Source organism: Bombina bombina, chromosome 9, assembly GCF_027579735.1.
Source record: "Bombina bombina isolate aBomBom1 chromosome 9, aBomBom1.pri, whole genome shotgun sequence".
Classification (NCBI taxonomy): domain Eukaryota; kingdom Metazoa; phylum Chordata; class Amphibia; order Anura; family Bombinatoridae; genus Bombina; species Bombina bombina.
Genome location: NC_069507.1, coordinates 179,906,869 through 179,978,957, shown reverse-complemented (window position 1 = coordinate 179,978,957; position 72,089 = coordinate 179,906,869). Strand labels below are relative to the sequence as shown.

The 72,089-nt window shown below is 39.3% G+C and overlaps 1 pseudogene; it reads left to right on the top strand.

The window, feature by feature from the left end:
• Window positions 1-40,472: 40,472 nt before the first annotated feature.
• On the top strand, window positions 40,473-41,585 carry LOC128639595 (peroxisomal membrane protein PEX14-like; annotated as a pseudogene).
• The last annotated feature ends 30,504 nt before the right edge of the window (window positions 41,586-72,089 follow it).

Below are 72,089 nucleotides of genomic sequence, written 5' to 3'. Positions count from 1 at the left end.
AGGCTCGCGGGTGCAAAAAATGCTAGAATTTATTGCGTCATTTTTGGCGCAAGACTATTTTGGCACGAGAATTACGTTTGTTGACGTTAATGTCGTCATTTCCGGCATCGTAGTTGACGCCGAGAGTTTTCACGTACTTGCGTCATCTATGACGCTCGTGTTTGTTGCAGATGTTTTTGGCGCCAAAAAATTTATCAATGTGGGCGTCATACTTGGCGCCAGTTTTTTTGACATTATTTAAGTCTTTGTTTCTTTTTGCTTATGGTTTCCAGAGGCTTATTCTGTTTACATTTTTCCCATCCCTGAAACTGTCATTTAAGGAATTTGATAATTTTGCTTTATATGTTGTTTTTTCTATTACATATTGCAAGATGTCTCAATCTGACCCTGTATCAGAATCTACTTCTGGAATGCTGCTGCCTGATGTCGGTTCTACCAAAGCTAAGTGCATTTGTTGTAAACTTGTGATAACTGTTCCTCCGGCTGTAGTTTGTGTTAGTTGTCATGATAAACTTTCAAAAGCAGACAATATTTCCATTAGTAGTAGTCCATTACCTGTTGTTGTTCCTTCAACATCTAATGTTCAGGATATTCCTGTTAATGTAAGAGAATTTGTTTCTAATTCTATTCAGAAGGCCCTGTCTGTTATACCACCTTCTAATAAACTTAAAAGGTCTTTTAAAACTTCTCATAAATTAGATGAATTTTTAAATGACCGCCAGCATTCTGATTTATCTATCTCTGATGAGGATCTATCTGGTTCAGAAGATTCTGCCTCAGATATTGATACTGACAAATCTTCATATTTATTTAAGATGGAGTTTATTTGTTCTTTACTTAAAGAGGTGTTGATTGTGTTAGATATGGAGGAGTCTAGTCCTCTTGATATTAAAACCAGTAAACATTTAAATTCGGTTTTTAAACCTCATGTAGTTATTCCAGAGGTTTTTCCAGTTCCTGATGCTATTTCAGATGTAATTTCTTGGGAATGGAATAGTTTGGGTACTTCATTTACTCCTTCTTTAAGGTTTAAGAGACTGTACTCTTTGCCGACTGATAGATTGGAGTTTTGGGAAAAAATCCCCAAAGTTGATGGGGCTATCTCTACTCTTGCTAAACATACTACTATTCCTACGGCAGATAGTACTTCTTTTAAAGATCCTTTAGATAGGTAGCTTGAATCTTTTCTAAGGAAAGCTTATTTATGTTCAGGTCACCTTCTCAGGCCTGCTATTTCTTTGGCTGATGTTGCTGCGGCTTCAACTTTTTGGTTGGAAGCTTTAGCGCAACAAGTACCAGATCATAATGTGTATAGCATTGTTAAGCTTCTTCAACATGCTAATAATTTCATTTGTGATGCCATTTTTGATATCATTAGAATTGATGTCAGATATATGTCTTTAGCTATTTTGGCTAAAATAGCTTTATGGCTTAAATCTTGGAATGCAGATATGACTTCTAAGTCAACGTTGCTATCTCTTTCTTTCCAAGGTAATAAATTATTATGTTCTCAGTTGGATTCTATAATTTCAACTGTCACTGGGGGGAAAGGAGCTTTTTTGACTCAGGATAAAAAATCTAAGGGTAAATTTAGGGCTGCTAACCGTTTTCGTTTCTTTCGCCAGAACAAGGAACAGAAGCCTGACCCTTCCCCTAAAGGAACGGCTTCCAATTGGAAGCCTTCTCCAGTCTGGAATAAATCCAAGCCTTTAGAAAATCAAAACCAGCCCCCAAGTCCGCATGAAGGTGCGGCCCTCATTCCAGCACAGCTGGTAGGGGGCAGGCTACGATTTTTCAAAGATGTTTGGATCAATTCAGTCCAAAATCATTGGATTCAGAACATTGTTTCTCAAGGGTACAGAATAGGTTTCAAGATAAGACTGCCGCCTGTGAGAAGGTTCTTTCTCTCATGCATTCCAGTGAACCCAGTAAAGGCTCAGGCTTTCCTGAAATGTGTTTCAGACCTGGAGTCATCTGGGGTAATTGTGCCAGTTCCATATCGGGAATGGGGTCTGGGGTTTTATTCAAATCTGTTCATTGTACCAAAGAAAGAGAATTTTTTCAGACCAGTTCTGGATCTAAAAATTTTGAATCATTATGTAAGAATACCAACATTCAAGATGGTGGCTATAAGGACTATTCTGCCTTTTGTTCTGCAAGGGCATTATACGTCCACAATAGACTTACAGGATGCTTATCTTCATATTCCAATTCATCCAGATCACTATCAGTTCCTGAGATTCTCTTTTCTAGACATGCATTACCAATTTGTTGCTCTTCCTTTTGGCCTAGCAACAGCTCCAAGGATCTTCTCAAAGGTTCTCGGTGCCCTTCTCTCTGTAATCAGAGAGCGGGGTATTGCGGTGTTTCCTTATTTGGACTATATCTTGGTACTTGCTCAGTCTTTACATTCTGCAGAATCTCACACGAATCAACTTGCGTTGTTTCTTCAAGAACATGGTTGGAGGATCAATTTACCAAAACGTTCTTTGATTCCTCAGAAAAGGGTAACCTTTTTAGGATTCCAAATAGATTCAGTATCCATGACTTTGTCTCTAACAGACAAAAGACGTCTGAAATTGGTTTCAGCTTGTCGGAACCTTCAGTCTCAATCATTCCCTTCAGTAGCTATGTGCATGGAAGTTTTAGATCTCATGACTGCAGCATCGGACGCGATCCCCTTTGCTCATTTTCACATGTGACCTCTTCAGCTTTGTATGCTGAACCTTTGATGCAGGGATTATACAAAGATATCACAATTGATATCCTTAAATCCCAATACTCGACTATCTCTGACTTGGTGGTTAAATCTCCACCGTTTAGTTCAAGGGGCCTCTTTTCTTCGTCCAACCTGGACTGTGATTTCAACAGATGCGAGTCTTTCAGATTGGGGAGCTGTCTGGGGATCTCTGACATCGCAGGGAGTTTGGAAATCTCAAGAGGCAAGATTACCAATCAATATTTTGGAACTCTGTGCGATTTTCAGAGCTCTTCAGTTCTGGCCTCTTCTGAAGAGAGAATCGTTTATTTGTTTTCAGACAGACAATGTCACAACTGTGGTGTATGTCAATCATCAAGGTGGGACGCACAGTCCTCAAGCTATGGAAGAAGTATCTTGGATACTTGCATGGGCGGAATCCAGCTCCTGTCTAATCTCTGCGGTTCATATCCCAGGTATAGACAATTGGGAAGCGGATTATCTTAGTCGCCAGACTTTACATCCAGGAGAATGGTCTCTTCACCCAAATGTGTTTCTTAAGATTGTTCAGATATGGGGGCTTCCAGAAATAGATCTGATGGCTTCTCATCTAAACAGGAAACTTCCCAGGTATCTGTCCAGATCCAGGGATCCTCAGGCAGAAGTAGTGGATGCGTTGTCACTTCCTTGGAATTATCAACCTGCTTATATCTTTCCGCCTCTAGTTCTTCTTCCAAGAGTGATTTCCAAAATCATAATGGAACTTTCGTTTGTACTGCTGGTTGCTCCAGCATGGCCACACAGGTTTTGGTATGCGGATCTTGTTCGGATGTCCAGTTGCCAACCTTGGCCACTTCTGTTAAGGTCATACCTTCTATCTCAAGGTCAGTTTTTCCATCAGGATCTCAAATCATTAAATTTGAAGGTATGGAGATTGAACGCTTAGTGCTTAGTCATAGAGGTTTCTCTGACTCAATGATCAATACTATGTTGCAGGCTCATAAATCTGTGTCTAGAAAGATTTATTACCGAGTTTGGAAGACTTACATTTCATGGTGTTCCTTTCATAAGTTCTCTTGGCATTCTTTTAGAATTCCTAGAAATTTACAGTTTCTTCAGGATGGTTTGGATAAGGGTTTGTCTGAAAGGACAAATCTCTGGTCTTTCTGTTCTGTTTCACAGAAAAATTGATAATCTTCCTGACAGTCATTGTTTTGTACAGGCTTTGGTTCGTATCAAGCCTGTCATTAAGTCAATCTCTCCTCCTTGGAGTCTTAATTTGGTTTTGAGAGCTTTACAGGCTCCTCCGTTTGAGTCTATGCATTCTTTGGATATTAAGTTACTTTCTTGGAAAGTATTGTTTCTTTTGGCTATCTCTTCTGCTAGAAGAGTTTCTGAATTATCTGCTCTTTCTTGTGAGTCTCCTTTTCTGATTTTTCATCAGGATAAGGCGGTTTTGCGGACTTCATTTAAATTTTTACCTAAGGTTGTGAATTCCAACAACATTAGTAGAGAAATTGTTGTCCCTTCATTGTGTCCTAATCCTAAGAATTCTTTGGAAAAATCTTTGCATTCTTTGGATGTGGTAAGAGCTTTGAAATATTATGTTGAAGCAACTAAAGATTTCAGAAAGACTTCTAGTCTATTTGTTATCTTTTCTGGTCCTAGGAAAGGTCAGAAAGCTTCTGCTATTTCTTTGGCTTCCTGGTTAAAGCTTTTGATTCATCATGCTTATGTGGAGTCGGGTAAATCCCCGCCTCAGAGGATTACGGCTCATTCTACTAGGTCAGTTTCTACTTCCTGGGCTTTTAAAAATGAAGCTTCTGTTGATCAGATTTGCAAAGCAGCAACTTGGTCTTCTTTGCATACTTTTACTAAATTCTACCATTTTGATGTTTTTTCTTCTTCAGAAGCTGTTTTTGGTAGAGAAGTTCTTCAGGCAGCTGTTTCAGTTTGATTCTTCTGCTTATAATTTTAGTTTTTTTCTTTATGAAAACTTTTTGATTTGGGTTGTGGATTTGCTAGACACAATTGTATTTCTGACATTTTAGCATTCACGATTATTGATTGCTTCACCTTCAGCTGTTTTTTGCTATTTTGTATTATTATCCTTGACCTATATTAGGGACTTATAGGTCTTTTCAGGAGTTTGGTGATTTCACCCTGCGCTCATATTTAACCTTTTTTATTTGAAGAGTCCATGAGGCCCACCCTTTTTGTGGTGGTTATGATTTTTTTGTATAAAGCACAATTATTCCAATTCCTTGTTGATGCTTTTGCTCCTTTCTTATCACCCCACTTCTTGGCTATTTGTTAAACTGAATTGTGGGTCTGGTGGGGGGTGTATTTATAGGCATTCTGAGGTTTGGGAAACTTTGCCCCTCCTGGTAGGAATGTATATCCCATATGTCACTAGCTCATGGACTCTTGCCAATATGAAAGAAATGAATTTATCAGGTAAGTTCTTACATAAATTATGTTTTTCCCGCCTCTATTTCTTCTTCCAAGAGTGATCTCCAAAATCATCATGGAGCAATCGTTTGTGCTGCTGGTGGCTCCAGCATGGCCTCACAGGTTTTGGTATGCGGATCTTGTTCGGATGTCCAGTTGCCAACCTTGGCCACTTCCATTAAGGCCAGACCTTCTATCTCAAGGTCCGTTTTTCCATCAGGATCTCAAATCATTAAATTTGAAGATATGGAAATTAAATGCTTAGTGCTTAGTCATAGAGGTTTCTCTGACTCAGTGATTAATACTATGTTGCAGGCTCGTAAATCTGTTTCTAGAAAGATTTATTATCGAGTTTGGAAGACTTACATTTCATGGTGTTTTTCTCATAAATTCTCTTGACAGTTTCTTCAGGATGGTTTGGATAAAGGTTTATCTGCAAGTTCCTTGAAAGGACAAATCTCTGCTCTTTCTGTTTTATTCCACAGGAAAATTGCTAAACTTCCTGATATTCATTGTTTTGTACAGGCTTTGGTTCGTGTCAAGCCTGTCATTAAATCAATCTCTCCTCCTTGGAGTCTTAATTTGGTTTTGAAGGCTTTACAGGCTCCTCCATTTGAGCCTATGCATTCTTTGGACATTAAACTACTTTCCTGGAAAGTGTTGTTCTTTTTGGCCATCTCTTCTGCTAGAAGAGTTTCTGAATCATCCGCTCTCTCTTGTGAATCTCCTTTTCTGATTTTTCATCAGGATAAGGCAGTTTTGCGGACTTCATTTAAATTCTTACCTAAGGTTGTGAATTCTAACAACATTAATAGAGAAATTCTTGTCCCTTCTTTGTGTCTTAATCCTAAAAATTCTTTAAAGAGATCTTTACATTCTTTGGATGTGGTGAGAGCTCTGAAATATTATGTTGAAGCCATTAAAGATATCAGGAAGACTTCTAGTCTATTTGTTATCTTTTCTGGTTCCAGGAAAGGTCAGATGACTTCTGCCGTTTCTTTGGCATCGTGGTTAAAGCTTTTGATTCATCAAGCTTATTTGGAGTCGGGTAAAGCCCCACCTCAGAGAATTACAGCACATTCTACTAGATCAGTTTCCACTTCTTGGACTTTTAAGAATGAAGCTTCAGTTGATCAGATTTGCAAAGCAGCAACTTGGTCTTCTTTGCATACATTTACTAAATTCTACCATTTTGATGTGTTTGCTTCTTCGGAAGCAGTTTTTGGTAGGAAAGTTCTTCAGGCAGCCGTTTCAGTTTGATTCTTCTGCTTATGATTTAAGTTTTTATTTTTTGAGGAATAAACTTATATTTGGGTTGTGGATTTTTTTTTTTCAGCGAAATGGCTGTTTTTATTTTTTCCCTCCTTCTCTAGTGACTCTTGCGTGGAGTTCCACATCTTTGGTATTGCTATCCCATACGTCACTAGCTCATGGACTCTTGCCAGTTATATGACATAATTTATGAAAACATAATTTATGTAAGAACTTACCTGATAAATTAATTTCTTTGATATTGGCAAGAGTCCATGAGGCCCACCCTCTTTTATGGTGGTTATGATTTTTTTGTATAAAGCACAATTATTTCCAAATTCCTTTGTTGATGCTTTTTACTCCTTTCTTTATCACCCCACTTCTTGGCTATTCGTTAAACTGAATTGTGGGTGTGGTGATGGGTGTATTTATAGGCATTTTGAGGTTTGGGAAACTTTGCCCCTCCTGGTAGGATTGTATATCCCATACGTCACTAGCTCATGGACTCTTGCCAATATGAGAGAAATGAATTTATCAGGTAAGTTCTAACATAAATTATGTTTTATTAGGAGGTGCATGCAATTTATTTATTTTTGAATACCCCTTTAAAAAAGTGAAGTTCCAAGATTCATAGATCAGAAGCAGCTGGAGAGACAGCGGTACAGAACGGATGCATCCAGGATGGTTAGGTCTTAGGCTATCAACACATTGCAGTTTCTGATCAGGACACATTATATAACCACCAAGGAACTCCAGTCTCAGGAACTGCAATATGTTGTGGCTCCTGGGTGAGTCTGCAACAATGTGTTTAATCTCTTTGCAAGGGTTAAACACATAGATAACAAGGAACATTCATACATAAATGACATGCTCTAATGAATTATGCCATTCACCTACAGTATTAAGATTTGTTAGTCAGGGGACCACTGTTCACCTGACTAAAATGCTTCCAAGGGTACCCAAATTTAATGGAAGGCTTAGGGGAATTAATATAATATATGCAAGAATTCTCAATATATACATATATGTATTTTGTGATTGGCTGATGGATGTCACGTGATATAAGGGGAAGGAACACTGAACTAACTTTGTAATTAGTCTCCTATTCATTTAAAATACAGAAGTGATTTGGCATTGACTTTTTATTATGCATTTTTGTTAATGGTCCTTCAAGGCAAAAACTCCCTTTGTGCATTGTCTTTTTATTATGCATTTGTATTTAATGGTCCTTCAAGGCAAACTCCCTTTGTGCTGCAATTTTTACCTGGCACTGTTTCCTGGTCTCTGCTACATTAAAGGGGCAGTATACACTGATTTTCATATAGCTGCATGTAATAAACACTACTATAAAGAAGAATATGCACAGATACTGATATAAAAATCCAGTATAAAACCTTTTAAAAACTTACTTAGAAGCTTCCAGTTTAGCACTGTCGATGAGGTTAGGCTGGGACACCAACTGAAAGGGGCTGGGTAAACAAAAAGAACAAACATTCCCCACCTCCCCCCTTCCCTGCATATGAAAAGACAGATCATATAAACAGGAGCCTGCAGGAGTCTGTAAACATACGTATACATCTGGCACTGTGGGGCTTGGTTAGGAGTCTGAAAATCAGCACAATGTTTTTACAAAATAAGCAAAACTATACATTTTTATAAAAACACTGCCAGATGGGCTATATAAATTAATCATCTACAAAACATTTATGCAAAGAAAAATCTAGTGTACAATGTCCCTTTAACCCAGTCATATCTGGTAATGTTGCAGTCATTCCCTAAGACACCTGGTATGGTTCCTGAGCATGGCAGCCTGTTTTACTAGCTAGACTCTAATCATTTGAGTTCTAGGGGTTAAATCAGATCACAAAACAATGACCTAACCAAAACTTCAAATTGGTTTCACATTGTGTAGGAGAGGGGCAGACCCCCAACTTCATGCCTGCTCCGTGTCTTAGATTTTACAAATGTATTTAGTGTATTTTCTTTTCTCAGCTATCTATTCTGCACTTCTGTGTGGGTGGATAAAAAAAAGAAAATTAGATGTCAGGGATTTAATAGAAAAATCAAGAAGCTTATAGCTTCTGTTAATCACTAGATAAACCTTTCAAATTGTGGTCATTTAAGTTCAGTTTTCAGCATTACATTTTGGTAGCTCCAATCCTCAAGCAGATACAACAGGATTAAAAGTGTATTCTCTCATAATTAGGACTATACTTTCACATCATTTATCTTAATTCGTGAAATAAATAAATAAAAAGTACCTAGTAGTTCTAGTGTATAATCAAAAAGTTAAAGGGACACTGAACCCAATTTTTTTCTTTTGTGATTCAGATAGAGCATTCGATTTTAAGCAACTTTCTAATTTACTCATTTGAAAAAGAAGGCATCTTAGCTTTTTTTTGGTTCAATACTCTGGACAGGACTTTTTTATTAGTGGATGAATCTATCCACCAATAAAGCAAGAACAACCCAGGTTGTTCACAAAAAATTGGCCAGCATCTAAACTTACATTCCTGCATTTTAAATAAAGATACCAAGAGAATGAAGAACATTTGATAATAGGAGTAAATTAGAAAGTTGCTTAAAATTTCATGCTCTATCTGAATCACAAATGAAAAATTTGGGTTCAGTGTCCCTTTAAATATACATAAGAAAAAAGAGCAGAACATGAAATGCAGCCCTATGTGATCACATTCTGCTCTTTGCCCTTCTGTAAGAATAGCACCGTTAGCATATTTTTGTTACTTTTTGTAGTATGCTTAAAGGCATAGTCTAGTCAAAATTAAACGTTAATGATTCAGATAGAGCAGACATTTTTAATCAACTTTCTAATTAACTCCTATTATCAAATTTTCTTCGTTCTCTTGGTATTTTTATTCGAAAAAGCAAGAATGTAAACAGACGAGCCAGCCCATTTATGGTTCAGCACCTGGGTAGTGCTTTTTGATTGGTGTCTAAATGTAGACACCAATCAGCAAGTGCTACCCGGGTTCTGGACCAGAAATGGGCTTGCTCCTAAGCTTACATTCAAATAAAGATACCAAGAGAACAAAGAAAAATTGATAATAGGAGTGAATTAGAAAGTTGCTTAAAAATGCATACTCTATCTGAATCATGAAAGTTTAATTTTGACTAGACTATTCCTTTAAAGTTACATGTTGCCCATATACCTAATCCCTGAAAATGATGCAGAATATCTGTAAGAAGCTAACTACAAAATATTATATGAACATCCCTATGTAAAAAAGGGTATTTTGCATTCTGCATGGTGGGGGGAAAACAACAGCCAATCGGCATCATCAGTGCTGAATGAGTTCACACTTTCTTTAAAGTGATCTTGTGGGATTTCACCATAACCTTGTGAGATTTCATAGTAAATTTCCATATATTGAGGAGGGAAATAAAGTGACCCATGTGTGCACATGTCAGATGCACACACTCTTGCAAGTCCTGGGACAAGCATTCTAATTGGTTGCTTCAAGTCCCTCTACAACAACGCTGTGGTCAAATACCTTCTTTATTTACAAAGAGATATTCATGTGACATTTTCTTATCAGCTTTGTTCATGTGATTCAGAATGTGGGTAACATGTCAATTTAATTAAACATTTATGCGGGTTTTAAAGGGACAGTGAATAATAAATAATTGCTAGAAATAGGATATATATATATATTCAGATATATATATATATATATATATATATATATATATATATATATATATATATATATATATATATATATATATATATATATATTGAGTTAAATCAGCTGTTCAAATCTTGAAGAAATATGAGTAAAGTTTATTATCCATAAATTAAAGGGCACCCCTTACTGTAACCTAGGTTTTCCTAGGTGTTAAGGCCTGTTTGTCAACTCTGCTCAGGCTAGTTAAAGGGACACCAAACCCAATTTTTTTCTTTTGTGAGCAGTAATTATATATAAATATATATATATATATTTAAAAAAAAACATGTACCTTTAAAGGGACAGTCAACATTAAAAATGTTATTGTTTAAAAAGATAGATAATGCCTTTACTACCCATTACCCAGCCTTGTACAGACAGCCTCTAACTACATGCTTTTTTATTAGCTTTTTACAACAGGAGACTGCTAGTTCATGTGGGCCATATAGATAACATTGTGTTCATGTCCGAGGAGTTATTTAAGAGTTAGCACAACTCAGCACTAAAGTTAATAGATAATAAATAAAAAGTGATCAGACAGATTTTGTGTTGTTATAGAATATCATATCAGACAAGTGTAAATATCTATATATATTTTTTTTAAAAACAGATTAACATCTTGTTTGCTACAAATGTTTTTCAATAGCCAAACTTCACCCATCATTTGCCTTATTTGGAGAGACCAATTTAGTTTTAAGTGTGCTGACTACAAGACTAACCACAATCATAATGTTAGTATAAAGTACATTGTTTTGCAGCTGTTATCAGTTAAAGGCAATTAGGGGAAACTATGTAGCAAGGTTAGCCTTGAGTCGTCTGCAGGATGCTGTTCCAAGTCTGAGAATTAAAAAGAAACAAATTCCAAAGCTAGATAATTACATGAAACATGGGGAAAATAGATCATGAAAGTATATTATAAAGTTGTTTTGCTTTGCATAACTAAACATTTTATATAAAAACCTCAAGGTGTTTACTGTCCCTTTGAATGATTCATAATTTTCTCAAATGAGCATTGGCTGCAGTTTTTCTCCAAATCAGACTACTCAACTTACCACCTACAAATCATTACAGTGAACAATGTACTGTATATCATATTACCATTGTCACTAGAGTTGCCCACTATACTCCACAAAAAAAACACAGATAATCTGTAGATGCCTGACACTATTATAGGTGGGGGTCACACAATGTTCTTTCTGGAAAATACTGTAGTTTTCAGTAGTACTTTTTCTTTTAGATGTATAAAGTGACATTAAACACAATTTTAAAGGGGCACTAATAATTGCCCTTAAAGGGACACTGAACCCAAATGTTTTCTTTCGTGATTCAGATAGAGCATGCAATTTTAAGCAACTTTCTAATTTATTCCTATTATCAATTTGTCTTTGTTCTCTTGCTTTCTTTATTTGAAAAAGAAGGCATCTAAGCTATTTTTTTAGTTCAGAATCATGGAAAGCACTTGTTTATTGGTGGGTGAATGTATCCACCAATCAGAAAGAACAACTAAGTGTGTTCACACCAATAATGGGCCGGCATCTAATCTTACTTTCTTGCATTTCAAATAAAGATACCAAGAGAATGAAGAGAATTTGATAATAGGAGTAAATTAGAAAGTTGCTTAAAATTGCATGCTCTATCTGAATCACGAAAGAAAACATTTGGGTTCAGTGTCCCTTTAAGGACAATTATTAGTGCTCCTTTAAAATTGTGTTTAATGTCACTTTATACATCTAAAAGAAAAAGTACTACTGAAAACTACAGTATTTTCCAGAAAGAACATTGTGTGACCCCCACCTATAATAGTGTCAGGCATCTACAGATTATCTGTGTTTTTTTTGTGGAGTATAGTGGGCAACTCTAGTGACAATGGTAATATGATATACAGTACATTGTTCACTGTAATGATTTGTAGGTGGTAAGTTGAGTAGTCTGATTTGGAGAAAAACTGCAGCCAATGCTCATTTGAGAAAATTATGAATCATTCAAAGGGACAGTAAACACCTTGAGGTTTTTATATAAAATGTTTAGTTATGCAAAGCAAAACAACTTTATAATATACTTTCATGATCTATTTTCCCCATGTTTCATGTAATTATCTAGCTTTGGAATTTGTTTCTTTTTAATTCTCAGACTTGGAACAGCATCCTGCAGACGACTCAAGGCTAACCTTGCTACATAGTTTCCCCTAATTGCCTTTAACTGATAACAGCTGCAAAACAATGTACTTTATACTAACATTATGATTGTGGTTAGTCTTGTAGTCAGCACATTTAAAACTAAATTGGTCTCTCCAAATAAGGCAAATGATGGGTGAAGTTTGGCTATTGAAAAACATTTGTAGCAAACAAGATGTTAATCTGTTTTTGAAAAAAAAATAAAAAATATTTACACTTGGCTGATATGATATTCTATAACAACACAAAAATCTGTCTTGTGTTGTCTGATCACTTTTTATTTATTATCTATTAACTTTAGTGCTGAGTTGTGCTAACTCTTAAATAACTCCTCGGACATGAACACAATGTTATCTATGTGGCCCACATGAACTAGCAGTCTCCTGTTGTAAAAAGCTAATAAAAAAAGCATGTAGTTAGAGGCTGTCTGTAGTGGCTTAGAAACAGGCAGAGATTTAGAGGTTTAACTGTTATAAAGTATATTAATATAACAATGTTGGTTGTACAAAGCTGGGTAATGGGTAGTAATGTAAAGGCAGTATCTATCTTTTTAAACAATAACATTTTTAGTGTTGACTGTCCCTTTAAAGGTACATGTTTTTTTTGTTTTTTTAATTACTGCTCTTTCATACACATGACAAACATGTTTCCTTCTCCTAACTGTCTTATCTGCCTACAGATACTTGATCAATATAGATAGAACACCTGTCTAAGTTACACTTTCAATGTCATAACCTGACACTGTTTGATGGATTTTTTTCTTATAAGAGAGTAATTTAATCTTCCAGGTATCTCCACCAGTGCTTTATACATTTTTTATGTTTGCTTGGGGCTTGAATGCAATCCGCTTGAGACAGGAGAGGTAATTACCAGCAATCTTGTCTAGAACAATTGTGAAAAATAAATAGAAAGAGACACTGAGCTGAGAATGTACAGAGCTAGACAAATCTGTGCTGTGCAGTATGATATTATCCACTCGATGCAGTCTCTTTTAGCTCAGAATTCTTTTCATACAGGAACAAATCCAGGGGTCCCTGTAAGGAGCGCAGCCTAACTGGAGGTGACTTTGACCTAGGGGAGGAAGAGGCCCGTGATTGGTGGTAGGGAGAGGAGGGGTGGATCCCAAGTTTGCCATACTTAAGGGGCTGAGCTGGAAAAAGCAGGAAGTCACTTTTGGTAAAGTTATAGTGACAGCAGCTGTCATCTTTGTGTTTTTTCCCAATCAGCTTTCTGGTATAGCAAACTTGTGGGCTATGCTGTCACAGCTGAGGGAGGAGACTCAACACTGGGGCCCTATCTGGTTAGAGGAGAGGATCCGGTCCTTGCTGGAGCATGGTGTAGAGCCGGTAGATGATGCAGTAGCAGGGCGGACCCGTCCTGTCCGCAGGTCAAGGCCTCCTGTTCAGCGGAGTCCGGATGGAGTGGGGATCGTGGCGGTAGGAGGAGAAGAAGCCCTAGCCCTGGGTGCTGATCTGGGATGACACGGGTGGCAGCAGGAGGTCCCGTGATTGCTTTGGACCGGGTGGTGATGCAGAAGGAAGGCGACGGTGTGCAGGACCAGAGGACCCGCCCCATGCAGTCAGGGCATGCAAAAAGGGGTAAGCGGTCTGGGATGGCCCTGATTCTTAAAGGTCGGGTTGATATGGAAGCAGAGGCGGCACCAGGGTGACGGCCTGGCTGGGCCTGAGGCTGAGGAGGGGGTGATAGGTTTCAGTTGCGAGCTATGCTGGGGTTTCTGTATTGAGGAATGATAGTGTTAGGACAGCTAGGCTTCAGTCTAAATATTTGAAGGAGGTTATGCAGGCAGTGGCAGCTCAGGGTAGACAGGATATTATCACGGCCCAGGTAAGCCCCCCCTTTCATTTAGGTATGTGTGGGGAGGAGTAGGATAATTCAGGCTCTCTAGGGGGATTTGAGACATGGGATAGCATAGATAGCTGCCCCTTTGTTTGATTCCCTGGATGATGGTACCCCTTCATGCTTCCAGGCAGCTTAGGACACATGTCTTGTCAGGGGTGTTTTTTCCCAGGGTGGGTCCCTCTATAGTGAGAGGCGGGTTAGGGATTTTGAGTTTGGGGGCATTTGGGCAGGTTCATGGAGGGAGGGGTTATGTTTTAACTCCTCACATATGGGCCTTTGTGTTTCAGATGAGAAGGGAGAGGAGTCGCGGCCTGAGGCCTGAAACACCTTGTGGCCTTAGTACTCCGGGTTCTGCAGGCCAAGGGAGGAGCTATAGTGGCCTGCAGGAATCCGCGACCGAGACCATCAGCCTGGACATGGGGGGCGGCGTTCTGCGGGAGGAACGTTCTTATAGGGTGGCATTGAACGCTGCGGTGAGTACGGCCGGGGACTTCTGTCACAGTCAGCAATCCAGAGGGGGCAGGGGTAACACTTATCTGTCCAGAGGGATTGGGTGATGGCCGACATGGCCTAGTGATGGGTTGTTTTCTAGGGGCAGGCAACATGGGAAATATGGTACGGTACTTGAGTCAGGGGGAGTAGGTGCTACGGCTCTATAAATAGGTAGGGGTGGGGCTACGGCCGGTATGCTCGGCCTTTCCACTATTCAGGGGGGTTTGTCACAGGTTTCTTTTACAGGAATTTACAAGGCATATGGATCTGCAGAGGAGGACTACGGAACCAAGAGTTGGAGGGTTCCAGAGGACAGTGTGCCACGGCTGGGGTACACCCTGGTCAGCCCACAAGGGATGGAGAGACATGGTAAGGTGAGTGTCGTGTGGGTGTGGGTGGCAAAATATCGAAGGAACTGGGGCTCTGGGGGATTCCAGCAGTGGCCAATGCATGGGTTCCGCTGGCGGCTGCTGGAGTCGCTCCCTCCAGGGGGTGCTCCTTTAGGAGGTATTGTCGGTATAGACATTTGGGAACCAAGGGGAATAGTAGTGAGCTTTGGCTGCAGCCTCCGATAGTGGTGTGGTTAGGGCGACTGGGGGCCCCGAGCTTCAGATAGCGGACACTGCAGACTGTTCTCTCATATTGTCTAGTGGTTAGGATTCCTGGTTTTCACCAAGGCGTCCCGGGTTTGGCTCCCGGTATGAGATATCAAGTTTACTTATCGCGATCATGTTTCTGCTCAATTGGCCCCTTAGGCATGCAATTGACTGCTGACTTAAAAAGTGGAAGAGGTGCTACAGAAAGTTGCCAAAAAACTTTACCCAACAGGTTTCAAGATTTTGTCACCTACACCAAGTGTGATGGCTGGAAAATTTCCGGACCAGGGTACAGCGCTCTGCTGCTATTTAGTCGATTGCGGCTGTGTAGAGGACATCCGGGGGGTGGCCTGGTGGGCCTATGATGATCAGTTCCAGCAGCGCCTATCTATCACACCAGAGATGCGGTGAGACAATAGAGACAAGGGCCTTTGGCTACAAAATCATGACCCCGCTGTGGTCTGTGCACCCCCTTTTTGGTCTGGTACCGGCAGCTGACCACAAAGGGGGACTGTCGGCTCCAATTAAGAAGGGATTTTGCTTTGCATTCATTGTGCTTGTGTGCAAATGGGGCGCATCGTGCAAGTTCGTATGTTCAGGGTGTGGAGGTGACCTCTCCTTTGCATTGTGCTTCCGTAGGGTAAGTTGGTAAGGTTTTTTTTTTCTGAGCTGCCTGAAAAAGGGGGTATCCCCAGAGCAGGTATGCAAGATGGAATTATGGTTCGCCTGGTATTCTAAGAGTAGAGGGTGTAGGTATTGGTGGCATATTGTGGCCTGGTTTCGGGTTTGGATTTAGAATCCCAACCACTGGGGGGGGTCCATTTTAAGGGTTAGCTGTACTCGGCTTGGAAGTGGCCTGGGGTTGTCCCAGGAACCTCCTATTGCCTACTTGCGTATTTCACAGTTGGGAGTGGTTCCTAAGGTGGATCCTCGATAGTTCAGAATGATTCCTCATTTGTCTTTCCCAAAAGGTAGTTCAGTGAATGATGGTATACCAGAGGAGCTTGCATTGGTGTCTTATACCTCCTTCGATTTGGCAGTCAAGTTGGTCAGGAAGGCAGGCCCTTTGGCGTTGCTTGCCAAACAAAGTGATATCAAAGTGGATTTTTGGTTACTGCCGGTACACCATAAGTCACACCATTTGCTGGCCTGTTAATGTAAGGGATCCTCTTAGGTAGAAATCTGTCTTCCCATGGAGTGATCTATCTCATGCTTTCTGTTTGAGTGTTTAAGCCCGTTCCTAGAGTGGGTGGTTTGTGTCCAGTCAGGTTTTTTCATTAGTGGTCCACTAACTAGATGCTTTGTGTTTGTGGGCCGGGCTGGATCGGAGGTCTTTGTTACATTGAGGGATGTGTGTTATCAGGTGGCGTAAGATATTGGTGTCCCAATTGCCACAGGGAGGTCAGGGGTCCGGTGACGGCCTTTAGAATTTTTGGGTATCCCCATTGACTCCGACGACATGGATTGTAGACTGCCTATTGACAAGATTGAGGATATTGTGGGAATGCTTTGAAACCTCTTTAGCATTTGCAAGGTGACACGGCGGGTGATTTAGTTTCTTATCGGCAAATTGAATTTGCATGTCAGATTATTCCTTTGGGGAGGGTGTTCTGCGGGAGAGTGTCTTTGCCGACGGCTGAGGTGCTTAAGTCTCTTTTCTGAGATTATATCAGGGGGTTAAGGACGATCTGATAGTATGGGTGAGGTTCCAGGTTTCCAGGGTGTTGAATGTGAATTAAATCTGGTGATTGGTGCTCCTGGTGGCAAGGTTTTGGTCCTATTTCCAGGGTCATTGGTGTGCAGCCGTTTGGCCACCATCAGGGTCTTCAGAGAACATAATTGGTATCTTGGTTTTCTGGAATTGTTTTTGATATTGGTTACTCTGTTTGTGGGGGGAAGGATTTGGTGACTAAGTCTATCCTATTCTACATTGATAACATGGGATATTTCTTTCACTCCTCTCATCCTTTCCCGCCTCAACTACTGCAACTTTGTCCTCTCTGGTCTCCTCTCTGGTCTCCCTAGCTGCCGCCTATCTCCTACTCTTCTCTTCTCTTGTTACCTCCTCACATCCCCGTTTACAAGACTTCTCCAGACTGGCTCCCATCTTATGAAAAGATCTGCCTCGCTCCACAAGAATCTCCCCTAGTTTTGAAAGCTTCAAGCGCTCCCTAAAGACTCTACTATTCATGGAAGCATACAACCTACACTAACCTTTCCTAACTCCATTGCTATCCCCTTGTACACCTTAGCATGTAAGCCTATGAGCCCAGCTGTTTGTAGATCACCTTCATAAGAGCCGACTACAACAGAGCAACTCTCAGCAGGGCCCTTTACCCATTTGATCCCTATAAATGTTATCTTGTATACCGCCTATGTTTATAGCGCTGCGGAATCTGTTGATGCTCTACAAATACCTGATAATAATAATAACAGGAAGCGGTCATTACAGCAAAAGAGAATAGAAGAAGAGTAATCCAAGATGCAGGTCCTTAACATTGCGCACTATGGGAACTGTTTGTTCCCAGTAAATATTTATGCATATATACACATAATAATACATACATATATATGTATATAATCATATACATATTCCCGAGTCACCAGTTATTGCTGAGCCAATGCAGCTGGGATTCACGTGTCTCTCCACAGCGGAGAGGGCCTTTAGGAGGAGGGAGGTGCTCTGCCTCTATTGTGGGTTACAGGGCCACCTTTTGAAGTCTTGTCTTACACGGCCGGGAAACGCTCACAACTAAGGTCCTGTCGGGGGAAGACCTTGGGTGGTTTATCCTCGTCCCCGGAACCGCTTAAGGAGAAACCTTTGGTCATGGTTGTCCTTTCCTGGGTGGACTCCTCCATAGTCACCCAGGCTCTTGTTGACTCCGGTGCTGCGGGCTATTTCATTGACAGTGCTTTTGTATCAAAGCACTCCATTCCTGTTTTGCCTCAGTCCGTTCTGCTTGCTATTGAGGCCATTGATGGCAGGCCCCTTCAGCCCACACTCGTTACTCATGAAACTGCTCCATTGTCCATGGCTGTTGGGGCTCTCAATTTTGAAACCCTCCAGTTCTAGGTGATAAACTCTCCACATTTTCCGGTTGTTCTGGGTTATCCCTGGTTCCAAAAGCACAATCCCATTCTCGACTGGCGCAGGTCCGAAACTTTGACGTTTTCCCCGCAATGTATTTCCACTTGTCTTCGGAAACCAGTTAAAGTCTTGTGCATTTCTTCGGTTTCTCAATTGCCAGAGGAGTACAGAGAGTTCCTAGACGTGTTTGACAAGGTGCATGCCCGTACGTTGCCTCCTCACCGGTCTTACGATTGTGCCTTCCAATAAATTGGCTCCCTGTTATGTTGGTCCTTTTCGAATACTCCGACGGTTTAATCCTGTGGCCTATGCTCTTGACCTTCCTCCTGCTATGCGCATTTCCAATGTTTTTCATGTCTCCCTCTTGAAACCATTGGTTTGTAATCGGTTTACCACTGTGTTGCCTCGTCCTCATCCTATCTTTGTTGACAACCATGAGGAGTATGAGGTCAGCAGCATTATTGACTCTCATATGTCCAGGGGCCGTGTACAGTATTTGGTTCACTGGAGAGGCTACGGTCTGGAGGAGTGTTCTTGGGTTCCCTCCTCTGATGTTCATGCTCCCTCCCTCCTCTGTGCCTTCCATGCCCGTTTCCCCCAATAAGCCTTTTGTCCTCCCGCAGGTGAGGGGTTGTTGAGGGGAGGGTTTTTTCCCTGTTGTGTTTGCCATGTGCTGCTGGCAGCCATTTTACTCACTTCTCGTCCTGACTATGGTGCATTGTGGGGGATGCTGCTCGATTCCTGCACGTCCTTTTATGGCCAGACTGGTGTACATCATCCGTGTGAGACAGGATGTAGTCTCAGAATTGTGATGTCATCACTTATTATTTAAAGGGCCTCTGATCAGTATGCTTTGCCTTTGCGTTGTATCAGACCTGTTTGTGAGAGTTCCTGTGTATTACCTGGCTGCCTGACGTCCTTCCTGGTTCCTGATCCCTGGCTTGTTCCTGACTCTGCTGTTTTCCTTGTTCCTGATTCCGGCTGGTCTGACTATTCGCTTTGGCTCCTGACTCGGCTCGTCTGACTACCAGCTCTGGTTTTGTTTCCTGGCTTGTTATTTGACTTGTGGACTTTTTATAATTTTTTGCTCTTAATAAAGGTGTGATTATTTTTGCACTTTTCATCTCAGTCTGATTCCTGGCACCTTGACAGGTCCCAGCCGTACACTGAAGGTTCCCTTTAAGGGACGTCATCCAAGATGGCGTCCCTTGAATTACGATTGGCTGATAGAATTCTCTCAGCCAATCGGAATTAAAGGGTAAAAAATCCTATTGACTGATGCACACAATCAGCCAATAGGATTGAGCTCACATTCTATTGGCTGTTCCAATACAAACAACCCACCACCCACACAACCAACCCCCCCAAATAAAAATCTACCTAAAAAACCTAAGCTCTCCATTGCCCTGAAAAGGGCATTTGGATGGGCATTGCCCTTAAAAGGGCATTTAGCTCTTTACGGTGCCCCCAAGTCCCTAATCTAAAAATAAAACCCACCCAATAAACCCTTAAAATAAACTAACACTAACCCCCGAAGATACACTTACAGTTTTTGAAGACCGGACAACCATCCTCATTCAGCTGGGAGAAGTCTTCATCCAAGCAGCAACGAAATTGGGAGAAGTCTTTATCCAGACGGCATCTTCTATCTTCATCCTTCCGACATGGAGCGGCTCCATCTTCAAGACATAAGGCGTGGAGCATTCTCTTTATACGGTCCCAGCCGTACACTAAAGATTCCCTTTAAGGGACATCATCCAAGATGGCGTTCCTTGAATTCCGATTGGCTGATACAATTCTATCAGCCAATCAGAATTAAAGGGTAAAAAATCAGCCAGCCAATCGGAATTCAAGGGACGCTATCTTGGATGACGTCCCTTAAAGGGAACCTTAAGTGTACGGCTGGGACTGTATGAAGAGGATGCTCCGCGACGGATGTCTTCAAGATAGAGCCGCTCCGCGTCGGATGGATGAAGATAGAAGATGCTGTCTGGATGAAGACTTCTGCCCGCCTGGAGGACAACTTCTTGCCGCTTGGATGATTACTTCTCCCGGCTTCATTGAGGACTTCTTGCCGCTTGGATGAAGACGTCTCCCAGCTGAATGAGGATGGATGTCAGGTCTTCAAAAACTGTAAGTGGATCTTCGGGGTTTAGTGTTAGGTTTTTCTTAAGGGTTTATTGGGTGGGTTTTATTTTTAGATAAGGGACTTTGGGCACTGTAAAACAGCTAAATGCCCTTTTAAGGGCAATGCCCATCCAAATGCCCTTTTCGGGGCAATGGGGAGCTTAGTTTTTTTAGGTAGGTTTTTATTTGGGGGGATTGGTTGTGTGGGTGGTGTGTTTTACTGTTGGGGGGTTGTCTGTATTGTTTTTTTAAAGGTAAAAGAGTTGATTTATTTGGGGCAATGCCCTGCAAAAGGCCCTTTTAAGGGCTATTGGCAGTTTAGTGTAGGCTAGGGGTTTTATTATTTTGGGGGCTTTTTTTATTTTGATAGGGCTATTAGATTAAGAGTAATTCTTTTTTTTTATAATTTCTTTTTTTATTTTGTGTAATTTAGTGTTTATTATTTTTTGTAATTTAGATAAATGTATTTTTTTAATTTAATTTATTTAATTTTAGTGAAATGTTAGGTTTAACTGTAAGACAGGTTAGGTTTTATTTTACAGGTAAATTTGTATTTATTTTTACTAGGTAGTTAGTAAATAGTTAATAACTATTTACTAACTAATCAACCTATTAAAATAAATACAAACTTACCTGTGAAATAAAAATAAAACTTAAGATAGCTACAATGTAACTATTAGTTATATTGTAGCTAGCTTAGGGTTTATTTTACAGGTAAGTATTTATTTATTTTTAAATAGGAATAATTTAGGTATTAATTGTAATTTTTATTTAGAATTATTTTAGTTATGTTAAAGTTAGTGGGTGTTAGGGTTAGGGTTATGTTAGACTTAGGTTTAGGGGTTAATAACTTTAGTATAGTGGCGGTGACATTGGGGCAGCAGATTAGGGGTTAATAAGTGTAGTTAGCTGACGGCGATTTTTGGGGCAACAGATTAGGGGTTAATAAGTGTATGTAGGTGGCGATGACATTGGGGCAGCAGATTAGGGGTTAATTATATTTAACTAGTGTTTGCAATGCTGGAGTGCGGCGGTTTAGGGGTTAATATGTTTATTATAGTGGAGGCGATGTCCAGAGCGGCATATTAGGGGTTAATAATTTTATTTTAGTGTTGGCGATGCGGGAGGGCCTCGGTTTAGGGGTTAATAGGTAGTTCATGGGTGTTAGTGTACTTTGTAACACTTTAGTTATTAGTTTTATGGTACAGCTTTGTAACGTAAAACCCATAACTACTGACTTTCAGGTGGCGGTACAGATCTTGTAGCTATAGGGGCATATCTATCAAGCTCCGGATAGAGCTTGAGGCCCCATGTTATGAAGCAGCGGTCTAAAGACCGCTGCTCCATAACCTGTCCGCCTGCTCTGAGCAGGCGGACAGACATCGCCACAATTCAACCCGATCGAGTACGATCGGGTTGATTGACACCCCCCTGCTGGCGGCCTATTGGCCACGATTCTGCAGGGGGCGGCGGCATTGCACCAGCAGCTCTTGTGAGCTGCTGGTGCAATGCTGAATACGGAGAGCGTATTGCTCTCCTTATTCAGCGAGGTCTGGCGGACCTGATCCACACTGTCGGATCAGGTCCACCAGACTTTGATAAATAGAGGGCATAGGCTGTACCGCTTACTTTTTGGCCGAATAGGCAAACCCGTAATACCGGCGCTGTGGAAGTCCCATTGAAAAAGGACTTTTTGAAAGGTGCGGTAGTTACGTTGCGTTACGGACAAAAAGGTGTGCGGTACACCTATTCCTACAACACCTGTAATACCAGCGGTAGTGAGAAAGAGCCATAACAATGCTTTTTCACCATAACGCAAAACTCGTAATCTAGCCGATTATTTTTTTTATAAAATTCACTAGACTATATCATGCGGGAATTTGATCTCTAGTTAATTTTATAAGCGCTAGTTGCAACCATGAGTTTGCAGAAGCAATAACAAGCCAGTTGTAATGGCTGATTAATTTGCCCGTTTGTGGGCATGCGATAATTTAGCGCTCTACTTGAAATCTAGTCCAAAATGTTTAGCAATGCATAGTAAAATTACTTTGCAATATACTTTCATTTTATATTTTGATGCCTTTCTATGTAAGTTTTTCTCTGGAAGTTGTGTTTTTTCTTTCTCAAGGCTAACCCTGCTACACATCCTTCTTTTATAGTATAAATACAATTCAATATAATAAAAGGAAATATATGGGTTATCTTATATAAAATAAAGTATAATTAGAGTTTCTGCTGCTAGACTGCTTGAGTAGAACTGATAATGTTTCTTTAACCCCTTGGCTACTGGGAATTTCACAGAAAATCTTGCCCAAAATACCAGAGAATGTTTAGCATTTTGCTATCACTCTAATTAAACAGAAATAGAGCCTTTTTTATTTACCTGTCAAAACATTCAAGGCTTTCAATAATACTGTCCCCTCATGACCTCCTTCTCTCCTCCTCTCGTTACCTCTTCACATTCCTTTCTACAGAACTTCTCCATATTGGCCCTCCCTGACTCGCTCCACAAGACTCTCCCCTAGTTTTCAAACTTTTAAGTGCTCCTTAAAGATTCTGCTGTTCAGGATATACACTAACATTTTCTTATCTTATTACTTCCCCTCCTTTTGTCTTTCCCTTAAATCCTCTTAGCATGTAAGCCTTTTGCTTTGTAGATCACTTTCATGAAAGCTGATTTAGAAAGTGCAACTCTTGGCAGGGCCCTCTATCCATTTGTCTCCCATAATTGTTACCTTGCATATTAGACCCATATTTATAGCACTGCAGAATCTGCTGGCACACTACAAATGACTGATAATGAGATCACGGCTACACTTGAAAAAGTTTGCTGTAGTGCAGACGAAATGTGTAAGGTTTCGATCAACTAGCTATGTTGTACTGTATATGTGAAACACTTTGTTCTACCCACATCATAACCACCTTGGGACTGATACAGTGGTTGCAGAACAAGAGAAGGAGCTTCCAGGCATTCCATTGCAATACAGCTGTCAAAAAGACCTATTAACTGGTGGATGTTTTAAAAAGATGTGTTTTAAGCTTTAAAGTTTTTATGTCTTGTAAGAGCATTTTATTAGCGCATTTTGATGCTTTATACATTTTGTTGCCCTTGAGTTGAAGATGCACGGTTGTATTTGTGATTTGTAGAGTTTATTGCTTGGAGACCAAACTATGATCTTAAAGAGAACAAGCAGCCTCTTGCGATGACTCTTGGAGACTGTCTGGATACTACGAACCAGACAAAGATGCGAAATGCTAAATAATCACACCTTTATTAAAAATAAAATTATTACGATCCCAAAAGCCAAATGACAAGCCAGGAGTCAAAGCCAGAGCGGGTAATCAGACAAGTCAGGGTCAAGAACACAAAGATCAGCGAAGTCACGAACAAGCCAGGGGTCAGGAACCAGAAGGGACATAAAACAAGCCAGGTCATGCACGGATTCAGGAACACAGGAACTCACAGAGAAGTCAGAGACCAGTCATAGACCACGCTAGGGCAAAGGCAGACTGAAATGAGGCAGTTAAATAGGAATTGATGACATCATCATACTGGGACTGCAACCTATCTCTCACTGATGATGTTCTCCAGTTTGGCCATAAGAGTGAGCCTTGGAGTAGTGAGCAGTGTTACATAAGAGAGAATACACAGGTGAGTCTGAAATGGCAGATAAAAAGCAGCAAATAACAAGCGAAGTCAGGGTGAAACCCTGACCATACCCTCCCCTCAATGACCCTTCCCGCCCGGGATGACTAAAGGCTTATCAAGGTATTGGGCATGGAAGGCACGGAGAAGGGCAGGAGCGTGAACATCAGAGGAGGGAACCTATAAACGTTTCTCCGGACCGTAACCCCTCCAATGAATTAAATACCGTACTTGACCTCTGTAAATACAAGAGTAAATACAAGAATAATGCTGCTGAACCCTTATTCTTTATTGTTGTCAATAGAAATAGGATGGGGATGAGGCAACAGAGAGGTAAACCAATTGCAAACAATAGTTTTAATACGGAGACGTGAAAAACATTGGAGATGTGCATGGTAGGAGGAAGGTCAAGAGCGTTGGCAACTGGATTGACCCGTTGGAGTATTAAAAAAGGCCCAACATAATCGGGAGCCAGTTTATTGCAAAGCACATGAAGGTTCAAGTTACGGAAGGCCAGCCAAACCCTCTCCCCGACCCGGTAGCCTACGGTCAGCCTGGAACTTTTGACGCTGCATTGACCGATGAAGGCAATCCTGAACCTGCAGCAGCAACAAAAAATGCAGGCTCAGATGCAGGGAGGTAAATGCAAACTCAATTTATTGAGATCAGAAGCAATCCATAAAAAAAAAAATCCTGAATCTGTATCCAAGTGGAATAAAGTTGCCTCCAAAGTCGGAATACCCTGAGACATGACGGTTTCGGGAAACATGGATGGCTGAAACCCATAGTTCGCCATAAACGGGGACAACTGGGAGGAAGCATTGATAGCACTTTTATGAGCGAACTCCACCTAAGGTAACAGGTCAGACCAGTTATCGTGGTAATCTGATACATAGCAATGGAGGAATTGTTCCAGAGCTTGGTTAGACCGTTCTGCAGCCCCATTGGATTGAGGGAGATAGGCTGAGGAGAAAGAAAGCTAGATCCTCATCTGGGCACAAAAGGACTGCAAAAATGTGGAGACAAACTGGCTACCCCGGTATAAGACTATCTCATTGGGTAACCCATGTAAACAGAAGACCTCCCAGACAAAAATTGAAGCAAGCTCCAGAGCCGTAGGCAGCTTCTTCAAAGGAATACAATGTGACATTTTGGAAAAACATTCTACAACCATCAGGATTATAGTATTGCCATTGGAAACAGGAAGGTCTATAAATGAAGTCCATGGATAAATGTGTCCAAGGACGCTCACCATTAGCTATAGGTTGGAGAGGGCCCACAGGAAGATGTTGAAGAGTCTTATTCTGCGCACAGACTAAGCAGGAGGCAGCATACGCAGCAACATCAGAACGAAGACTTGACCTCCAGAAATCTCACAAAACAGACCAAATCATTTGATTCTCTCCTGGGGGACCTGCGGCTTTAGGATAGTGGTAAGTGTGCAAAAGTTTGGTGAGAAGATTCTTAAGTACAAAGCACTTGCCAGTAGGTTTCTCTGGAGGGGCAATGGTTTGGGCAGCCAGGATATCCTCCCCCAATGGAGAAGTCAAATTGGTATGTATGGTAGCCAAAATATGGTCAGGAGGAATAACTGGAGTGGGAACAGACTCTTACTTGGACAGAGGCGAAGAGGAGACCACATAATTGAACCAAGACAGAAAAAGAGCCCATATGGCCTGTCGGGGTGACAAGCATTTAGCCTTGGATAAGTAAGTCAAATTCAGTGAGGATAAACGCTGGTAGGCTAGTACCTTAAAGAAGGTGCCTCCATTCCTCGAGTGTCAAAATTATGGCCAGTAATTCTGTGTTGCCAATATTATAGTTGCATTCAGCTGGGGACAATTTCTTAGAGAAGAAAACCCACGGATGCAAGGGATCCTCAGATGCTGAAAGAAGAGGGCGCCTACTCCTGTCTTACACACATCGACCTCTAGAATGAAAGGCAGAGCCGGGTTAGGATGAGCCAGAACCGGAGCGTCAGCAAAGGCAGTTTTAATCTCAATGGCCTTAATTGCAGTAGGAGACCAACGGAGTGGATCATTCTCTTTATGGGTCATGTCAGAGATAGGTTTGACCAAGGAAGAAAAGTTTTTAATAAACTTCCTATAGTAATTGGTGAAGCCCAAAAAACATTGAATAGACCGAAGACCAACTGGGCGAGGCCACTGCAGAACTGCAGATAACTTGTCAGGATCCATGGAGAACCCTGCAGCAAAAATTACATAAGGAGACTTGAGTCTGATAGATTTACTGTACATTTCTCGAGTTTAAAAAACAGGCCGTTCTCACATAATTTCTTAAATACCTGTGTGACATCAGAACGGTGAGCCTCAAGTGTGGGTGAGCATATAAGGATGTTGTCTAAGTACACAACAACACACTGTAGCAACATATCTTGTAAGACATCATTAATAAATTCCTGAAAAACAGCAGGAGCATTGCATAGGCCAAAGGGCACAACAAGATATTCATAATGCCCGCTCCTGGTGTTAAATGCTGTTTTCCATTCATGGCCCTCTTTGATCCTAACAAGATTGTAAGCTCCTCTCAGATTGAGTTTAGAAAAGACCGTAGCTTCCTTGAGGTGGTCAAAAAGTTTTGTGATGAGTGGAATCGGGTAAGCATTTTTAACGGTAAGATCTCGAGGCATTGGTGTCTTTTCTAACTCTAATTTACATTAGACTCAGAAAGAGACTCTCCTTTAAGGAGCACTTGTGGAAGCCTCCTGTCCAGTTGGTTCCTACCTTTTCATTACCCCCCATGCCTCCCAGACATTAGGTGGTTTAACCTCGTCCCCAGTACCTCTAAAAGAAAAACCTTTGGTCATAGTTGTCCTTTCCTGGATGCACTCCTCTATAGTCACCCTTTTTTTTGTAGACTCCGGTGCTATAATTAGATTCCAATACATTTATATGTTTGACCATAATAGCATTTTTATTTCTATATTTAATATTTATTTTTAACTTTGACCTCAACCTTAAAAATACTTGTTATGTCGGTAAAGTACCGGCTGGGTAGCCAACCTTAAGTATAGGGAATACCCTTCCAACTGTCAACTCCTACTCCTGATCCCTCCCTGATCCCTTCCAAACAGCTCTCTTTACCCTCACCTACATTCCTCACCACCATCTTAGTTACTGACAGACAGCCTGCCTGTAAGCAGTTTAGGGCTTTTATTCCCCTACAAATTATTATTACTATTTTTTTTTCTACAGTGTGGGGATCCCTCCTCAAACCTCCCACATCCCTCATTCCTCCTAAATAGTTCTCAACCCTCCCACTAGTGGCTGCCATCTTAGATACTGACAGCTGTCTGCCAGTACTAATTGTATATGTGTATTTTTTATTTATTATTTATTTCTTAATTATTTTTTTCTGTAGTGTCGTATCTCTCCTCCCTGCAATCGTCATTTAGACACCCCATTCCCCTTTTTTCTGTAGTGTAGTGACCCATCCCTCTCCCTTCAAAACATATTTGCTGTAGTGTAAGACCCTGCTTCTCTCCCCTACCCGTTACCATATGAAGGCAGATACTGGAAGCCCACAAACAGCAAGGGCAGCATTATGGACGTAGATCTACATTATGCGGTATGATGGGATTTGTACCGCATGACGTAGATCTATGTCTGCTTAATGTAAATTGTTAAACTGTAAAATAAAATACCAAACAGGAGCATGGGACAAGTGGAATATTAAAAATCAAACTATAATATATTATATAGAAAAACCCTCACATATTCTAGAATCTATAATTTAAAGAACCATCCATCAATCAACAGCTAGCTCCCAGTAGCGCAATGCTGTTTCTGAGCCTGCCTATATATGCTTTTCAACAAAGGAAACCAAGGGAATTAAGCACATTAGATAATAGAAGTAAATTTGAAAGTGGGTTTATCCCTTTAAGAGGTAACTGTAGCACAAGAAGTGTGTCCATGCTCCAAGTGAAATCCACAAATTGAACTGGCACCCCAGGGTTCCTCCTAACAGCAGTCACTGGATTGCATTAATGCAATTAATGCAGGAGGAGAGCCAGAGAAATGTGTTTTATTTTTCGATCCTTATTATCATGAACGTAATGTATGTGTAATTACCTGCCTTGATTACCTGCATGATTCTACCATTTTTCATCTGATAAAATAATCTGACAATTACTGATTTCTTTAGTTTCTCCTCATCCTACAAATACTTCCAGTACCGCTATTATGTGTTGCGAAAGCATCATATCTGAAGCTAAACAAAAATATTTCCGCTCCTTTTGCCATTCTTGGCGCTGCAGCTTACAGTATAAAACATTTTAAAATCCTCTTACTTACAAAAAAGATTTTGAATGCAAGAGATTTCAACAATTGTATTTCTAACCTATAAATCTCACAGTCTCATTTCTATGATCCATTTTGCTTTTAAATAAAATATGAGTTTCTGGTTTTGTAATAAGATTGTGGTTATCTATACTTTGAAATAAAAAAATATGGATTTTTTTTTAAAGACACAGAGACAAATATTTTATCATTCTATTTTAGTTTGCAATGTGTGTATTCCAGGTCTCACTGATCTTCAAGCTTACTCCCAGAAGAATGCAGAGACTTCATTAAAGGGGCAGTAGAGGGAAAATGAATCTTTCATGATTCAGATAGAACAGGCCGTTTTACAAAAGAAGATCATACTGCTCAATTTATGGACAATATGGCTATGCTGATAAGTTCCTTTTTTCTTTCTCACAGAAGAATTTTCTATTTTCTTTTTATTTGTTACTGTCTGTTTTCTCCATTTTCTAACTTTATTAAAAAAGGACATGGAAATTAAAATTAAACTTTAATATTAGAGCATCCAACTAAAAGAGAATTTTCAATTATCTCATTTTCAAATTTACTGTCAAAATAGCCTCATTGAGATAATATATCCCATCTTTAAAAAAAAAATTAAGGGATAGTCTAGTCCAAAATAAACTTATGATTCAGATAGAGAATGTAATTTTAAACAACTTTCCAATTTACTTTTATCACCAATTTTGCTTTGTTCTCTTGGTATTCCTAGTTGAAAGCTAAACGTAGGGGGTTCATATGCTAATTTCTTAGACCTTGAATGCCTCCTCTTATTTGAATGCATTTTGACAGTTTTTCACCACTAGAGGGTGTTAGTTCATGTGTGTCATATAGATAACACTGTGCTCACACACGTGGAGTTACCTAATTGGCTAAAATGCAAGTCTGTCAAAAGAACTGAAATAAGGGGCAGTTTGCAGAGCCTTAGATACAAGGTAATCACAGAGGTAAAACGTGTATTAATCTAACTGTGTTGGTTATGCAAAACTAGCGAATGGGTAATAAAAGGATTATCTATTTTTTTAAACAATAAAAAGTATGGCGTAGATTGTCCCATTAAACAAAAAATATTAGCCCGGTCAATTTTATCTTAAATTAATGAACAGGTTTGTTTTGGTTCCTAATTGTGTAATGTAGTATTTTTAAAATTCAGGATAAAGTATGTTAATAACATTTTTAAATGGAGTTTATATTTTTAGTATAGGCAAACCAACAGTTGACATAATTTACATATAGAACTTGCCTGTAAACAGATTCCACCTAACCCAAAAATACATTATAAGTGATTAATTATTTAACTCATAATAAGAAGCAAAAAAAAATAGTTTTCATGTTGCTCAGTAGGTGGAAAGCCAAAGTCCCTTTCAAAACATCCAGAGTTAAATATTTCTGTGTGATGTTATGTAATTAAATCTTTGTAAGCCTTCTATGATAAACATAACACTGATATTGTTAACAGGTAGGGTCTACTATTTGTGGTGACAGTTTCTTAGGTTCAAGTACTCCTTCAACACATTTTTGCTTTTTCTAAATATATATCATAGGTCTTTAAAAAAATGATATTAATAAATAATATTATATTCTCATTTATTCACATCATGGGAACATAATACAACTGGAAAAGTTATTTGAGGTAAGACAAAAAAGGTTTGTAAGATTAAGATTACACCTATTTTACTCAGAGTGCCTTCATTTAGCAACAACCTTCTGAAGCTATTCAGAAGTTCATTGTAGGAAAGTGCAAAGTTTTAATTTATTGGGTCACTAAAGTCAAAATTAAAAGTTTCATAATTCAGATAAAGCATGCCATTAAAACTTTGCAATATATTTCCATTATCAAAACGTGCACGTTATTTTTATTTGCACACATTCTGAGGCTCCAGCACTACTGAGCATCTGCAAAAATTCACAGTATGTAAGTATATGCATTTAGTGATTGGTTTATGGCTGTCATGTGATACAGGGGATTAACTTTAAAATTTACAAGAAAGTATATGCTACTACTCATTTCAAATTCAAAGTAAGTGCCACTGCATTGTCTTTTTGTTGTGTGTTTGGGAATTATTCAGTTCTACTGTATTTAGTGGTCCTTTAACAACTTTCATCCTGGATTTCCAGGATTTTTGTTTATTTGTGTTCCCTTCCCTTAGTTAGAAAGCTAAACAATATGAAAACCACAGAGGATGTACAGATCTGAATTCATTATTTTCACACTGCATTTTCCATAGAACATATAGAGGAATTTCTCAAAGGATAAACCAGTGGCTTTGATAAGCTTGAGGCTAAAATATTATTTGCAGATTAGGACTCATACAGTGATATTCGTTGAGAATAAAATCACTTTTAATACTTTTGTTCACGTAGCAAGCTAACCTCTAGCTGTGAGTCACTCTTTTGTCTTGCCTTTATGTTTTATTAAAGTGAAATGCATGGCAGTTTTTTTTTGCTCTTTTATTGTTGTCATATTTCCCTCTAGACACTTTCAACATCGTCTATAAACCAGCAGGTGATTAAAAAAATATGGATAGAAAAGTTGAGAGTAATATTTTTTATCATGAAAGTGGACTCAATTTCACATACATTGCAAGAGATATGTAATTTTCATGTGTAACATTGTAATAACTTACATCTATATCACAGAGGTACATTTCAATTGCTTTATTAGTTAACTTTGAATATTTATCAGAATATCTATAGAATTTGAATGATACATGTTGTAGATACCTTCTTTAATATTTTATTGCTCACCCAAGCACACAAAGAAATATTCCACCTTATATATTTCTTACTCAGAGAAGGAATTCCCTGAGCAGTCGCCCACAGGTTAACAAGTAGCAGAAAATGTGACACGATATCAAGGGGTCATGAAATAATAATTCTGCAAATATGATCCAGCTACCAAAAAGCAGTCTCTGAGAAAAACCTGCGATGACCAATGTTGTTAATTGCTGCTCTATTCTAGTGCCTTTCATAAAATTTAGCCCTTTATGTTTTTCCTCTTCATTTTGAATAATTATTAAATAATATGTAACATAATGCTTTAAAGTAATTACCACTGGTTTAAAGAAAATGGCTCAATTTATTCATTTTTGGTAAAAGATCTGTGGCTTGCATTTGTAATTAAGCATATGTTTTATGATTGTTCCTTATAAACCTATTTTAACTCCTCGGTTGCTGGAGACAGTTCAATCTATTTTTTCTTACAGTCAACACTAATTTTTAACACAATTAAAAAATCATCTCTGTATACTAATCCCATCTTATCTGCTTCTCATATTACAATTCTGTCATTCTAACATTGTCTGGTACATTTTTTTCCTAAATCCTTCAATAACATTTTATTGAATGTTGAGATTAAATTGCTTTTTGAAAGTAGAGGATAAAATATTGATGTAAGCTTGAAGTTTGATTTACTTTACCTTCTTTTTCCAATTCCTGTAGGGTTCCTAGTGTTTCTGGATCAATACTATTGTTATTCAACCTGTTATTTCCACTACATTTACAGAAGTATTTCTGAACTTCATTTATCAAACATTTTCTTTTCTCTTCAATACAATTTTCATCAGGGGCAAAACTACAGGGGGTGCAGAGGTCGCAGGTGCGACTGGGCCCCTGAGGGTGGGGGCCCAGCTTAAAAAAAAAAAACTACCACTGCCTGCACTGATATCATGTGCATGTGACATGACTACAGGGGTTAGTGTTTCTGTTTTACCCATTGGTGTTTATGTGTGTGTGTATGTATGTGTGTATGTATGTATGTGTGTATCTATGTATGTGACTATGTGTGTGTGTATGTATGTATGTGTGTTTTTTGTGTGTGTGTGTGTATGTATGTATGTGACTGTGTGTATATTTATTCATGTGTGTGTGTGTATGTGACTGTGTGTGTATTTATGCATGTATGTATGTGTGTGTGTGTGTGTGTGTGTGTATGTTTGTGGAACCAGCAAATTACAGACCTTGTTACTACAGCATGGGGGGGGGGGGCAGGGAGTAAACAGTGTCAGTCTATACAGTACCACTATATACAGTACGGGGGGGCTCGACCATGTCACTGGTAGGGTAGGGTCAGGCCAGCCATCTCACCGGCAGATTACAGACTATGTCACTAACTTACTATATACAGTACTGGGGGGTTAAATAGTGTCAATATATATATATATATATATATATATATATATATATATATATATACACACAGTAATAGGGGGTCAGACCATCTCACAGACTGTGGGCACAGGGTACCTCCTTTTGCAGACACGTAATCTGATTCACATTTTTTTCTGTGTTAAATGTAAAAAAAAAAGGTACTAAATTCACCTTTTTTTGAGGGGGGAGGGGTGGTGGTGGGGGGACCCTTCTGAGATTCTTGCACCTGGGCCCTGTGGTTTCTAGTTACGCCTCTGATGTTCATGTTTTTGGAAAATTCCCTTTGTAGAACAATTTGTTGTTTTAGGTCAGCATTCAACACAAATAAGCTTGATCCCCATATTAGAGGAAACAATAAGTGAAGCACAAACGATTTCGTGAGGGTTTTCACGATTGTTTGCGCTCCTTTTTACGTGCTCTGATATTACAGGTTGAGCGAAATGGCTAGCGCAATCACGATTTACACTGGAATCATTACAGCGATCTCAGAGCTGTGTTTACCTTTTTTCCGAAAATAAAAATAGTCACAAAACACATCAAAAATACATTACAGAGTACACTTACACTCATAATAACACTATCTAATAAAAAAAATTGAAAAAAATATTATACACAAAAGTTAGAAAGGCTCAAAGATATGAGATCTCAGGTGTTAAAGTCTTTTGGCTGCTTTTTTTTTTTTAACATAGACATACATATACAGTACATGTCTAAAGATGTATATGTATGTATATTTATATGTCTATATGAGGCTGAATTATCATATGTCTGTCGGACAGACATTGCTGAATGCGGAGAGCAATACGCTCTCCGTATTCAGCATTGCACTAGCAGCTCACAAGAGCTGCTGATGCAACGCCGCCCCCTGCAGACTCACGGCCAATGGGCCACCAGCAGGGAGGTGTCAATCAACCCGATCTTACTCGATCGAGTTGTATTGTGGGGATTCCTGTCCGCCTCATCAGAGCAGGCGGAAAGACCGCTGCTCCATAACTTGTGTTTCTGTCGACTCTGAAGACTCACCAGAAACACGGGCCCTGAAGCTCCATACGGAGCTTGATAAAACAGAATTTATGCTTACCTGATAAATTACTTTCTCTTGCGGTGTATCCAGTCCACGGATTCATCCATTACTTGTGGGATATTCTCATTCCCTACAGGAAGTGGCAAAGAGAGCACACAGCAGAGCTGTCCATATAGCTCCCCCTCTAGCTCCACCCCCCAGTCATTCGACCAAAGGTTAGGAAGAAAAAGGAGAAACCATAGGGTGCAGTGGTGACTGTAGTTTAAATGAAAAAATTATTTATCTGACTTAAATGCCAGGGCGGGCTGTGGACTGGATACACCGCAAGAGAAAGTAATTTATCAGGTAAGCATAAATTCTGTTTTCTCTTGCAAGGTGTATCCAGTCCACGGATTCATCCATTACTTGTGGGATACCAATACCAAAGCTTTAGGACACGGATGAAGGGAGGGAACAAGACAGGTACCTTAAACGGAAGGCACCACTGCTTGCAAAACCTTTCTCCCAAAAATAGCCTCCGAAGAAGCAAAAGTATCGAATTTGTAAAATTTGGAAAAAGTATGCAGTGAAGACCAAGTCGCTGCCTCACAAATCTGTTCAACAGAAGCCTCGTTTTTAAAAGCCCATGTGGACCCACTGCTCTAGTAGAATGAGCAGTAATAGTTTCAGGAGGCTGCTGGCCAGCAGTCTCATAGGCCAAACGGATGATGCTTTTCAACCAAAAGGAAAGAGAGGTAGCAGTCACTTTCTGACCTCTCCTCTTACCAGAATAGATAACAAACAAGGAGGATGTTTGTCTGAAATCCTTAGTAGCTTGTAAATAGAATTTTAAAGCACGAACCACATCAAGATTGTGTAACAGACGTTCCTTCTTCGATTCTAACACCACATTCACGTTACCCTCCCGTAGAGAGACCCTAGTGCTTAGAGCCGGCAAAGAGAATGACTGGGGTTGGAGCTAGAGGGGGAGCTATATGGACAGCTCTGCTGTGTGCTCTCTTTGCCACTTCCTGTAGGGAATGAGAATATCCCACAAGTAATGGATGAATCCGTGGACTGGATACACCTTGCAAGAGAAATGGGCTTCTTTGCGTGTACATTTGTATTTATATGGGTTTATATGTATTTACAAACATATATACACATATACACACATAAATACATATGTACACATATATAGAAAAATATATAAGTGCATTGGAGCCCTTTGCAGTTAAGTAGATGAAAACATGTTAAAGCATATTTACGCAATATTTATTATATCAGGTAAGCTCATTTTACAGTATGCAATCATTTGTGCGCATTTTACAGTATGCAACCATTTGTGCGCATTTTACAGTATGCAATCATTTGTGCGCATTTTATAGTATGCAATCATTTGTGTGCATTTTACAGTATGCAATCATTTGTGCGCATTTTACAGTATGCAACCATTTGTGCGCATTTTACAGTATGCAATCATTTGTGCGCATTTTACAGTATGCAACCATTTGTGCGCATTTTACAGTATGCAATCATTTGTGCGCATTTTACAGTATGCAATTGGGTATGCGCATATCACAAACAAACATGTTAAAGAACATTGGAATATGAAATATTCCTATTTTCATGTTGGGTTAGGGCTAATGAGAATATATGATGGTGTTTGCGCAAAAAAAAAACGCGCACTCGATATTGTAATTTCAGTTTCTTGAGCTAGTCGAGTTACCACTAGTGCAAAATACGTTTTTTTTCCAACCTTTAACACCAGTGCAACCCAATTAGCGCAAAAATGAAAATCCTAGCAGAGTTTTTGATATAGCAAAAACACAAATGACCGTCCCACTTGTAATCTAGCTCTAAATGCTTTATCATTTTATTTCTCATTTTGTTGATTTCTTTTTTGGCACACCCCTGTTAGGTGCATGCTTCAGCTTTCTCGCGCCTGTATCATACTTCAAAAGCTGTGGGTGGCACATGCGGTTATATTTCCTACTTTAGTTTTTTTTATTTGAAATTAAAGAGATATTAAACATTTTTTTTCTTTCAGGAATCAGACAGAGCATGCAATTTTAAACAACTTTCCAATTTTCTTCAGTTATGTAAGTTGCTTCATGCTTGTGTTTGTTGAAAATCATACCTAAGTATTGTTACTATCCTTACTGTAGTGGATGGGTCCCTTGACGCACGCTATTCCTGAAGCAGCACTGTAGTCATCGGGTACATCAGTGCTAAATATGACGCTGTGTTCACCGGAATTGATGGATCCCATGACAAAAGCTAATTCTGACTTCGGCCCCAGTTGTGCTAATTTCTGCCTTCTTAGACACAATTACCTCTAGTTGGGTTTTGGAAGTGCTAACATCCCTCCAAGCCTCTAATGCACTAATTCCAACTTCAGCCACAGGCACGCTAAATGACCAAAAACCAAAGTTTGAGGTGCACTATCTGGTGGGTTAGCAGAGGCACAAGTTCTGAAGCACCAATCACTATCCAGTAATGTCAAACCAAGGCCTTTAATTGCCCAAATAGCCTTTCAGTCAATGCTTGTTTTTTTCTAGTGGTAAGTCGCTATTTTCCCTTGACTCCTGAAGTCATCAGTCTTTCTGGTATATCTTTCAAACTCACTTCAATCTGCCCTGTGCTTTGTCTGTTCTGCTGGCTTCTTGACCCCTGGCTGTCCTCTCTGTTACTGCTTTATTTAGAGTTGTTGCTTGTGTTTGACCTCTTGCCTGGACACTGGACACTTCTTTGTTATTTCCCTTTTAGCCTGACACTTTGGCAGACAGATCTCCTGGCTGATCCTAAGGATTCACTCTGACTTTGGCTTTGTACTCTTATTTTGGCACCCATACCTAGCTCCCTTCTAACAAACCCGTTTTCAAATCCAGGCCTTACTAGTAAGGGGCATAAGTAGGGTTGTGCTAATTACCAGCAACTGGATTCCTCCACAAGTACCCTCCCCAGGTATGTCTAAAGGTAGGCTCAGGAGCAGCAATGCACTACTGGGAGCTAGCTACTGATAGGTGACTGCACATATATGTGTTTTGTCATTGGCTCACCCAATGTTCTCAGCAAGCTCCCAGTAGTGCATTGCTGCTCTGTCAACAAAGGATACCAAGAGAACAGAGCAAAATTTGATAATACAAGTCAATTGGAAAATCTGAATAACAAATGAAAAAATGACCTTTCATAAGCATATTATTAAGTTTATTCTTTGCCGCCCTCAAGTCATGGGTGCCGCCATGTTGAAATTTAGATATTTCGCTGTATTCCACTGCTGATGTAGAAAGAAAGAAAGAAAACAAGAAAGAAAGGAAGAAAAAAAAATGCAAATATACTCTTTGACATTCAAACTCTTTTTGAAACTAAACATAATTAAAAAACAGGCGTTTATTCAGCTGAACATATAGAAATGGCACTGTAATTCAACCTTTAAATGTAAATTAATAAATTAGAAGAAAGTTGGGTATGGACGAGACAGAATATTATACACATAATTAAACAAATGTATTAAAGGACCACTCAATGCAGTAGAATTACATAATTAACAAGTACATAATAAAAAGACAAGGCAATAATTACAACTACTCTGAATTTCAAATAAGCAGTAGTTTTTTTTCTAACAACTTTATTTGTTCTACCATTTTCTGGCCCCCTGTATCATGTGACAGATATCAGCCAATCACAAACTAGTATATGTATACCCTGTGAGCTTATGCACATGCTCAGTAGGATCTTGTTCCCCAGAAAGTGTGCATATAAAAAGACTGTGCAAAATTTGATAATGGAAGTAAATTGGAAAGGGTCTTAAAACTGTATACTCTATCTGAATCATAAAAGTTTATTTTCACTTGAGTGTCCCTTTAAAGGGACATGATGCTCAGTATTTTTTTTTACTGTTCTAGCTAAAAGAGAATGCTCAAAATGTATTGCAGCAATTTTTTTTTTTTTTTTTTTACCAGGACAAGAACAATCAATTAAAGAAAAAAAAAAAATCTTTTTTCTGTGTGTGTTAGAGTAGTAGAATCCCAGGACTTAGTTGCACATAAACTTATACTTCCTGTTGGTTTCACTTTAAAATGAAGTAGTTTTATTTAACCTTTTTCAGATATGTCCCTTTAACTATAAAATTATATTTCCTAATTAGAAAGAGCACACAATTTCAAACAACTTTCCAATTTAGGGCCAGATTACAAGTAGAGCGGTATTTAACTATCCCACGCTAACTCAGCTAGATGTAAGCTTTTTGCTTTGGGTGAAACTCATATTAAAAATTGAAAGTTAAAGGGACATTAAACCCAAATTTTTTCTTTCATGATTTAGAAAGAGCATGCAATTTTAAACAACTTTCTAATTTACTTATCTAGTTTGCTTCATTCTCTTGATATCCTTTGCTGAAAAGCATATCTAGATAGGCTCAGAAGCTGCTGATTGATGGCTGCACATAGATGCCACATGTGATTGGCTCACCCATGTGCATTGCTACTTCTTCAACAAAGGATATCTAAAGAACGAAGCACATTAGATAATAGAAGTAAATTGGAATGTAGTTTAAAATTGTATTATCTATCTGAATATTGTAAGAAAAAATGTGGGTTTAATGTCCCTTTAAAAGTTTTGTTTGCGTGCTAACCCAATGCAAACATAAAGCCGAAGTTAAAGGGAGAGTCAAGTCCAAAAAAACTTTCATGATTCAAATAGGGCATGTAATTTTAAAAAACTTTCCAATTTACTTTTATCATCAATTTTGCTTTGTTCTCTTGGTATTCTTAGTTAAAGGGACATGAAACCCAACATTTTTTTTCCAGGATTTAGACAGAGCATACAATTATAAATAACTTTCATATTTACTTCTATTATTTAATTTGCTTCCTTATCTTGTTATACTTTGCTGAAAGGTTTATCTAGGAGAGTTCAGGAGCAGCAAAGAACCTTGGTTCTAGCTGCTGATTGGTGGCTGCATATATATAACAACTGTCATTGGCTCACCCATGTGTTCACTTAGAAATCAGTAGTGCACGGTTTCTCCTTCAACAAATGATACCAAGAGAATGAAGCACATTTGATAATAGAAGTAAACTGGAAAGTTGTTTAAAATTGATTGTTCTAGCTAAATCATGAAAGAAAAATTTTGGGTTTCATGTCACTTTAATAGCTAAACCTAGGAGGTTCATATGCTAATTACTTAGACCTTGAAGGCTGCCTCTGCATTTGACAGTTTTTCACCACTAGAGGGCGTTAGTTCATGTGTTTCATATAGATAACATTGAGCTCATGCACGTGAATTTACAGAGGAGTGAGCACTGATTGGCTAAAATCCAAGTCTGTCAAAAGAACTGAAATATGGGGGCAGTTTGCAGAGGCTTAGATGCAAGATAATCACAGAGGTAAAACGTGTATTATTATAACTGTGTTGGTTCTGCAAAACTGGGGAATGGGTAATTAAGGGATTATTTATCTTTTAAAACAACTAACATTCTGGTGTTGACTGTCCCTTTAAAATATCGCAATTGCAGTATTGTATTCCCCTCAGACCTCAATGGAGCAATAAAAGTGGAAAAAAACTTAACACCCTACTGGTGCGCAAACCCGGTCGCATATTCTCAAGTTCCCTAACCCGGCATTGAAAATATTATTATTTCACATTTTAATGTTATTCACATAGCAGAAAAAATTATATTTATTCATAAATACATATTTCTATTTATATCTGATGGTATTTTGGTACAATATATATCTATATCTATCTATCTATCTATCTATCTATCTATCTATCTATCTATCTATCTATCTATCTATCTATCTATCTATCTAGTACCAAAATACCATCAGATATAAATAGAAATATATTTTATAACCTAAATTATTAGTACCAAACCCTGACAAGGACTTGAAGCAATTGGATTCTTTAGACTAACAACTTTATCAAACTTTATGAAATACTATTAAATATACTATCAAATTATTAAAAGAAAATCATTATGAATTATTTACTATATAAAGATTAGACAGTGGTCATACATGTGCAGAAAACATCAATACATTTAAGAAGGGTTTTCATAATAATTTCACAATATTGGAGTTACCAGAAGCTAGGAAGTACAGATAGACAAATGGACAAATGGATAGTGTTAATTGATGCAGAAAAAATGACTAAACTGGGGTCATTTAATCACATCCTTGCAACAACTTAGAGTCATTGACAATGTATTACGTTTAATGAAGTTACTCTATACAAAATCAAGTACTTTATTGATCATTAATTATTGCCTAACAGCTCCTATAAATCTTAGATAGACACAAAGCAAGGATTTCCAATATAACCTCCTTTTTCAACTTAGAGATAAAAGGGACAGTCTAGTTATGATTCAGATAGGGCATGTAATTTTAAATATCTTTCCAATGTACTTTTATAACCAATTTTGCTTTGTTCTCTTTGTATTCTTATTTGAAAGCTAGACCTAGGAGGCTCATATGCTAATTTCTAAGCCCTTGAAGGCAGCCTCATATCTGAATGCATTTGACAGTTTTTTACAACTAGAGGGCTCATGTGCTATATAGATAACATTGTGCTCATGCCTGTGGAGTTACCTAGGAGTCAGCAATGATTGGCTAAAATCTGAGATAAGGGGCAGTCTGCAGAGGCTTAGATACAAGGTAATAAGTGTATTAATATAACCGTGTTGGTTATGCACAACTGGTGAATGGGTAATAAAGGGATTATCTATCTTTTTAAACATTAAACATTCTGGTGTAGACTGTCCCTTAAATCATTTGCCAGTAAATGTAGAGATCGATTTGAAGGTGCTTAAGAAGGAGAACTGGAAATACATTTATCATTATTTGAAAATGATTGATCACTGTTGATTCTAACATTTATGTTCCTATAATACTTGAGACAATAAAAAACCTTGGATTTTGGGGGATTGGTGAGGTCTGACAAGATGGCCGCCTCGTATCAACCTGAGCTGCCTGGCCAGAGTGGATCCTCTCTGGGTAATGTGAGTGGTGTGCCAAGGGAACAGCTGATTTTCACTGCAGTAAAGTTTCTACAAAACCCCAGGGTCCGTCAGAGCCCAGTAGCCACCAGGAAGGAGTTTCTAAAGAGAAAAGGATTAAGTGATGAAGAGATTGAGTTGGTGCTGCAGCAGTCTGGCACTGCCCATGATGACCCGCCACTTCTTGGAACCGCCACTGCTCCACACTCAGGACCACCTCTCACTTTGGCAGTACAGCCATACAGTCCCCCTGGCTCACGCTGGAGAGAATACGGAGCACTTGCCATTTTTTTTGGCTAGGATAGCCTTTGGCTTTCATCAGCTGTACAAGAGATACCTGCTCCCTCTGATTGTTGGCTGCAGGGAGAGCCGCAAACAGCTGCAGCATATAGAGTCCGGCATATCTGAAATGAGTGTCAGTGTGACACAGACAGTCACTCAGCTACAGACAAAACTTGCAGCTGTGCAGGAACTGCTGGTACAGCAGCAACTAAAGATCCAGGAACTGTCCCATGAACTTGCTGCTTCCAAGGTATCCAGCTCTTCCAATACCATACTGGAATCACAAAATATCCAGGAGTTGAAGTCTGAGATCTATTCTTTGAAGGGGCTTCTTTTAAACAGGAGGCAATATCTACCATATCCATTTGCTTCCAAGATCCCAGCCTGGCAAATACCAATAAAACCTCCCACATTATCAAGCCCAGCAGCATTGAACCATAATAGCAGCAGTGACCCTCTACAGTAAGCAATGAGTCCAGTTCCTCTTCTCCTGTAAAAGAAAATCACAGCCTAGATGGAACAAAGATAAACTCTCATCACCTGGGTCCTACTGATGTACAGGAGTCTGAGATTAATGTCCAGAGCCAGGTGCGGATGAAGATACAGGGGGAAGAAGAGGAGGAGGAAGAAGATGTTGGACAAGTGGATTTAGATCAACCTGGGTGTGCAAACTGAAGATCGGAGGGGAGGGATGGACAAATCAATGAGCAGGTGGAGAAGCCGCATCAACCAGAGGGAGCTAGCAATGAAATGGAGTGAGCGCAACATGTGAGGTTGAGTGTCCCCTGACCCCTCATGCCTCAATTCCCTGAAGTGTTTTAGGGCTCTTTCTTAGATAGACTACAATATGGATTCCATGGTGGTGTATTGTCATGAAGATCAGTGTGCAGTTATGGAGATAAACACACTCTCTTTCATACCAGAGTCGAGTCCTGAAGTGCCTCTGCAAGTGGTTTATCCCTGCTCCATAACTGCTAAAATAATGAGCTACTTATGTTTTCTCTTCCCAAACCCTAATCTTACCACCTATGGGTTGTAATGTGTACATCACGGATTGCATATTATATAAGCAAATTATAAACATGTTGCTAAACGTCACACCCAGTGAACAAATTTACTAGAAACACATTCCCCTTCTCTAAATAACTAATAAAAAAAAAAATATTCAATTTATAATTAAGTGAAAACCAAATGTTTATATAAATTCATTAATTGCCCTCTTGCATTCAACTGCTAAACTTTTGGTGACTTGCAGTGGTCACACTCTGCTCACTGTTGTTAGGACACTGAAAGCTGCTCTTGAGTTTGGTATCAGCCTTGTACACATGACAGAGAATATATTGGTCATAAATCTGTGCCGGGGTTTTATATCTTCACATCATATCACTTAATACAAGTGGTAGTTTTAATTAGCCAATAAAATAATTGCTTGTTCCTTTTAGAACGTTCTCTTTTTCTAATGTGGATAGATTTTGAAATTCTGCTACATTTGTCAACCAATATGTTACTTCCTGAAATATTCAGACACAAATAGGCCTCAAACATGAGCTTGCACATCATTCAGACAATGCAACTAGCTCAAGCCCTAATTCTACACTGCCAGAGCCTGCTAGCATTAGATCACTTCTTGGATTACAGGTGGAGCTAGAAATGTATCTACTATCCAGATAGTGAAGAACATGCAAGTCTACATGATTAAATAAAAAGAGAGAAGCGCTCAACCTGAGAACGAACAATAGCATAATAGCTTGTTCTATGGCTAGTTACCACCTAAGAAGCAGCCTCTTTTTGTTCAACATGTGCCTTTCACAGAGAAGAACTTTCCTGAAGCATATCAGTCTGATCCTGACTTCACAGTACAGTCCAGCCCCGAAATACCAGTCAATCCTTCTCTGAACAAGAGAAACAGCAAAACCCCAGTACATCTGGGGTTTTGCTGTTTCTTGTACGTCTGGGGTTTTGCTGTTTCTCTGTACGTCTGGGGTTTTGCTGTTTCTCTGTACGTCTGGGGGTTTTGCTGTTTCTCTCGTTCAGAGAGGGATTGCATGGTATTTCAGGGCTGGACTGTACTGTAAAGTCAGGATCAGACTGATATGCTTCAGGAAAGTTCTTCTCTGTGAAAGGCACATGTTGAGCAAAAAGATGCTGCTTCTTGGGTGGTAACTAGCCATAGAACAAGCTATTATGCTATTGTTTGTTCCCAGGTTGAGCGCTTCTCTCTTTTAATTTATGCAAATTATGACACTTAGGGAAGTCTCCCTAAGTGTGATGCGGAAATCCAGACATGGACCCATTGCTCAGTGTGCGTAGAGGGATATGGCTGCACCTCACTGACGAGGCCCACAATAGGCTGAAACATACGTCTGGGGTTTTGCTGTTTCTCTCGTTCAAAGAGGGATTGCCTGGTATTTCCAGGCTGGACTGTACTGTGAAGTCAGGATCAGACTGATATGCTTCAGGAACGTTCTTATTTGTGAAAGGCACCTGTTGAGCAAAAAGAGGCTGCTTCTGGGGTGGTAATTAGCCATAGAACAAGCTATTATGCTATTGTTCGTTTTCAGGTTGAGCGCTTCTCTCTTTTTATTTATGCAAATTATGACACTTAGGGAAGTCTCCCTAAGTGTGAAGTGGGAATCCAGACGTGGACCTGTTGCTCAGTGTGCCTAGAGGTATATGGCTGCACCTCACTGACGAGACCCACAATAGGCCAAAACGTACATCTGGGGTTTTGCTGTTTCTCTCGTTCAAAGAGGGATTGCCTGGTATTTCGGGGCTGGACTGTACTGTGAAGTCAGGATCAGACTGATATGCTTCAGGAAAGTTCTTCTCTGTGAAAGGCACATGTTGAGCAAAAAGAGGCTGCTTCTTGGGTGGTAACTAGCCATAGAACAAGCTATTATGCTATTGTTCGTTCCCAGGTTGAGTGCTTCTCTCTTTTTTTTAATGCAAATTATGATACTTAGGGAAGTCTCCCTAAGTGTGATGCGGGAATCCAGACTTGGACCCGTTGCTCAGTGTGCCTAGAGGGATATGGCTGCACCTCACTGATGAGGCCCACAATAGGCCAAAACGTACGTCTGGGGTTTTGCTGTTTTTCTCGTTCAGAGAGGGATTGCTTGATTATTTCAGCACTGGACTGTACTTTGAAGTTAGGATCAGACTGATATGCTTCAGGAAAGTTTTTCTCTGTGAAAGGCACATGTTGAGCAAAAAGAGGCTGCTTCTTGGATGGTAACTAGCCATAGAACAAGCTATTATGCTATTGTTCGTTCCCAGGTTAAGCGCTTCTCTTTTTTTATTTATGCAAGTCTACATAATGCATGGAAACCACCAGCATTATATGAATTACACAGGTTAACACATTTCACATCCACTTGTGGATTTGCAGAGATATTATTGTCCCTAAAACATTTTGCTAAAGAATATAAAATGAGAAGCCATTGAGAAATATTAGGAAGATAACAGATGCAGAAAACACAGAATAGTTGTTTTTTTTTTTTTACCCCTCTGGTCACAGATAGTGCTGCAACCACCTTCGGCAACTAAATGGTTAAATTGTGTCTGGAGACATCATAGACCATAAATGTGAAAGCCTTAGTCATAGACCTGGACTGAGGTGTAACAACTGTAGTACGTATTGAGTTGATCAAGTAACCACATATTGCATTAATGCAACAGCGACCACCCATGTCATCAGTCAGCTGTGCTAATTAGTGTGCTATTGTATAGATTTCCAGTAAAACACTTTACATAATTGTAATAAAGATAAGCTACACTATTCAAAATAAATAAATAAATACTTTGCATTTTTTCCCAGATATCATGATGCCAAAGACAAGTCAGAAATAACATGTCTAAAGAGTATAGATAGAGAATAACGCAATATGACATATTTAAGGAGGTTCAAATTATCCTATAATATAAAAGGAGAAGTGTGTTTGTCCGAAGCTGTAATGCGCAGTAGAGACTGTGCAAGGACAAACACATCTGACCTTAAACAGACTGACCTGGCATCTGATCCTCCGCCGTGAGAATAGTAATGATGGGGCGGGGCCAACCGGACGTGAAGGGAAAATGTTAAGAGAGAAGAATGGCTTTGAGATAGTGGCTTCAAGGATAAATTATTGATTAATATGGAGATAGAAAGAGAGGTAAAAAATTAGAGTGAGAAAAAAGGGGAGAGAGATTGCAAGATAGAAGCTCCTATGGGTCATTTTTTAAATAAAAATGAATATGTCAGGGCAGCAATTTTCTTTAGAAGATAAAGTTCCATGGAACAAAGGGAATATATTTGTTTGTGTTTTGAAATCTTTGTTTTTCTTCTAATATAGTGCAGTGTGAAAGATTACTCTTAATGCATAGTTTACTTACGGCTAGATTTAGAGTTCTGCGGCCAAAGGGGTGCGTTAGCTACGCTGGCTTTTTTTTCTCCCGCACCTTTTAAATACCGCTGGTATTTAGAGTTCACAGAAGGGCTGCATTAGGCTCCAAAAAGGGAGCGTAGAGCATATTTACCGCCACTGCAACTCTAAATTCCAGCGGTGCTTACGGACGCGGCCAGCTTCAAAAACGTGCTCGTGCACGATTTCCCCATAGGAAACAATGGGGCTGTTTGAGCTGAAAAAAAACCTAACACCTGCAAAAAAGCAGCGTTCAGCTCCTAACGCAGCTACATTATTTCCTATGGGGAAACACTTCCTAAGTCTGCACCTTACACCCTAACATGTACCCCGAGTCTAAACACCCCTAACCTTACACTTATTAACCCCTAATCTGCTGCCCCCGCTATCGCTGACCCCTGCATATTATTATTAACCCCTAATCTGCCGCTCCGTACACCGCCGCAACCTACGTTATCCCTATGTACCCCTAATCTGCTGCCCCTAACACCGCCGACCCCTATATTATATTTATTAATCCCTAATATGCCGCCCCCAACGTCGCCACTACCTACCTACACTTATTAACCCCTAATCTGCCGACCGGACCACACCGCTACTATAATAAATGTATTAACCCCTAATCCGCCTCACTCCCGCCTCAATAACCCTATAATAAATAGTATTAACCCCTAATCTGCTCTCCCTAACATCGCCGACACCTAACTTCAAGTATTAACCCCTAATTTGCCGACCGGAGCTCACCGCTACTCTAATAAATTTTTTAACCCCTAAAGCTAATTCTAACCCTAACCCTAACACCCCCCTAAGTTAAATATAATTTTATTCTAACGAAATAAATTAACTCTTATTAAATAAATTATTCCTATTTAAATCTAAATACTTACCTGTAAAATAAACCCTAATATAGCTACAATATAAATAATAATTATATTGTAGCTATTTTAGGATTAATATTTATTTTACAAGCAACGTTGTATTTATTTTAACCAGGTACAATAGCTATTAAATAGTTAATAAGAAGACAAGGTAGGGAGATCTTCAGGGGCTTAGTCAGGGTCGGCTCCAGAACAAATGAAATGGGGGGGCATTTTTTTTTCACGAGGGGGCACGCATTTACAAAGCATGCATGAGAGTCAAAATAAGAGCAGACCTACATATTCTGCAGGAAAGTGTAGCTTCTGACTGGCTTATCCCCCACTATTAACATTTGGAGAATATGTGCTAAATCACTAGGTAAAAGAATGAAGTCTAAATCCTATGCAGTGCACTAAAACAGAGCCATTAAACTTGAGACCCCCAGTGCAATAGCTCCTTAAAAACAATTCACCCCTTAATCACCATGATCCAAAACCCTTAAACTCATTCTGAAATCTCAATCATGTCCCCTAAACAGCCATGCACCCCAAACCCCCCAATACAATTAACTCCTTTGTTTGCAATAGCAGTGAGGATACTAGGTTTTCAGGTACTGGAAATTTTGTAGATTAGATATGAGAATATATATATATATATATATATATATATATATATATATATATATATATATATATATATATATATATATATATATATATATATATATATATATAGACAGTTTATGGCCTTGCAAGACAAATTGTTAGGATGTGTTTATTGTTTATTCAGCTGCATTAAAAGCATTACTGAGTGTCACTAACAAAACATGTCAAGCAATTCAGACTCTCAATAATAATGAAATGGCATCCAATCCATCAGCTGACAGCACACACAAGCAATAGGACACATGAATAACACATGTATGTGCACATACATCCTACAGGCAATATAATGAGCCAAGCTGCACACAGTTATGTATTCAAGCACATACAGTAAATGGCAAATTCCTGGTACCTTTAACAAACCTTAGAGCTGACACGTAACATCCCTATTAGATCACAATGTACTATAGCAATGCTTCTGCTTTTTTATTAATATTATTTAGGAACCAACTTTCTAACCAATAAATACCAGGACAAGACATTAAAATTAAATTCATATAAATGGGATATGGGATGAAGTCAGCCTGCAATGTTTATTTTGTTTTTTGAATCAGCCCTAAGCCCTTGCATGTGGGAGGAAAGTTTGCAACAGAGGAGAGGGAGAGCTGGAACTCATTAACTTGCCTTACATAGCTGGGCTGGGGGTAACAGAGACAGCACATAGTGTGATAACAAGAGACTGCCCTGAGCACAGACAGCACATAGTGTGATAACAAGAGACTGCCCTGAGGACAGACAGCACATTGTGCTCAGGGCAGTCTCTTGTTATCACACTATGTGCTGTCTGTGCTCAGGGCAGTCTCTTGTTATCGCACTATGTGCTGTCTGTGCTCAGGGCAGTCTCTTGTTATCACACTATGTGCTGTCTGTGCTCAGGGCAGTCTCTTGTTATCACACAGACAGCACATAGTGTGATAACAAGAGACTGCCCTGAGCACAGACAGCACATAGTGTGATAACAAGAGACTGCCCTGAGCACAGACAGCACATAGTGTGATAACAAGAGACTGCCCTGAGCACAGACAGCACATAGTGTGATAACAAGAGACTGCCCTGAGCACAGACAGCACATAGTGTGATAACAAGAGACTGCCCTGAGCACAGACAGCACATAGTGTGATAACAAGAGACTGCCCTGAGCACAGACAGCACATTGTGCTCAGGGCAGTCTCTTGTTATCACACTATGTGCTGTGTGTGCTCAGGGCAGTCTCTTGTTATCACACTGACAGCACATAGTGTGATAACAAGAGACTGCCCTGAGCACAGACAGCACATAGTGTGATAACAAGAGACTGCCCTGAGCACAGACAGCACATAGTGTGATAACAAGAGACTGCCCTGAGCACAGACAGCACATTGTGCTCAGGGCAGTCTCTTGTTATCACACTATGTGCTGTCTGTGCTCAGGGCAGTCTCTTGTTATCACACTGACAGCACATAGTGTGATAACAAGAGACTGCCCTGAGCACAGACAGCATATAGTGTGATAACAAGAGACTGCCCTGAGCACAGACAGCACATAGTGTGATAACAAGAGACTGCCCTGAGCACAGACAGCACATAGTGTGATAACAAGAGACTGCCCTGAGCACAGACAGCATATAGTGTGATAACAAGAGACTACCCTGAGCACAGACAGCACATAGTGTGATAACAAGAGACTGCCCTGAGCACAGACAGCACATTGTGCTCAGGGCAGTCTCTTGTTATCACACTATGTGCTGTGTGTGCTCAGGGCAGTCTCTTGTTATCACACTGACAGCACATAGTGTGATAACAAGAGACTGCCCTGAGCACAGACAGCACATAGTGTGATAACAAGAGACTGCCCTGAGCACAGACAGCACATAGTGTGATAACAAGAGACTGCCCTGAGCACAGACAGCACATAGTGTGATAACAAGAGACTGCCCTGAGCACAGACAGCATATAGTGTGATAACAAGAGACTGCCCTGAGCACAGACAGCACATAGTATGATAACAAGAGACTGCCCTGAGCACAGACAGCACATAGTATGATAACAAGAGACTGCCCTGAGCACAGACAGCACATAGTGTGATAACAAGAGACTGCCCTGAGCACAGACAGCACATAGTGTGATAACAAGAGACTGCCCTGAGCACAGACAGCATATAGTGTGATAACAAGAGACTGCCCTGAGCACAGACAGCACATAGTATGATAACAAGAGACTGCCCTGAGCACAGACAGCACATAGTATGATAACAAGAGACTGCCCTGAGCACAGACAGCACATAGACAAAGCAATGTGAGATCTCCATAATAACATATAGTGATTTCTTATTAAAAGGAGACTGCAGAGAAGTGAAAGTAACTACTGAAGACAATTAGTACTGAAATTAATAAGTGGATTTACATTATACAGAGGCAGGGGCTGCTTGTAAAAGGCAACACAGTTACCTGACATCAGATGGTCACAGAGAGAGAGAACTATGCCCTGATAGTAATGGGAGAAAAGAACAGCTATACACAGGAAAGAAATAGGACCCACATACCAAAGCTTACACCTGCTGAGCTCAATACACATGATTCTAGGCAGCACCTCGCTCAGGGCACACCACCAGCAATACCAGAGAGGACTGGAGTCGGGAGAGCAGTGATAGAGAGGCACTCAGGAACAGAAACCAAAGAAAATAAACAAACAGAGGGCGGGGGAGTGGGACAGATACAACAAATATGTGATTGATCACATATTTGTTGTATCTGTCCCACTCCCCCGCCCTCTGTTTGTTTTCTTTGGTTTCCGTGAATCTGTTAGTAAGTGCAGACAGGGAGGGTGACCGGCTGAGACCCGCACTAAATCAGTAATGACACTGACAGGCACGCATTCAGCTAAGCAGGAGGGAGTATTAGAGGACTTTGGGAGGGAGGCTAATAATAGCTCTTACCTTATCATCTGTTGATGCCTGTTTCCTAAAATTCCTCTGCTCCAGCACGGCTGTCTGCGTGCAGTCAGGGCTCAGACTCAGAGCAAATGTGCGTGCCAAAAGCAGCCAGCCAATAGGAAAAGCTTCTGGCTGAGCTGCACCAATGAATCTATTTTTTGATGAGCTGAAGCAATGGGCTGAGAGTCTGAGACCTGACTGACCGCACATTGTGACATTTGAGCGTGCACAAGGGCCCCGCCCCCAGAAAAGTTGCGGCGGGGCAAAAAAATAAAAACAAAATTAAGTAAAACAATTTAAAAAAAATAATTTTAACAAATCCTGTGTTTTGAGGGGGCACAGCATTCCATTTGGGTGGGCATTGCCCCCCAAAGCCCCCCCTTGGAGCCGACCCTGGGCTTAGTGTTAGGTTTATTTAAGGGGGGTTTGGGTTAGATTAGGGGTATGTGGGTGGTGGGTTGTAATGTTGGGGGGGGGGGTTATTGTATGTTTTTTTTTTACAGGCAAAAGAGCTGAATTCTTTGGGGCATGCCCCGCAAAGGGCCCTTTTCAGGGCTGGTAAGGTAAAAGAGCTTTTCTATTTTAATTTTAGAATAGGGTAGGGCATTTTTTTATTTTGGGGGGCTTTGTTATTTTATTAGGGGGCTTAGAGTAGGTGTAATTAGTTTAAAATTGTTGTAATATTTTTCTAATGTTTGTAAATATTTTTTTATTTTTTGTAACTTAGTTCTTTTTTATTTTTTGTACTTTAGTTAGTTTATTTAATTGTATTTATTTGTAGGTATTGTATCTAATTAATTTATTGATAGTGTAGTGTTAGGTTTAATTGTAGATAATTGTAGGTAGTTTATTTAATTTATTTATTGATAGTGTAGTGTTAGGTTTAATTGTAACTTAGGTTAGGATTTATTTTACAGGTAATTTTGTAATTATTTTAACTAGGTAACTATTAAATAGTTATTAACTATTTAATAGCTATTGTACCTGGTTAAAATAAATACAAAGTTGCCTGTAAAATAAATATTAATCCTAAAATAGCTACAATATAATTATTATTTATATTGTAGCTATATTAGGGTTTATTTTACAGGTAAGTATTTAGATTTAAATAGGAATAATTTATTTAATAAGAGTTAATTTATTTAGTTAGAATAAAATTATATTTAACTTAGGGGAGTGTTAGGGTTAGAATTAGCTTTAGGGGTTAAAAAATGTATTAGAGTAGCAGTGAGCTCCGGTCGGCAGATTAGGGGTTAATACTTGAAGTTAGGTGTCGGCGATGTTAGGGAGAGCAGATTAGGGGTATATACTATTTATTATAGGGTTATTGATTGGTTATTAATAAGTGGATTTACATTATACAGAGGCAGGGGCTGCTTGTAAAAGGCAACACAGTTACCTGACATCAGATGGTCACAGAGAGAGAGAACTATGCCCTGATAGTAATGGGAGAAAAGAACAGCTATACACAGGAAAGAAATAGGACCCACATGCCAAAGCTTACACCTGCTGAGCTCAATACACATGATTCTAGGCAGCACCTCGCTCAGGGCACACCACCAGCAATACCAGAGAGGACTGGAGTCGGGAGAGCAGTGATAGAGAGGCACTCAGGAACAGAAACCAAAGAAAATAAACAAACAGAGGGCGGGGGAGTGGGACAGATACAACAAATATGTGATTGATCACATATTTGTTGTATCTGTCCCACTCCCCCGCCCTCTGTTTGTTTTCTTTGGTTTCCGTGGATCTGTTAGTAAGTGCAGACAGGGAGGGTGACCGGCTGAGACCCGCACTAAATCAGTAATGACACTGACAGGCACGCATTCAGCTAAGCAGGAGGGAGTATTAGAGGACTTTGGGAGGGAGGCTAATAATAGCTCTTACCTTATCATCTGTTGATGCCTGTTTCCTAAAATTCCTCTGCTCCAGCACGGCTGTCTGCGTGCAGTCAGGGCTCAGACTCAGAGCAAATGTGCGCGCCAAAAGCAGCCAGCCAATAGGAAAAGCTTCTGGCTGAGCTGCACCAATGAATCTATTTTTTGATGAGCTGAAGCAATGGGCTGAGAGTCTGAGACCTGACTGACCGCACATTGTGACATTTGAGCGTGCACAAGGGCCCCGCCCCCAGAAAAGTTGCGGCGGGGCAAAAAAATAAAAACAAAATTAAGTAAAACAATTTAAAAAAAATAATTTTAACAAATCCTGTGTTTTGAGGGGGCACAGCATTCCATTTGGGTGGGCATTGCCCCCCAAAGCCCCCCCTTGGAGCCGACCCTGGGCTTAGTGTTAGGTTTATTTAAGGGGGGTTTGGGTTAGATTAGGGGTATGTGGGTGGTGGGTTGTAATGTTGGGGGGGGGGTTATTGTATGTTTTTTTTTTACAGGCAAAAGAGCTGAATTCTTTGGGGCATGCCCCGCAAAGGGCCCTTTTCAGGGCTGGTAAGGTAAAAGAGCTTTTCTATTTTAATTTTAGAATAGGGTAGGGCATTTTTTTATTTTGGGGGGCTTTGTTATTTTATTAGGGGGCTTAGAGTAGGTGTAATTAGTTTAAAATTGTTGTAATATTTTTCTAATGTTTGTAAATATTTTTTTATTTTTTGTAACTTAGTTCTTTTTTATTTTTTGTACTTTAGTTAGTTTATTTAATTGTATTTATTTGTAGGTATTGTATCTAATTAATTTATTGATAGTGTAGTGTTAGGTTTAATTGTAGATAATTGTAGGTAGTTTATTTAATTTATTTATTGATAGTGTAGTGTTAGGTTTAATTGTAACTTAGGTTAGGATTTATTTTACAGGTAATTTTGTAATTATTTTAACTAGGTAACTATTAAATAGTTATTAACTATTTAATAGCTATTGTACCTGGTTAAAATAAATACAAAGTTGCCTGTAAAATAAATATTAATCCTAAAATAGCTACAATATAATTATTATTTATATTGTAGCTATATTAGGGTTTATTTTACAGGTAAGTATTTAGATTTAAATAGGAATAATTTATTTAATAAGAGTTAATTTATTTCGTTAGAATAAAATTATATTTAACTTAGGGGAGTGTTAGGGTTAGAATTAGCTTTAGGGGTTAAAAAATGTATTAGAGTAGCGGTGAGCTCCGGTCGGCAGATTAGGGGTTAATACTTGAAGTTAGGTGTCGGCGATGTTAGGGAGAGCAGATTAGGGGTTAATACTATTTATTATAGGGTTATTGAGGCGGATTAGGGGTTAATACATTTATTATAGTAGCGGTGCGGTCCGGTTGGCAGATTAGGGGTTAATAAGTGTAGGTAGGTAGCGGCGACGTTGGGGGCGTCATATTAGGGGTTAATAAATATAATATAGTGGTCGGCGGTGTTAGGGGCAGCAGATTAGGGGTTCATAGGGATAACGTAGGTGGCAGCGGTGTGCGGTCGGCAGATTAGGTGTTAAAAAATTTTAATAGAGTGGCGGCGATGTGGGGGGACCTCGGTTTAGGGGTACATAGGTAGTTTATGGGTGTTAGTGTACTTTAGAGCACAGTAGTTAAGAGCTTTATAAACCGGCGTTAGCCCAGAAAGCTCTTAACTACTGACTTTTTTCTGCGGCTGGAGTTTTGTCGTTAGATTTCTAACGCTCACTTCAGCAAAGACTCTGAATACCGGCGTTAGAAAGATCCCATTGAAAAGATAGGATACGCAAATGGCGTAGGGGGATCTGCGGTATGGAAAAGTCGCGGCTGCATAGTGAGCATTAGACCCTTTCCTGACTGACTCCAAATACCAGCGGGCGGTAAAAACCAGCGTTAGGAGCCTCTAACGCTGGTTTTGACGGCTACCGCCCAACTCTAAATCTAGGCCTTAATGTTTTGCTCTGAGTTAAAAAGAATATAATCATATACACACAATAATGTTATTTGATATCCAGAGTTATTTATCGTGAGATATCGATTGCTGTTTGTTTCAGGTTTTGACATCAAGGAGTGAGTTCCTGTTTCAGTAAAATGTATTGTGTTTAGCAAAAGCAACTATCATCTATCTATCTATCTATCTATCTATCTATCTATCTATCATCTATCTATCTATCTATCTGTCCTCTATCTATCTATCTATCTATCTATCTATCTATCTATCTCTATCATCTATGTCTATCTATCTATCTATCTATCTATCTATCTATCTCTCTATCTAACTATCTATCTATCTATCTATCTATCTATCTATCTATCTATCTATCTATCTGTCTGTCTTTCTATGTATTTAAAAATATTTAAACTTCTAAATAATATACTCAAGGTGTTTACTAGAATACACCTTTATACGCTCCTTGAGGAGAACATTAAAGGGACATTAACCACTAAATAAATGCTAGATAGAATGATGCATACAAAAGAAAAGATTAGTCAGAGAATAACATGTAGATGTATTTTTTAAAGTTTCATTCACTGTTTAAATAATGACAAAATAAGTGTAAAGTTTTACTGTCTATAAAACAATGGGAGCTGTCATGTTGTAACTTAGGTTACTTTCTCTGATGTGGCCAATCAGGGACAGTTATAAATAGGTTACTAGAGTTTTCAGTCAATGGCTGTTTGGAATATAACAGTTCTCTGCACTTCCATTTCTAACAGAAACTGAAAAGCTCACAATCTCAGAATGGAATTACAGGAAATGGGACAAAATAAATGATGAATGTATATTAAAAAACAAAATTCTATATACAATGTATAATTTTATATTATAATCTCAAAGTGTTTAATGTCCCTTTAAAGGGCCAAGGTGGGAGAGGAAAAAAAAAAGGCCAAAGCCATGAAAGGTTAAAGAAGAGGGGGGTGCCATCCCATCAATAAGCACTACCCTAGGATCAATAAGATTTAGAGCTCAGCCTCCCTCAGTATTTGGACTTAGGTAAATTAAGTTTTGTAGAAGAATAAGAAATTGATTTTGTGCACAATTATTATATGAGTTAATTTTCTTAAAAACTTCTGTGCTTTTTTCCTGGAACAAGGGAAATATCAAATTGTTCTAGCACTACCTGCTTCTGCATTAAGCTAACCAATGCATTCAGGGAAGGGTCTTTATTGCTTTTCCATGCTTTGCTAATCAAATATCTACCCCCTAGAATTACAGAGTTAAATTGTCCCACCTATTCTTTTGTTCTTATAGCAAAAACACCTTATGTTTATCAAAACTAATCTTATCTTTAAGAATTCTGTTTAGCCAAAAGCTCACACGACACCAGAATTTTTTAATTTTAGGACAATCCCAGAATTGATGTACTAAATTTGCTTCTTCTGATCTACATTTGGGACATCAGGTTAAGGCCTTTGGATACCATTTTTTAATCATGATGGGCGTAACATAAACACGATTCATTAATTTCATATGCGATTCTTGCCAAGCTGCCGATAAGGGGCAAGATTACATATACGGCGTAGGCTTCAGCTCAACTGCTGAAACCCATGCCGCCAGTAAGTTCACCTCGCACATCAGGTGAATCACATATACGGTGCCGGCAGATCATATACTGGCGTAAGTCAGATAAACTCGTGATGTTCAGAAATATGCGGAAATAGACATTTCTGGAGTCGCCAGTGACTTAAGGCAATATATGATCTGCCGGCGCCTAAGTAAAAAACAAACCCGCCTCCCAAAAATAAACCCTACACGTACAAAACCACTATATCCGCCATCCCCCCACATTGCAACTAATAATAAAAGTGATTACCCCCTAAACCGCCATCCCCCCACAACTCAATATTCCTAATAAAATGATTAACCCCTAATCCGCCAACCCCCACATCGCAAAGTACCTAATAAATGTATTAACCCCTAATCTGCCACCCCCCACAACGCAAACTACCTAATAAATGTACTAACCACCAAATCCTCCATCCCCCCACATCGCAAAGTACCTAATTACCCTATTAACCCCCTGTGGGGGGTTGGCTGTTTAGGGGTTAATACTTTAATTAGGTTATTTGCATTGTGGGTGAATGGCAGATTAGGGGTTTATAACTATAATATAGGTGGCGGCGATGTTGGGGGCAGTATATTAGGGGTTCATAGGGATAATGTAGGTGGCGGCGGTGTCCGGAGCGGCAGATTAGGGGTTAATAATATAATGCAGGTGTCAGCGATAGCGGGGGCAGCAGATTAGGGGTTAATAATATAATGTAGGTGTCAGTGATAGCAGGGGCAGCAGATTAGGGGTTAATAAGTGTAAGATTATGTGTTTAGACTCGGGGTTCATGTTAGGGTGTTAGGTGCAGACATAACTTTTTTTCCCCCATAGGAAACAATGGGGCTGCGTTAGAAGCTGGACGCTGCTTTTTTGCAGGTGTAAGGTTTTTTTCCAGCCAGCTCAGCCCCATTGTTTCCTATGGGGAAATCGTGCACGAGCAGGTTTTAGCCAGCTTACCGCTGACTTAAGCAACGCTGGTATTACAGTGAGAAGTGGAGCTAAATTTGCTCAACGCTCACTTTTCTGAGGCTAACACAGCCATTCAGAAAACTTGTAATACCAGCGTTGTCTTAAGTGTGCGCTGCAAAAAAAAGGCTTGTTATCCCCGCAGGTCTTTACCGACAAAACTCGTAATCTAGGCGTTTATTAGTTAGTTTGCGATGTGGGGGTTGCCATATTAGGGGTTAATACATTAGTTACTGCGGAGGGGGGATGGCGGTTGAGATGTACATATTGTGCATGCGTTAGATGTTTGTTAAAACTTCCAGGGCGTTACGGTGCTCATGTACACCTGCCTATGTGTGGCGAGGTGAAAATGGAGTAAAATGTCTTATTTTTGCCGCGTAAGTCCTTGCGCTGAATATGTGATACCGATTTGTGATGCCGGATCTATGTTAGTTTATGGAAGTAAAAATAGCCGCAGACTGGGGAAATATACTAGCCGCATACATGCATCCGTAAAAAAATAGCCGACGCCGACTTTTGCGGGCGCCACCGCATATGTAATCTCGGCCAAGGTGGTCTTCTCCAGCCTATGGATACTTTGTATAATACAAGACTCTTCAATATTCTCTAAATCTTGTGCCCATTTTACCACAAGATTATTTATGTGTTTTTCACCAGAAACTTTAAAGAACAAACTATACCGGTATTTAGTTGAATATGTTCCTTGTCTGAATAAAGTTAAACCTGTCTGTACTCCCTGTAGGAATCCAAGAAAAATCTAATCCTCTCGTGAACTTATTGAACCAGTGTCAAATATGCAAATAACAAAAAAGTCCCAATTTGGCAATACATAAATGGTTTTTAAACTTTGAAAAGTGAAAGGGCCTAACATTTCTGGATCTTGCAGTTGAAATACAAAGTTCAGGCCTTTTCTGGATCACTTTTTAAAGAGCTTATTCCTTACTCTTTCAATAAAGGTGGGGTTCCCTACAATAGATAATAAATTAGACATAAGTTATCTTAGGGCACTTTATGCATTTATTAAATATAAAATATTAATAAATAATGTATATGTAATGCTTGTGGGATATTTCCCTATCAGACCAAACTTGGCCAGTAGTCTTCCCGGCGTCAAGTGGAAGGATAAGGAAATATCCCAGAACAAGAGAATAGACAAGTAAATGAGGTAACAGTGTTCACAGTAGAGGGGCAAGCAGAGTTCGGTAACAATGAGCTAATCCACAGATCCAGCCATTCAGGAGTTAATCAGAAGAGAGTGGTCAGACAGGCAGAGTTCAGCAGCAGTAAGGCAATCCGGCAGTTCAGGGGTTAAACAAGCAGAGTGGTCAGACAGGCAGAGTTTGGTTACAATTAGGCAATCCAGCAATTCGGGTGTTAAACAGGTAGAGTGGTCAGACAGGCAGATTTCAGTAACAATTAGGCAATCCAGCAATTCAGGGGTTAAACAGGCAGAGTGGTCAGACAGGCAGAGCTCAGTAACAATTAGGCAATCCAGCAATTCAGGGGTTAAACAGGCAGTGGTCAGACAGGCAGAGTGGTCAGACAGGCAGAGTTCAGTAACAATTAGGCAATCCAGCAATACAAGAAATACAGCACCCAGGTGCACACACAGTAACACCTATACTTGGGCGATGTAAGTAAGAAACAGAGATACTTACATTGCCCTAGGTTCACGCCAAGAAACAGTTCCAGGAGGCTCAGAGGGATGACGTTGCGGCAAGTGCGCCCAGAGCAATGCCGCGTTCATGGCAACAGCCATGGCAACCGAAAACAGCCGCCTGCGTCTATGACTGTTTTTATCATTTATTAAAGGGATCTTCTACATGTAAGTATCTACCAGTTTATTTCGGACCAAATTACGAGTGGAGTTCAAAATTGCGCATTCGTGATCGTGATATTTGCACTCCACTTGTAATACCAGCGCACAAAATTGTATATGAGTATACATATATATTTATGTGTTAATATGTGTATATACACATATTAACACATACATATATATGTAAATAAACATATTCATATATATTTACTGGGAACACACAGTTCCATAGAACACAATGTAAAGGCCCTTTTAGTGCCTCCGCACCCACCAACGTTAACCCCTAAAAAGTGCTTTGTGCATTTTTTTTATTAAAAAAAATGCTACATATGTTTTTTTTAATAATAAATGAAAATATACTTTATTTTGGGGCCAATTGGGGCACTTTTGGAAAATTAACCAGATATCTGCTCTCTGGTTAATATTTCGGAGCGCTTGCGGTAACAATAACCAGCCACTTGTAATGGCTGATTATTTATTGTGTGATGTAAACGGGCGAATTTGCCCATTTATAGGCGCGCAATACATTAAAGCTCCACTTGTAATTGTGCCCTTTTTAAGCTGATTTAATTGTTAATGGATAATGTGATGTAAGATGTTAAACTTTTCTGCTTCTCTAAAAGAAATAAAAATGAAAGAAACACACTAAATACAGAAGAATTGAATAACTGACAGATACATAATAAAACTACAATGTAACCACACTTACTTTGAACTTAAAATGTTCAGTAGAAAAGGAGAATTTATTCCATGCCCTTTATACTCTGCAGCTGCTATAACAAGTCATTTGAAACTCAATGGACACAAAACCCATTTTCTTTGTTTCATGATTCAGATAGAGCATGCCATTTTATACAACTTTTCATTTTACTTCTATTATCAAATACAGTTTGTTCTTTTGGTATACTTTGTTGAAAAGCATACCTAGGTAGGTTAATTTGCTGCAATGCACTACTGGAAGCTAGCTTCTGATTGGTAGCCACACATATGTATTCAGCTAGCTCCCAGTAGTGCATTGGTGCTTCTTTAAAAAACAAAACCAAGAGAATGAAGCAAATTTGACAACAGAGGTTAATTGAAAAGTTGTTTAAAATTGTATGCTTTATCTGAATCATAAAATAATAAAATGTGGGTCCCTTTAAAGGGACACTGAAGCAATTTTTTTTTCGTGATTCAGATAGAGCATGACATTTTAAGCAACTTTCTAATTTACTCCTATTATCACATTTTTCTCATTCTCATGGTATCTTTATTTGAAATGCAAGAATGTAAGTTTAGATGCCGGCCCATTTTTGGTGAACAACCTGGGTTGTTCTTACTGATTGATGGATAAATTCATCCACCAATAAAAAAGTGTTGTCCAGAGTTCAGAACTAATAAAAAAGCTTAGATGCCTTCTTTTTCAAATAAAGATAGCAAGAGAACGAAGAAAATTTGATAATAGGAGTAAATTAGAAAGTTGCTTAAGATTGCCTGCTCTATCATGAAAGAAAAACATTTGGGTTCAGTGTCCCTTTAAGGGGAAACAATTGTACAATACACTGCTCCTCGAAAAGATAAAATTACAAAGTAAATGACAGAAGTAGAGGTAAAAAAGTCATAACAAAATAAAAAAAATGAAATTCCACAGGTGAGGTTATTACTTAGAAGCACCTGATGCATTTTTTCTTTTGCAGCCATTAAAAAACCATTCAAACAAATTCAATTACCTAGGTATGCTTTTCAACAAAGGATAATGAATAACATTGTTGCAAAACTGCTGTCATATAGTACTGCAGTCACGTGCACACTCCTGAACTTACCTTCCTGCTCTTCAGCAAAGGATATCAAGAAAACTAAGAACATTTGATAATATAAGTAAATTGGAAAGTTGTTTAGAATTGTATGTTCTATCTATTTCATGAAAGAAAAGTTTTATTTTTTTTGTCCCTATAACACTACAGTCATATAAATTGAGGGGTTCATTCATACCACATAATAAAAGTTCAGGTAATTGAATAAATGTCCCACACTAAAATCTGAATGTTGCAAAATACAAGACATGCTCTAACAGGTAGAATTAAAGGGCCAGTCATTCTTAAAATTAAAAGGACACAACCCAAATTTTTTCTTTCGTGATTCAGATAGAGCATGCAATTTTAAGCAACTTTCGAATTTACTCCTATTATCAAATTTTCTTCATTCTCTTGCTATCCTTATTTAAAACGCAAGAATGTAAGTTTAGATGCCGCCCCATTTTTGGTAAGAATACCAAGAGAACAAAGCAACCTGGGTTGTTCTTGCTGATTGGTGAATAAATTCACCCACCAATAAACAAGTACTGTCCAGCGTTCTGAACCAAAAATTGTCTGGCTCCTTAGCTTAGATGCCTTCTTTTTCAAATAAAGATAGCAAGAGAACGAAGGAAAATTGATAATAGGAGTAAATTAGAAAGTTGCTTAAAATTGAATGATCTGAATCACGAAAGAAAAAAATTGGTTTCAGTGTCCCTTTAATGTTACATAATTCTGCAGTATGAGCAGAATTATGTGACATCAACCTAGCAATACCTGCAAATTTTTTTTTTAAATTTAACCCCACAAAACCCGTGCGTACCTTACATTACTCGCCAGCCTCTTCCTAGCGTAATCGATTGCTCTGTTGAACTACAAGTAGCGTGCTTCTGCGTTGGGTAAAGCTGTGATTATCAGCGCATCTGTGACGCGCTGTTGAAGTAACCAAATGGGTTTGGGTGATTAATGTTGCAGAATTATGTAACATTAATTTTAACATTGACTGTCCCTTTAATATCAGAATGATCCACTGACCTTATAAGCAACTTAAAGTCAAATCCAATCAATACAATTCTGCTGGCCCCACTCTAAACTAATAAAGACATAACCATTAGACATGTGCATTTATTTTCGGACGAATGCACATTCGTCAAGAAAATTGGATTTTTGTTCTTGTAAACGAAAATGAAAATCCAAATCAACGGTCCACCTAAAATGAAAGAAAATGAAAAAAAATACTGACAAAATTCATCAGTATTTTTTCGATTAAATAAAAAAAGTTTTAAAGGGTTAAATACTTACCTTACGCTGGAGAGAACGCTAACCTGGATCCTCTTTTTGTCAGAGCCCTGGTAACGCTAACAGCTAAAGTTAGTGCAGGTAAGTATTTGTAGCTACAGGTGAACTTTTCACCTGTAGCTTTGAAACATTTATATTCGTTTAACGAAAACAAATGTAAACGTTTAACAAAAATTAGTTTTTCTTTAGTTTTAATCCGAATAGTGCAGGTAATGAATATTCGGGAAAACGAATTTCCTCGAATATTTGAAACAAAAATTTTGTCTGAAACAACATTTTCTAGTCTGCACATCTCTAATAACCACCGTTATTTATATAGTGTCAGATAAGCTTGAGAGTGAAAACCATACAATTAAACCACATGTTAACTATATTTTTTTGCTATCTATAACAGAGATTTTTTTATTTGAGCAAGTGTCAAAGAAGACATGAAAAAAAACACATTTTAAGAGTACAAATTACAGCTCTTCTATCTAAAAATACTAATGTAGAATAACGCCCATTCCTAAGGATTTTAATTTCCCTAATGCCTAATATATTGAATCAAATTATTCAGAATAGAAAATTATATGTGGTTCCTAGAAACAAGCATAATGAATGAAGCAGATTAATTTCATTTGATTGTTTTAAATTGGCTGCCTGTATAGTAAGAAAAAAATAATCTGTAATTATATAATATTGATATAGAAAGAGAGTTTAGTGCTCAACCTGGAACAACCAATGTCTCAGTAGCTTGTTCTTTGGTGGGTCAAGCCCTGGGAGCAGCCTCTTTTAGCCTAATTGTGCCTTTCACAGGGAAGATCTTTTCTGAAGTCCAGTCTGATTCCCCCCTATAAAGGCTGGTCCAGCACTTGATTACCAGGCTACCGCAGAAAATTGTTTCAGCCTTATGTGGACCTCATCAGTGAGGTTTAACCATATTCCACTAGGTACATTGGACAGGGGAGTCCATGTCTGCTTTCTCTCAACACCCTTAGGGAGACTTTCTTTAGGTCATAATACAAATATGCAAAGAGAGGGAAAAGCTCAACTAGGAACGTATAACAGCTCAGTAGATTGTTCTTTGGCAGGTAACTGCCCAAGAATAGCCTCTTTTAGCCCTATTGAGCTAAAAACAGAGAACCTCCCTGAATCAGTCTGGTCCTGCCTAAAAAGTGATGGTCGGACCCCAGCATTCTAAGCAATCCTCCACTGAACGAGGAACACAGCAACCTTATCTGGGGAAATTGGAAAAACTACAATTACGAGTTAAATTACAGGAAAAATAGGTCAAATAAATCATTAAAGGGACAGTCTACACCAGAATTTTTTATGTTTAAAAAGATAGATAATCCCTTTATTACCCATTTCCCAGTTTTGCATAACCAACACTGTTATATTAATATACTTTCTTTTACAAAGATATGACGAGTCCACGGATTTCATCCTTACTTGTGGGATATTAACCTCCTGCTAACAGGAAGTGGCAAAGAGCACCACAGTAGAGCTGTATATATAGCCCCTCCCTTTCCCTCCACCCCCAGTCATTCTCTTTGCCTGTGTTATACTAGGAAGACATGGTAAAGTGAGGTGTTAGTTTTAGTTTCTTCAATCAAGAAGTTTTTTATTTTCCTCAGGGGGATATGGAAGAAGATTTCTGCCCTGAGGTTGATGATCTTAGCAGTTGTAACTAAGATCCACGCTGGTTCCCACAAAGACTTCTGAAGTTAACCATGGTACATTTTCAGTGTGGAGACCGGTTTCATGCTACAAGCAGCATTAAGGTATGTGCAGCCTTTTTTCTGAGGAGACTTGGTGTATCAGAACTGGCTGGCATTATTTCCCTATATGGGAATAGGGTAAGCAGTAAATCCTATTATAAGAGGGATATTACTAGAGTCCCTATATTTTATTTTTCTTTTATTGATATCTGGGTATATGTGACATGGGAGACCATGTAAAAAACGATGTGTTACGTTTTTTATTTTTGGCATTTAAAACTTGTTTGTTTTATGTATAAGGGTTGTATTCTGTGTATACTTTTACTCTGGTGCAAAACCGCACTTCCATGTGGTTTTGTTTGGGCCTACTCTGACTTTGACCTTAATGGGCGGAGCTTAGTTTCACGTGCTCAGGTGCGCACTTCCTTCAAGCTAAGCAGCAGCAAGCAGTAACTTGGAAGGCTCCTGGACTGTGTAGCTGGTCTGAAGGGTTGGAAACTTGTTTCGAAGTACCCTGGGGGCAGGTAGGCGCAGAGGCTATTTTTATCTATCTTTTGATTAATAGTTGATATTAGTACTTCTAAAGCCTCATTTCTGCCCTTGCTTCTGGGTGCAGTAATTTTTGGATTAACCAACGATATTTAGTCAAATTTGGGGTTAATTTAATGTTTTTTGAGCATTTTGGAAAAATTGTTCACTTTTTTCTTTTCTTAAAGGCACAGTACACGTTTTTTCAAATGTTTATTTTTTGCAATAAATAAGTGTTTAAACGACTTTTGTGGTACAACTAGTCTGTTCAACATGTCTGACATTGAGGTTTTTCATTGTTCTGTGTGTTTAGAAGCCATTGTGCAACCCCCTCTATCATTGTGTAGCTTTTGTACTGAAAGGGCCTTACAATGTAAAAGCATATTTTAAATAAAGAAAGTGTGCCTAAGGATGATTCTCAGTCTGAAGAGAATCAGGATATGCCATCTAATTCTCCCCAAGTGTCACAACCTTTAACGCCCACACAAGCGACGCCTAGTACTTCTAGTGCGTCTAATTCTTTTACTCTGCAGGAGATGGCTGCAGTTATGTCAGCTACCCTTACAGAGGTATTGTCTAAATTACCAGTGTTGCAGGGTAAATGCAGTAGGTCAAGTATTAATGTAAATACTGAATCCACTGATACTTTATTAGCTATTTCTGATGTTCCCTCAAAGTGCTCTGAGTTGGGGATCAGGGAATTACTGTCTGAGGGTGAAATTTCTGATTCAGGGAATGTTTTGCCTCAGGCAGATTCGGATGCTATGTCATTTAAATTTAAGCTTGAACACCTCCGCCTGTTACTTAGGGAGGTTTTAGCGACTCTGGATGATTGTGATCCTATTGTGATTCCTCCAGAGAAGTTGTGTAAAATGGATAAATATTTGGAAGTTCCTACTTACACTGATGTTTTTCAGGTTCCTAAAAGAATTTTGGAAATTATTAGAAAGGAATTGGATAGACCAGGTATACCGTTTTCTCCCTCTCCTAAATTTAAGAAAACGTTTCCCATATCAGATACCATTCGGGACTCATGGCAAACGGTCCCTAAGGTAGAGGGAGCTATATCTTCTCTAGCTAAGCGTACTACTATACCAATTGAGGATAGTTGTGCTTTTAAGGACCCTATGGATAAGAAGTTAGAGGGTTTACTAAAGAAATTATTTGTTAATCAGGGGTTTCTTTTACAACCTACAGCTTGCATTGTTCCAGTAACTACTGCAGCAGCTTTTTGGTTTGAGGCTCTAGAAGAGTCTCTTAAGGTTGAGACTCTGTTAGATGACATCTTAGATAGAATTAAAGCTCTTAAGCTAGCTAATTCTTTTATTACCAATGCCACTTTTCAAATTGCTAAATTAGCGGCAAAAAATGCAGGATTTGCTATTTTAGCACGTAGAGCATTATGGCTTAAATCTTGGTCTGCTGATGTGTCATCAAAACATAAGCTTTTAGCCATTCCCTTTAAAGGTAAGACCCTTTTTGGGCCAGAATTGAAGGAAATCATTTCTGATATTACAGGAGGTAAGGGCCATGCCCTACCTCAGGATAAGTCGGTTTAAATGAGGGGTAAACAGAATAATTTTCGTTCCTTTCAGAACTTTAAAGGAGGACCCCCCGCTTCTTCTTCTTCCACAAAGCAGGAAGGGAATTTTACCCAATCTAAGTCAGTCTGGAGACCCAATCAGAATTGTAATTAGGGTAAACAATCCAAAAAATACACTGCTGGTCCTAAGACAGCATGAAGGGGTGGCCCCCGATCCGGGACCGGATCTAGTAGGGGGCAGACTCTCTTTCATTGCTCAGGCTTGGGCAAGAGATGTTCAGGATTCCTGGGCACTAGCAATAGTGACCCACGGTTATCAATTGGAATTCAAGGATTTTCTCCCAAGAGGGAGATTTCCTCTTTCAAGATTATCTGCAAACCAGATAAAAAGAGAGGCGTTCTTACGCTGTGTAAAAGACCTTTCTACTATGGGGGTAATTTGTCCAGTTACAGAATTGGAACAGGGACTGGGGTTTTACTTAAACCTATTTGTGGTTCCAAAAAAGAGGGAACGTTCAGACCCATTTTAGATCTCAAGTGTCCAAACAAATTTCTAAGAGTTCCATCATTCAAGATGGAGACTATACAAACAATTTTACCAATGATCCAGAAGGGTCAATATATCACTACCGTGGATTTGAAGGATGCTTACCTTCATATTCCAATCCACAAGGATCATCATCGGTTTCTAAGGTTTGCCTTCTTGGACAAACATTATCAGTTCGTGGCTCTTCCTTTCGGGTTGGCCACGGCACCCAGAATCTTCACAAAGGTTCTAGGGTCTCTTTTGGCGGTTCTCAGACCGCGAGGGATAGTGGTGGCGCCTTATCTGGACGATATTCTGATTCAGGCGTCAACATATCATCTGACAAAATCTCACACGGACACAGTGTTGTCTTTTCTGAGAACTCATGGTTGGAAGGAGAACATAGAGAAGAGTTGACTTGTCCCACAGACAAGGGTTCCTTTCTTGGGAACTCTGATAGACTCGGTAACCATGAAAATATTTCTGATGGAGGTCAGAAAAACAAAGATTCTGAATACTTGCTGAGCACTTCAGTCCATTCCTCAGCCATCAGTGGCTCAGTGTATGGAAGTAATTGGATTAATGGTAGCGGCAATGGACATCGTTCCGTTTGCTCGCTTTCATCTCAGACCACTGCAACTGTGCATGCTCGGACAGTGGAATGGGGATTATGCGGATTTATCTCCTCAGATAAATCTGGATCAGGAGACCAGAAGCTCTCTTCTTTGGTGGTTGTTGCCGGATCATCTGTCCCAAGGGACTTGTTTCCACAGACCCTCGTGGATGATAGTGACAACAGATGCCAGCCTTCTGGGCTGGGGTGCAGTCTGGAACTCCCTGAAGACTCAGGGTGTTTGGTCTCAACTGGAGTCTCTTCTTCCAATCAATATCCTGGAACTGAGAGCGATATTCAATGCGCTTCAGGCGTGGCCTCAGTTGGCTTCAGCCAAATTCATCAGATTCCAGTCGGACAACATCACGACTGTGGCATATGTCAATCATCAGGGGGGAACAAGGAGTTCCTTAGCGATCATAGAGGTATCCAAGATAATCAGTTGGGCAGAAGCCCACTCTTGTCATCTGTCAGTGATCTACATCCCAGGAGTAGAGAACTGGGAGGCAGATTTTCTAAGTCAAAAGACTTTTCATCCGGGGGAGTGGGAACTTCACCCGGAGGTATTTGCCTCATTGATTCTCACATGGGGCAGACCGGAATTGGATTTGATGGCATCCCGACAGAATGCCAAACTTCCAAGATACGGATCCCGGTCAAGGGATCCTTAGGCCGAACTGATAGATGCCTTGGCAGTGCATTGGTTGTTCAGCCTAGCTTATGTGTTTCCGCCGTTTCCTCTCCTCCCATGCGTGATTGCTCAAATCAAACAGGAGAGAGCATCAGTGATCCTGATAGCGCCTGCGTGGCCACGCAGGACTTGGTATGCTGATCTAGTGGACATGTCTTCTCTGCCACCGTGGAAACTTCCATTGAGACAGGACCTACTCATTCAAGGTCCTTTTCAATATCCAAATTGAATTTCTTTGCAGCTGACTGCATGGAGATTGAACGTTTGATTTTATTGAAGCGAGGATTCTCTGATTCAGTTATTAGTACTTTGATACAGGCTAGAAAGCCTGTCACTAGAAAGATTTATCATAAGATATGGCGTAAATATCTTTATTGGTGTGAATCCAAGGGTTACTCATGGAGTAAAGTTAGGATTCCTAGGATTCTGTCTTTTCTCCAAGAGGGATTGGAGAAAGCGTTATCTGCGAGTTCCTTAAAGGGACAAATTTCAGCTTTGTCAATTCTGTTTCACAGACGTTTGGCAAATATACCAGATGTTCAGTCTTTTTGTCAGGCTCTATCTAGAATTAAGCCTGTAGTTAGACCTATTACTCCTCCCTGGAGTTTGAATTTAGTTCTTCGTGTTCTGCAAGGGGTTCCGTTTGAACCTATGCATTCCATAGATATTAAACTGTTATCTTGGAAAGTTCTGTTTTTGGTTGCTATTTCTTCTGCTCAAAGAGTTTCTGAGCTTTCAGCATTACAGTGTGATTCGCCTTATCTCATTTTTCATTCTGATAAGGTGGTTTTACTTACCAAACCTGGATTTGATTTCCTCCTAAGGTTGTTTCAAATAAGAATATTAATCAGGAAATTGTTGTTCCTTCCTTGTGTCCTAATCCTTCTTCTAAGAAGGAGCGCATGTTGCATAATTTGGACGTGGTCCATGCCGTAAAGTTTTACTTACAGGCAATTAAGGATTTCCGTCAATCATCTTCATTATTCATTGTTTATTCTGGAAAGCGTAGGGGTCAGAAAGCTACGGCTACCTCTCTTTCTTTTTGGCTGAGAAGTATCATCTGCCTGGCATATGAGACTGCTGGACAGCAGCCTCCTGAAAGAATTACGGCTCATTCTACTAGGGCTGTGGCTTCCACATGGGCTTTTAAAAATGATGCATCTGTTGAACAGATTTGTAAGGCTGCGACTTGGTCGTCCCTTCACACTTTTTCCAAATTTGATACTTTTGCTTCTTCTGAGGCTATCTTTGGGAGAAAGGTTCTTCAAGCAGTGGTGCCTTCCATTTAGGTTCCTGTCTTGTCCCTCCCTTTCATCCGTGTCCTATTGCTTTGGTATTGGTTTCCCACAAGTAAGGATGAAATTCGTGGACTTGTCATATCTTTGTAAAAGAAAACTAAATTTATGCTTACCTGATAAATTACTTTCTTTTACGATATGACGAGTCCATGGCCCACCCTGTTATTTTAAGACAGGTTTATTTTATTTTATTTTTTGAAAACTTCAGTCACCTCTGCACCTTTTTAGCCTTTCCTTTTCTCTTCCTATAACCTTTGGCCGAATGACTGGAGGTGGAGGGGAAGGGAGGGGCTATACATACAGCTCTGCTGTGGTGCTCTTTGCCACTTCCTGTTAGCAGGAGGTTAATATCCCACAAGTAAGGATGAAATCCGTGGACTCGTCATATCGTAAAAGAAAGTAATTTATCAGGTTAGCATAAATTTAGTTTTTTACCTCTGTGATTACTTTGTATCTAGGCCACTGCAGACTGCCCCCTTATTTCAGTTCTTTCGACAGATTTGCATTTTAGCCAATCAGTGCTGACTCCTAGGTAACTCCACATGCGTGAGCACGTTATCTATATGGCACACATTGACTAATGCCCTCTAGTTGTGAAAAACTGTCAAAATGCATTCAGATGAGAGGTGGCCTTCAAGGGCTTAAAAATTAGCATATGAGCTTACCTAGGTTTAACTTCCAACTAATACCAAGAGAACAAAGCAAAAGTGATGATAAAAGTAAATTGGAAAGTTGTTTAAAATGACATGCGCTATCTGAATCATGAAATCATGAAAAAAATCAAGTTTATTTTTGACTAGACTGTCCCTTTAAAGCCCACTGCAAAATTATTTTCCTATTCGTATAGAAACATCTTATGTTATGAGGAACTCAATTTTGAAGTAATTCTCAGTTAAGTAGAAATAGCAATTGGTTATCTACTTATTTAAAGATTTTTTTTTAACTATTGAATTCAGATTCAAAGCTGTTCAGACATTAGCAATGTAAACTGTTTTTAGAATAGGGGAGAGAATGTATAATTTCTGATGAAAAGACGCTGATTAAATTTATGATTTCTAACTATTATCTTTTTATGGCTTACCAGGAGTTAGTCATGTTTGATTGTTGAACATAATACAGGAGTGAAGTGTCACATAAATAGTGCACAGGTAGTCTGCAACTGGTATCTTTAAATAAAACACTTAAATGATTTGTATTTCAGAAGATCAACTTTGCTTTTTAAAAGGACATTAAAAACATTTACTTTTGTGTAAAAATTGCGCTTTGTCCTACGCTCCTTAGAGAGTCCACAAGCAAAATTTGTACCCAATTTTTCTTTTCTTTTTTTAAAGCTGCACATTGCATAAACCAACTATTTGATTTGCAGCATTTGGAGGTTAGAACCAAAAATCTCCAATTTAGAGTCACAAGTCCAAAGGACAGATTTCCACTGTTCCTTTGTCAAAGAAAGTCTCTTTTTTTTCTTATTTATCATATTCAATAAAAGTTTTTTTTTGCAGCAATTCTACCATGAAGGCATGATTCAATCAGTCTACCTTCAACTGTTGATATTGGGATCTGTCTGCTCATTGGAATCAGTGAGGAGTTTATGTGGTCTGTAGTCTGTGGTTCCATTAATTTGGATATTTCTGAAGCTTGTGACTCTGATAAACTTTTACCGTACAGTAGAGGTAACTCTTGATCTGCCTTCCATGTGGCGATCCTTATAAGAGGCAGTTCATTGAAGTATTCTGTATTGATTTACCTTTCTTTCTTTCTTTCCCCAATTTATTGTAAATATATTTACTAAACTAATTTTAATCATTTAAGTATACTGTATGGCCTCTATTTATCAAAGGACTTGCGGACCTGATCCGACAGTGCGGATCAGGTCCGCAAGACCTTGCTAAATGCGGAGAGCAATACGCTCTCCACATTTAACATTGCACCAGCTGCTCACAAGAGCTGCTGGTGCAACGCCGGCCCCTGCTGACTCGCGGCCAATCGGCCACCAGCAGGGAGGTGTCAATCAACCCGATCGTACTCTATCAGGTTGATTTCCGGCGATTCCTGTCCGCCTGCTCAGAGCAGGCGGACAGGGTTATGGAGCAGCGGTCTTTAGATCGCTGCTTCATAACTTGTGTTTCTGGCGAGTCTGAAGACTCGCCAGAAACACGGCCCTTCAAGCTCCGTACGGAGCTTGATAAATATGGGCCCATGTCTTTAGATCAAAATGTCCTTCATAGATATCAACCCTAATATATCATATATCCTGATATTAAACATTTTATTGCAGGGAACAAACAGTGTTTTCACAGGAGCAGGGTATTGTAGGTATGCAACTAAGGGTCACACTGCCTTACCAGTTTGTTTCTAAAATTTGTTTTAAACATAGGCTCCATGCCAAAGCAATTCTGCTCAAAATCAGATTTAAAACCCTTTTTTCCTCTAAGTTAAGTGTTATTTATTATAGAAAAACATCATTGTGTAGAACTCCAGCCAGGTCCAATGGTCAGTGGAGAGTACCAATGAAAACAACATATACACACATATATATATATATATATATATATATATATATATATATATATATATATATATATATATATATATATATATATATATATATATATATAGACAAAATAATTATACTTAATCCCACCTCCTTTATTGCTACCCATGTCAAAGCCTACTATAAGAATACCAATGTTCTTGCAGCTTTAGGACCCCACAACATTAATCAATGGTAAAATATGGGGGACTTCCTGCGGCAGCCATCAAGGTGGCTGATAACCTTTCTTGCTGAATAGAATCTGTTCAATAACTGTGTTGTTCTACAGTGAATGGTGTAAATTTTGTACAACCAAGTGTATAAAGTATTGTGAAACAAAACTATTGAAGGATTGAGCCTCCCATTGTAGTAGATTTGTGGATTGAGGCTGCATAGCAGCAGAAAAGTGTGAGTGTAAGCTTTACTGGATTTTGGTGATAAGGTTGTCCAGGTACCTAGGGCCTTCACTCTGTATGTGGAGTGGAGCTATAGGTTGGCTTGCACTGTACAATGAGTGTGAGTGAAATGAACGGTTCCCTACGGAATACCTTAGCAGATAATGGCTACCTCTGATCCAGTATTGATCCTGCCATGTTTGTTACTTTCTTGTGGTTGTGGACTGGAATAGGCTGAAGAGATGTGTATATAATCTTGGTGGCAGTGCCATAGTACTTTTGGCAGTCTACCCTTGTCTTAAGCTGTACAACAATCTGGATATCATTGGAGGTTCCTCACAGAACTTCTCATTTAACTTTCTTACTGGACAGTACTACCTTCCATGATGACCTAAACATCATATGTGGGGGGTACACTTTCTAATGTAATGGTTTATCTGTAGTAGTGATATTTGTAGTTACTCTTCTAATTCTCTTTGTTAATTGTGTTCTCTGTTAATAGCATTTCTAGATTGGTGGGAGCTTATGTAGTGACGAATAGGTCAACCATGCTTTTAAATATAAATATAAAACATACATTGTGTCATTGAGTTCAATTTATCAAGGTGGCAGTTCAGGTATTATTCTGTAACCTGGTCATATGTTTTATAAGCAATGTTCCCAAGGTAAAATCCTTATCTAATGCTGGCAGAGTCAAACTAAATAAACAGGGCAATAGATCTATTGCGATCTCTCTATTATTACTATTATGACTTTATAGCTATAACTTAATATGCCTTGGTTTTGTTATGTGTCTCTTGTAATATTTGTAGCCCAGTTTATGAGGTTAAGCTCTCACATATCCCAAAAAGTCTATACAGTTATCCTATGTAGTGCTTCTACTCTGTAGACTATGGGGCCGAATTACCCCATGTTGGGCTCACCAGAAGCACAAGTTATGAAGCAGCGGTCTAAAGATCGCTGCTCCATAACCTGTCCGCCTGCTCTGAAGAGTCAGACAGACATCGCCGGAAATCAACCTGATCGAATACGATCGGGTTGATTGACACCCCCTGCTAGAGGCCGATTCGCATTGCACCAGCAGTTTGCAAGACTGCGTATGTTGATGGCATTTATCGATGTGCGGCGGACATGATCCACAATATCGGATCATGTCCGCTCCCACCTTCTTAAATATGCCCCCTATAACTCTTTAGATTTAGGCACTATTAGCTGGTTGACCTATTTTAAGCTTATTTAAACTATATAACATATTGTTGCCAATTTAGTTTATTATAAAGCTATTTGTCATAAGAGAACAGAAATGGTCTTT